This window comes from Eutrigla gurnardus, assembly GCF_963514095.1.
Source record: "Eutrigla gurnardus genome assembly, chromosome: 5".
Taxonomy (NCBI): Eukaryota; Metazoa; Chordata; class Actinopteri; order Perciformes; family Triglidae; genus Eutrigla; species Eutrigla gurnardus.
In genome coordinates, this window is record NC_139919.1 from 7,198,861 (window position 1) to 7,270,949 (window position 72,089).

A 72,089-nucleotide genomic window follows, 5' to 3' on the forward strand; every position below is an offset into this window, starting at 1 on the left:
GTCCGACCTCTGGCAGCTCTCCTCCTCTCAGCAGGATGACATGTTTTCCCTGAACTACAAACACCTGGAAATAACTTTATCGAGCACAACAACAGGTTGGCAGGTGAAGTGTTTGACATAAAGGGATGTGACCAGAGGAGAGGAGTGGAGAGATGTTTTTCTTTGGGTCGACTTGGTTCCTAGCAGCCACTGACACAATTATGGGATTTCTTTGCTTTTTCAGTGCCTTATGAGGCGTGCAGTGTAGTAAATGTCGAGGTTAAATATTTTTTTCTGATCAAGGAATCACTCACCAGAGTGGAGCGGCATCAGGTCCCCCATCATCTCCTCATGATGAGGTGAGACAAGGTGAGCTCATAGTGGCAACGAAAAGTGATACAAAGCAATTATTTGTAGTACTCCATCTCCATTATTTGTAATTATTTGGATCAACTGTAAAATGTGGAATTTCGTTGAATTTCTCCAAATCCGGATACAATTTATAAAAACCTATGTTTTCTCTCACATTATACGTGTTTGTCAGTGAGCCTAAACTGAACGGGGTGACACAAACACACACACGTCGAAGACGTTTATTCAAACTTTTCTCTGAGTTTTGTCAACATAAGAATGACGAGACCCGCAAGAATCCGTGTGATGAGCAGCTACAAACAGAATCTCACATCAGAAACGTTCAGAAATGAAATGATTCACAACCGAAAGTAAAACTTAAATAGCGGCGAGTGGAAAAAGTGGGTGGTATATTGCATATTTATGCACGTGTGTATGGTCTCTGAATGACAAGGAATTAGAACTACTAGAATGTTTCTTCAGTACATTTCTTAATTTTGATTAATCAACCACATGATTAGACACCATTTGATGAAAGAAAGATTGTAAAACACAGAATTTAGAAAAGTTAAAACGGATTCTGGAAAAAATGAAAATGGATTTCATAGGGCCTGATCCATCTGAGTCTACTCAAACGGAGAGACTGACACGTGTCAATAATAAATGTTCACTGTGACATTTTGGCTGCCATTGATGTTCCTGCTCTGATGAGAGTCTTTATTATTAAGACAAATGAAAGAAGGTCCACTTTTAGAAATGTATGAGAAAGTGGACCTTCTTGCAGTTGTCCTTCTAATGAAGACTATTTTCTTTTCAATTCAGTTCTGTTCTATTTTGTCCCTTTTGTGTGTTTTTGTTTGGCATGGATTTAATAATTCCAACCTCCCTGCATATCCGTGAAGTGGAGTTAAGCGGGAAAGGCCACTCTGAACAGGTGTATTTGAGGGAGGTTTTAAAGAGACTGTGGTGCAGATGGATAGTGGAAGTGAGTTCCACAGACGAAGGGCCGAACAGCTGAAGGCTCTGAACCCCATCGTGGACATACAGGCAGATGGAGTGAAGAGATGTGGGGAAGAAGAGGATCGGAGCGTTCGAGATGGAGTGTAAAGCTGGAGGAGTTTAGAGAAGTATGGAGGAGCAAGATGAGGAGAATCTTAAAATGAATGCGCTTTTGGACATGGAGCCAGTGATGTTGTACGAGGATGGGAGTGATGTGTTCGGAAGATAGGGTTATACTGCGGGCAGCTGAGTTCTGGACCAATTGGAGTTATGGATGGACTTGTGGGGTAAACGAGAGGAGAGAGTTACAGTAATCAATATGGGAGGAGACTGTTCGAGTCACAATCCCGGTCTCTTCTGAAAGGGAAGTCGTTGGAGTTTTCCAGGGGTGGTTGGAAAACATTCATACAGCATAATATCGCAATATTTTGTGTGGCAATGTTGTATCGCTAAATGGACGATAAGTAGTGATCTTTTATTATAAAAAGTATTAATATTACAAATATAAGTAAACCCTTTTTCAGTCAGTTTGATGGTGTCAGTTTTTTCTAGTGTGATCTTGGGTAAAGTCAGTGGGGTTGACAGGAAGTTGGTTAAAATCCTGTTGGTGCGGGATGGCTCAATGGGAGAGTTAGTGCCCCAAGTACCCCGGTTAGAATCCGACCCTTTCTGCAAGTTGTCCCTGAATCTCTTCCCCAATGTCACTCTCACGCTGTCCTATCACGATAAAGGCAAAAGGGCCAAAAAATACCAATACTCAGCAAATTGCAAATTAAAATTGCAATAAGATTGTATTGCGGATACAATATTGTGAAAATATTGTATTGGGGGTCCCACCCCTAGGGTTTAAAATCAGAAGGTTGGAATTAGTATAGATTTATTTCCATTTTGTATCCACCCGTTTCAAAATGAGCAGCAACTGTTGCAGTGATGTTAGGATTATAAAACTGCTTAGAGAGACATACGCATGAGGCCTTGAGCTTTCAATTGAGGCATAGTTCATGAAGTAAAAGTATTCAGATGTATTGAGATTCAATAAGATGCAAGCCCATAGAAACTGGAAGAGAACCTGAAATAAACAGTCTCTGAATATCTCAACATACTGTCCAGGGTAGGAGTGCAGGAGACGGAACAGCTTTCATACCAAGCATACCAAGCGTGCAGATACCATGTCAGAATCCAAAATCGATGCTGGATTGTGTTTAGTTCCAGCTACTTGGTTGGCTAATGAGAGTCAAAAGCTTTGTCACTCAGAGGTCAGTCTCGGCGGAGCTGCGACCCAATCCGCCCTGAGGCTTTAATTGGGAGCAGTGGGGCGAGTGATGTACAACACCAGCTGCACTAACTTCCATCCAGCTGTTGTACACCTTTATTTCTCCAGGGAGGCCTGCAGCCGACCTGCACGCTGCTAACAGGCATGTAACACAAGGCAGACGCCAGCAGCCGGTCTGGATGTCGGCGCTGCTCTCAATCCGTTTCAGTCAAGGTGGATCTCTCTCACGAGGGGATGTTGACATTTCACTAGCAGACAACAGTCTGATAGCAGTTTGAGAAATAGTCATGAAATTGAAATCTACACATTTGTGTACAGGGACACGGATTGCCTGTTTTTTTTTAGTCTCTCACCACGACTTTAAAACGAATGCATTTAATTGAAAGGATCATGTGTGCTGGCACCACATTCGATTTAGGCAAGAAAACCACTTAGTTAGGTCCTATCCTATCCTAACTATATACTGTTCTGAGTGAGCGGGGCTCTCAGCTATCCCTAAGGAAACCTGTCACGTTGAAGAGGAGGTGGTTGTGGCAGCTGGATTTATTTTAAACCCCTGCAATCTATACAACACAATCAAGCTAAGAACCTGTTTACAGCTTAACATTATGTGCTAATTTACTAAACAGTTGAAATGTATCACCTTGTATATCAGGCAATATTCATCCGTTCATCAGACTTAATGTTTCATGGAAAATTTAGCTTCTGATTATTCATTGTGCGCCAAAAAACATTTATTTTAGTTAAATATACATTAAAGAGAGAAAGAGATTACAGAAGTACAGTATTGGAATGTGTAATTATATTTCATAATTAAATATATGACCATATATAATTTATGTGATGCTTTGAAGTCAGAAAACATAAAAATTAAATAGAACATCTGTTTGATTTTACTCGACGTCTGCTATAAACTTCCAGACGTAGACGGATCATTTTGTTTGCTGAACAGATACGGATGATTGTTAGCATGCTATGGTTAACGTTAAGTCTGGCAGCGAAGAGCTGGGACTGAAGAAGAATAGCAGCTTTGTGGTGACGGGGAATTAAGGGGCCATCAACTCACCAACACATAGACAAACCAAAATGACAGCAACAGTTTATACAACACCAATTGAATTATATAAATGTGGCTCATTTCACAGCCAATGCTGGATTATGTGATCAAATTGATGCTAAATGTTTGTCAAAATCCAAAACAAAATATCATATTCACATACAGTACCAGTCAATATTGTATTTTGTATTAGCTATTTTTGACAGTTTAAAAGACATTTCTTTTAAAAGTGGAATCTATTTTGATTGGTCTATATTTTCATATTTGTTTCTAATTCACTGACACAGCTGTCACAACCAATCACTGAGGAAGGAGCAAGGGAGGTCCCTGAAACAGGGTCAAACCTGCCGCTTGTCTTCGCCTCCAGTTCTCACTCTCTCTGCAGCCTTCTGAATGTGAAATGTTTAGCTTCACTGAGATAAGATCCTTCGCCACTACAGCTGCCGCTCTGTTAAAGTGCATCTGTAAGCTGATCTGATGTCACCCGGGGACCTTAGTTATTGTGCATTTATGGTAAAAAGTATATTTTAATTCGCACTCTGAAAGTTACAGAAGTTTGAAATCCTTCACTGAAAAGCACATGGCCTTCTCATTCAAGATACAGATGCATCTGCTGTTTGAGAGAAAGCGATGGCAGCCTTCGCACCGTCTCCATGATCCCTAGAACACTTCAACTTTAAACAAGGCCGCAGAGAGAAAACCTGAAAACAGACAGTCAATAGAACAGCCAAATGTGTAGAGGTGGACTCCTGCCGAGACCAAAAACCAGCCGAGACCCTCAAAACCAGAACAAGAAGGAGAGAGTACATTCTTCAAAGGTGAGTGTCTATCAAATAACCACACTAACAATAGTTCTAAGGCTGAAGGGGAACACATTTGTTTCATTATTTATACATCTGTCAATTATTTCCTTGAGTCAACTGTTTTCTTTGTAAAATGTCATAAAATACTGATGCCAGTGATTATGTTTATCACTTATCAAGACCCTGATTCATAGGAGACAGTTTAAGTCCAACTTTAAGTCAATTCAGAGGGAAATACTCTTAACTCCACTACATATTTCTGATAGTTACTGATCATCATTTTACACAAACATGGTCAGGTTCTGAAATATGATCCATTCTTGTACGTTAAATGACCAACAGGATCAACGGTAATTTGCTTCCTTGTAAAACTGAATCCTGATGAACATTCCAACACAGAAGTGTCATCAATAACAGGAGCATTCTGTGTGCCTCTGGCCCACATACTGTATATACGAAGTGGACGTAGTTATGGTAACGTCACCCATTGGTTTGTGGACTATGGATTTGAACCCTCAAGTTTGGCCTTTTGGTCGTCACCATCTTGAATTTTGGCTGTCGCCATCTAGTTATGTTTTGCAACCAGCGAAGGAAGTGACCATATTTGGACTGTGGAGGAGCGACGGGTGGATCTGACGAACACGAGCATCAGAGCCACACCCTAAGCAGCAACCTTACTGGATCTGGATCCATCTGGATTCTGGAGTGAAGCTGTTAATAAAGTAAGCTTCATGATTCAAAGTCAACTTGACAGCTAAAGTGGACAAGTACAGAAACCGAATTAGAAGGTAATTAGTCATTTTCACCAGTGCTGTCTATGTGCTATGATGTAAATGCTGACTTGAAGTCCTCAAGTAGACTGTTGTTATAAAAAAAAAACACACAGCTGATTGGCGACTACTTTCTCAAGGATCTTAGAGAGAAAAGGAAGATTTGATATCGGTCTGTAGTTTGCTAAAACCCCTGGATCTAGAGTAGGCTTCTTAAGAAGATGTTTAATTACAGCTACTTTAAAGGTCCCATATTATGAAAAACAGGTTTTCTCTGGTCTCTACACCTCAAGTCTTCCCAGCATCATTTCAAACGTGTGTTCCTTCCATGTTTTCATTCTGGAGTTTGAGGCTTTCCAACATCTAAGAATTATCAGAGAGCAAGTTGCTTAGCCACTTGTTAGAACTCTGAATGCAGGTTTACTTCATGTCTGTCCCCAAGAAGACAGAATCTAAACATTCACCTAGAAATTCCATGACATTCCTCAATGAGGACAAAAAAAAAGAAAGAAAACATACGGCATTCCCATAACACATGCATGTATCCTGTACTATTTGACATTACACCCCTGCTCTTAATTTACTGTAAATTAAACCATGGCAACATGTTCAAATATCCATAAAAAGAAGAAAGACTGGTATTGAAATGTATTGTAAGTTAAGGAAAGAAGTAGAAAAGAGAAGTAAATATGTGTGCAGCCTGGCCTGGGAGGGACTCTGGCTAACCTGCAGCAAAAAGCAACTTTGAAACAGTTTTCAAAGAACTGTGAAGTCAAAGAAACAAACATACATTAAAGATGTAGCAATATTTTACTGGGTAAGTGCCAGCTGTGATTTAATAACAACAAAACAGTGAAATACATTTTTAAAGAACCTTTTGAAGATGCAGTGTTTTAGTCAACAATACAAACAAAAAGGAATTTCTTCTTTGAGCTGCAACTTTACTTCTGTAGGCTTTTAAAAATAAATACACAAAATGCATCACAGTGAATATGAATAATCCCATGAAAACAACAAGTTATATTCAGACAGTAGAAGTCCAGACTGGTTGTACTGGGTGGCACCCAGTGTGTGACTTTATATGGATGTGTGCAGCAGAGAAGCAGTGAAGCTTCCCCGCAGAAATCAGTGTTAAAGAAATGAAATTCCACACTGGCGGGCAGATCAGACACACAGAGTTCATCTCAGATGAAACTGAAGGTTGATTTTAGATGAGACAACTGAGAGAAGAAGTCAAAACTACTTTCATTCACATCTGAAGCCCAAACACCTCGACCACTTCCCTCTGACTCGTAGAAAGTCATTAAAAGTGAAGTGAGATGAAAGGTACTTTGAACAGTGCCAGAGTAAAAGATAATTCAATTTCTAGAAGATGCACTTCAACTCACCTTAACTTCCTTCCAGCTTACTGATGCCCCCCTGTACTTCCTGTTTATGATGTAATTCATGTTGAAAGAGAACGTCAGATGAGACACAATAGTGATTATTTTAGACTCTAAACTATCAATATCGCTTCCAACCCGTCAAAACCAACACGGTCTCCCACAAAATTACATTCCCATACAACTAAACGAAAACAAAACTAAACAAAAACGCAACAAAACTACTTGGTTTCAACAGTACACTAACATCGGTCTCCTGGTGAAAGCCCTGTGGTTTTTGACCCATCCACCACCCAGACCTCCTCCCTGTGAGACTCCCTTAAAAATTCTCTAAGCAGTTTAGTTGCCTGAGAACGTAATTTTTAGGAAACCAGGCTGCAAATGTGGACACTTGGTCATGCCACCTGACCTCCTCCTTGACTCCCACCACTAAGGCCACGTAGAGCATAGTAATGTAACATGTAGGGTCACTAACCAAGGAGTCAATGAAATATCCGTTCGGCTGCATGGATTGATAACAGCTGAGAACGTTTAAATCATCTAGACTGGCACTCGCACACCCGCCAAGGTTGTTTGCATAAGTGGGATGAAATGTGTTTTATCCGCCCCATGATTCAGATCCACTCAAATTAATTGGGTTCTTCATTGCCATAAAACACACTTTCCTAAGTATTTTGGATTTGTATTTTTATTATTTCTGTTATCCAGCTGACCAACCAACAAACAAACTGAACCGAAAACAAATCTTTAAACAAATTAAATTGTGAGGAAGAATAACATTAATATCCAATGAATATAAACAATGTTTTTTTTCACCCTGTGTAAATTAAGGGCAGACATTACCAGCAGTAAATCCTGACTGTTTTCTTGTCAAAACCAAAATGCACCACAAATGCATGTTTCTCTGAGTTCACCCCATAAAATGCAATCCACTTTCATATTGGTTTGTATTATTTTTATATTTAATTATTGAATTATTGATGCACATAACACATACAACATGTTATACCATTCATAGTGACAATGAATGACTGCTGTAGACATTCATGGCCCACGGAATTTGAATCTCTAAGCAGGCGGGTCCAGATTAGGGTTCAGGATAAGGTGGCTGGAAAGGAGCAACATTAACGATCTGTACAGGAGCAGGGGCAGAGGAACAGTTGAGCAGGTGCGTGTGAGAGTTGGGTGACTGGGACTCAAGGGAAAGTCTGAGGGCATTTGGTGGAGTGATAGAGGTGGCCTGGGAGAAAGTGACAAATGACTGGAGATGATGACAGAGGGCCAGATTGAGGAAACGCTACTGTTGTGACATAAATAACCTCCAGAACTACTATTTGCCTTTGGTCACTCAGGGCTGGGAGTTCACAACAACACGTTTCTGTGAGTGTTTGCTCATCCAACAGTTACGGATCAACATCATGATTCATGAGGAGTGTCTTTGTGTCCAATATTCTCTCTCTTTTAGCTCTATTTTTGGTCTCTTCCACCAACTTCCAAGGGAATTATCTTTCTCTTTAGCTGCTAAATGCTTCACTATGTCTACTAGATAAAGATTATCTAGTAAAAACTTATACTGTACTCTTTTCCTTATTTATATTTTTAACTGGAAATTACAGGCACATAATACAATTCACAGCAAGTGAAAATAACAGCTCTGTTTTTTTTTTCAGGTACACACTACATACAATGTGTTGATGGACAGGCCCACCTACATTTGGGATACACCCCTTAGGTGTTATAAAATATCAACTGTGTCAAATGTAGCCATATTGAGCATGAGGCAATACAGTATGTTTTTAAAAATGCAAAATAAGTTCATAGTTGGCAATCTTACCCCCTGAAATTTCACACAAAAATAACAATTTTAAGCAATTCAGCTTTACTTCTTACATCACTGCCTCTGAAGACTCAAGTTTCTATTGAGTTTGACAATCATCATAAAAACTTCAATATCGATTCATTAAACTTGTTTTGCTATGATCTCAGGTCAGTCCTCGTGGCCGCTGGAGCACAGACGCCACCACGCTCAGCCGTGTCTCATCCAGCGTGGTGACACCCAGTCGGCCGCTCAACTCCTTAACCACGCGGTGGCGATGGTCCGTAGCGCTAACATGCCTGGTCGCCTCAGCCTCCGTCATGTCAGCTCAGCTCGCCGTCGATGGTGGCGCCGTTGGAGCGGGACGCAGGTTAATGCCTTAATCCAAATGGTTGAGCCATCCAGCGGCGCACGCAGCCGCGCGTGCAACACCCGGTTAGACGCTCGCCATCTGCAAGAGGTGAGGTGTTTCAATTCCAGCGGCGAGAGGGCCGAGAGGCGTATCTGATGACGGATTGGATTCTGTAATCCCCATGCTGTTAGAGCTGGAGAGCAACAGTGGCGGTGAGGACCGCGAGGCATCAGGCAGAGTCAACCACCGTGCAGCAGCTCTCATTTCTCCACTCAGAAATGGAGAGTGGGTGGGGGATCTGGGGTGTAGCGGGTGATGGGTGGAGGGGGTGAGATGGGTGTCTGGGTGCCCCCCATCAATAAGCCTCTGGCTGGATGTCACACTTCAGCCCCTCCTCGCTCTCTCTGCGCTCACTCATCACCGCTTATCACTGAAATGCAGCCCAGCGCTGTACCGCTCCACCACACACGCCCCACACACACAAACACACACACACACACACACACACACACATACTATCTTATTCACACCAAAATACCCAGAGTTGACAAATTCAACAGATATTCACAGAATCATACATCTCTTTACATACTGCCTACACATACATTCATACACATTCATTCACACACACACACACACACACACACACACACACACACACACACAATGGGCCCTAGTTCCGTGGCGCAGGGCAGCGCAGGGCGGCGCAGGGTGGCGGAGCCGGCGTAATGCAAGTTTCGACCCGCGCAGCCGGTCAGTTTGTCAGTTTGGTGGATCGCCTGCGCCAAGATGGGTGTGGCGGCGCAGCAGGGGGAGGCGTCACAGATTCAGCTTGGCGTAGCGGAAGTTTCGTGGCAAAAAACCTTGCCGAGACTGCGCTGAAAGCCCGCCAGCTCCAACCTGGTCTACTCTCGGCGCAAGGCGTAAATAAAGTCCATTCATTCAATGCGAATCACAGCTGGCGGAGTGGAAGTTTGGCTGACGGCGCGCAGTGCGCACACGTCACCGAGACCTCACAGGCAGGTTTCCACAGTTCCAGGCACATTTAAATGCAATACATAACCACAACAAACACTATTTAATGCAACTAATTGAATCAACACGTGAATTTATATCTATATAGATTGTCCCGTCACATCTGACGTCAGATCAAAGGCGGATGGTACGCGTAACGGAAACTCAGCCTCTCGGACCAAAACATCTCCCTCTCTCTCTCCTGTTTTTTATAATATCGGCATTATTATTATTATGATACGCGCACACAGCGCGTGATGGGCGTGGTGGGAGCGGCAGCGCTGCTTCTGTCATCGGGTTGTCAAGTGACGGAACTTGCACTGAACCTCCCCTAACGCATTAAAGGTGAGGCGAGGAGCTCATTTGATTGGTGAAGATCTGAATCGGCTGTATTAATCCCAGTCCACGCCTCGTCTCCTCCTCGTCTCCCACTCACGCCTTCTTCTCCTCCCACTTGCCCCACTCACGCCTTCTTCTCCTCCCACTTGCGCGGGTGGGCGGGGCGGGAGGTGTGCCTGCGCGAGCCTGCGTGGTGCACGAAACTTGCAAAGTCCAGGCGGACACACCCCGTCGGCGCGGCGCAGGTGCGCTGAGAGCTGACTGCGCCTGGTCTACGAAACTAGGGCCCGTATTATCACTTTACCATCACTACACGTGTGAGGACCCTTATTGATAGAATGTTGAGCTCACATGACCCGAATGGCCATCCTATTTTTGAAGAAAAGGATGAAAACGACATACCCAAAGTAAAATGGTTACTGTTTTTGAACCCCTATGACTACAGGCACAAAGCTGACACTGAGTTACTGCAGCTCAAACATAGTGGAAATTGCAATTTTTTTGCCTCGCCTAAATTATTTTTCTTTTTGAATGAAACAAGTTAGCTTTGGCTGTTATATATAGGCCTAAAAGTTGAATGAAGCCACAGCCACAAGCCTGACCAACAACTGGTAGAAAGTAGATAAAAAGACACCCACAAATGAGCTTTGCAAGTGCAGTGTTGTAGGGCAATGTCAGACGGAGCTGCATCTGGAACAAAGTGTTCCAAATGAGATTATGGGTATTTTTAGGTATATAATTCTACTTTTTTTGTTTATTTCACCAGTTCTACAACTACTACTAATAAAACCAAAATTGTTTTAATGTTTTTTTACATAACAGCCTTCTGTAATGAGACGCTGCATAACTATCATATCTGCAGGTCACAGTCTGACCTTTCTGAGCTGCTGCGCTCTCACCCTCAAGCCCCCTCCCCCCATGTAACATACCGCTGGAATCGTAAGCTCATTGGCTATAAGACCTGTTAGTCAAAAATGTACTCCTCTGCCTATTGGCTCTCTGCCTGGGGATTCTCGTGGTTGGTCAGCCGATAGCCAGTGAAGCACTGGCTCTCTTGATGGACAGATTGTTCAGCCAATTCGGATCGCAGAATCGTTGAAGGGGGCTTGTTTTGTCGCCAAGAAGCTAGCGAATGCGGAAATTGAAGCTTTGACGTTCGCCCGTCATCGAAGAGCGATAACTAGCTATAAACAATATTTTGTTCAGAAACTCACAACGTCAACACATGGCGTGTTATGGATGACTACCGGAGTTAGCGTGCTCGTGGGACTAAACGAAGTGGCTACTTTTGTTCGTTGGACTCTTACCTTTCTCTGCTAAGGATTAGCATGCTACATGTTGATTTTGGACTTCCAGACAGCTTGAAAGGTAGGGAACGCTGGTCTTGTTTCTGTGCACTCCTTGCACACATGCTGTGTTTGCTTTTGATGTGTTTTCCGTGAGCCTAAAACGGCTTACTTTGTTCGATTCGCGAGACTCGTAGCTTTCAAATGATGTGTAATATGACGCAGACGCATTTAAAATAATATGCGATTAAACGGAATGAATGTGAAACTAGTGCAAAACGGCCCGCATGAGGGTCGCTGAGGGTCGCTGACGTAATATCAGGTTAAAATAATCAATAGTTGTATATTTATTAAAATGTATCATTTATTCATGCTAAGCTTGCACAACTAAACAATTATACTTTTAACTGCCTGCTCCAAAATAACATTTTACACAATATAACCTTGAAAACATGTATTTTGTGTGATGTTTTCCCCCATTTTGTTTATTTATTTATGATTTCATTTGACTTTTTGTTACAAATTACAACAGGTGACAAATGTTTTAAATCAATAGCTTCTGAACCAGATGGAAAAGAACATCAGTTGTTTGTTTCCCACATTGCAGATGCTCTGTTAAAAACAAAGCATTTATTTAATTTATGAATTTCAACCACCACGTAAAATTAGTTTTACCTTCTTGGATTTTTACATATGAAGGTTTACAGTATGTAAAAGAAAAAGGCGGAACCATGTTCCACGTAAGTACCTTCAAAGAAGACGCGTCAAACTACATTTTCCCACATTTTAGCGTTGTGTAGTGTCACCTGAAAATCTTAGTGGAGAGAAACATGAATCCATTTGGGGTCACATGTCACAAACGTGTCTGATGCATCCACATATTTATAAAAACCTCTGTCAATCAGAAACAAAAATATAGATTGTACCTACGAGGTGGACATCGTCATCGCACTCACTGGTTTGTGGACGGTTTGGAAGCCTCGCGTTCAGCATACTGGCCGTCGTCATCTTGGATTTTTGCATTTTACCAGTGAAGGAAGTGACCATATTTGGACTGTGGAGGAGCGACAGGTGGATCTGATGAACACAAGTGCGGCAACCTTACTGGATCTGGATCCATCTGAATTCTGGTGTGAAGCTGTTAACAAAGTTAGCTTCATAAATCGAGGTAACTTTACAGCTAAGTGTTAAAGTCATCTTAGTAGCTAACTGCATTCGTAGCGAGGTAGTATCATGTCAATCACAAGGTAGCCCCGCCCCTAAAGCACCCCCTGCTTTCTGGTCTGTTTGAATCTAAATGCATCATAATGTACTAAATGAACATCATGCTGGATTGAAGAAAACTTGAAACTAGAGATTGAGACCAAAAACTCACAATTTACAATATTGAGAGCAAAGGAGTCGCCACCTGATGGCCGATAGAGAGAATGCAAGTTACTGCCTGCACACATCCCTGAGAAAACACACTGAAAAAGAAAAACTGAATTTTATAGAAGTACTTTTCACCATCTGGTCACTTCCTCAAATGTCCTCTAGCTTGGGAACCAGTGATATACCTGCAAAGCAAGATAAGTAATTTAAAATAAAACAAAGCATATAATAAGTGTAAGTTTGTGAAGAAATGTAATGTATGTTTTTTGGAACTCAACAGAATTTCTGCAGCCAGCATCATAGACAGTTATTAATAGACCTCACCTCCCTGCTGCTAGACGGTAGAACTTGTCTGCCGTTAATCAGATTATGATGGAATCCCATCTCTTCTTTGGGGTCACTTCCCTTGTCTTTGCTCACTGACTCGGAAGCGTCCTGACATGCTGTTTGATTGCAGATATTCATCTCATCATCAAATCAAACCAGGCAGAAATCACACTCAACACTCGTCTCTTACATAAACACGTTATGTAACACAGGTTTGTTAACTGAATGAGTAAAAACTTAAGATTGAGTAGTTTTCAAGGGAGACAAAAGGACACCCTCATTTAATCCACCAAAGTGTTGGCCAAAACGTTTTTTTTTCTTTCTTTTTCTGTTTTTCTTCAACCCAAGAAAATACACACACACACACACACACACACACACACACGCACACACACACACACACGCACATACACTTTCTGTGGCAGTTTTCCCTACAAATGACATAATAGAGACATTTCTTCTGGTGATTACAGATGGGCCTCACACACAGATTCTTCCAACACAGCACTTTTTGTCACAAATTTAATCTAGCATTTGTGTTGCTTGGCTTAATTTATTTTCTGTGAGTTGGGACAACATTATGCTACAAAACAAAATTATTTCACACTGCCATGAGACTGGGTATAAAAGTAAAATATGAAATGATTAGGGTTGCAAAATTCCGGGAATTTTCAAAAGTGGAAACTTTCCATGGGAATTTATGGGAATTAATGGGAATTTATGGGAATATACGGGAATAAACTGGGAATTTTTAAAATTGATGGTTGGCTCTTCAAAGGGGAGTTAAATATAGCTGAGGAAAGTTATTTTGTAGCATAATCTTGACTAAAACAAACAGATGCCATTCAAATACACTTGAATATCCATGCCATTCCTCAACCACATGCACAGAGCACACTGCTTAGTGCATGGCTATTGAGACCACACCCTCTACTGGCACTGTGCATGCCTCCATCACATGTACAGAAGATCACTAGAAGACTGGACCACACTTTTGAGCCTGAAGCACAAAGACTATTGAAGGCACACATTTGAGCTTCTGGACTAAACAAAGTGAAGTAAGTTTTGATGCTATTATGGGGAAATATATTTATTTTATTAAAGCTCTAGTCTACGATTTGAAAGGTTTGAAAAAAGCCCCCCCCCCCCACACACACACACACACACACATGCACCCCTCCCCTCTGTGCTCCTCCAAGCTCGTATCGTTCTCCCCTCGCAGCCTCCTACCTCCCTCTTATTTTACAAAAATAGTTCACTAAAATGTGTTTCTGAAAACATTTTAGGAAAGAAATAAGCTATGCAGTTGCTGAATCTGTCTTTATTTTAGATCGACATCGGTCAGTTTAAAAGATTTTCGATTGCTTGTGGGCGGCGGCGCTCCGTCTCTCGAAATTCGCTGCTCCGCGACGGCATCGCACGGCTTCTTACATAGACAATGAATGGGAACATTCCATTCCATTTTTTAATGAGTGGGGTTGGGAGTATTGAACCTAACATTCCTGTTTTTGACTTCACCCATGAAACAACTAATTAAAACATGTTCTGTTCTACTTTCAAATAAATCTGTTGAAATATCTGTTGAAAACATTTTGTATGGATGTTTTCTTATGACTTCTGTTCATATTTATGCTTGGATATAATATATTCCCAGTTAGTTCCCCTAAATTCCCATTAATTCCCATAATTCCCATTATTCCCATGGAGAGTTTCCAAATATGGAATATTTCCAAAATTCCCAAGCTTAAGTTCCCGTGGAAATTTACCGGAAACTTTCCGGAAATTTACCGGGAATTTTCCACCCCTTTGCAACCCTAGAAATGATACATATTGGTTATTTTGAGATGGTTAAATGTACTTTTTTCGTTTGGAGTTGAAATGAAAAATGTAACTCTTCTTCACTAATGTCATTTAAATCTCACCAATTGTTCTAAATATGATTCAAATCCAGTGACTCAGAAGGCCACATTCCATGTCTTCACCAAGCTTTGGTTGACTTGGAGGATGTTACAATGTTACATTTTTCAACAGAGGGCATTCCTCTTTAAAATGGCTTGGTATTTCTGGGAATCCATGATGCAAGGTACGCAGTCAAGATTGACAGTTCCTGCACTAGAAAAACATTCCCACATCATCAGTGACCGCCTCCATGCTGGACCATGGGGATGGTTTTCTTCTGATCATGAGCTTGGCCTCTGAGAGTTTGGTCAGAAACATGCAGACCAGCAGCCTAATGGAGGTCATGTTGTAGGACTCTGACAGTGCTCCTCCTGGTCCTCCTCCACAGTGGAGCAGATACTGGTCCTGGTCCGACATCCAGCTCTCCTTGTCCAACGGCCAGTCTCCTGGTATCTCCTCCAGGCTCTTGAGACTGTGCTGGCAGACACAGCAAACCTTCTTGTGACCTCTCATGTGGACGTGGATCCTGGAGGAGCTGGACTACCTGTGAACCTGATTGGGCTGAAGGTACCACCTCATGCTACAAAAGTGACAAAGAGATGAGCAGAACCCAGAACCAGAGAAGAACCAGTCAGGAAGGAGAAGGAGAGAGCAACTGTCAAATCCGTTCTCTTTCTGGGGGTTGTCTTGTTTTTCCTCTCTGTTGCACCTGCTGTCACTTTCATTTGCACCAAAGCAGCTGACACTGCTTCACAATCAGTTGTATTTCCTAAATGGACAGATTGATCTCCCTGAAGTTTAGCTGACTTGTTGTTAAACCATGATGATTAACTGTTCCCTTCATTCTTTTTTGAGAATAAGGCAGGTAAGTGAGTCATGTGATTTTCAGAAGTGGGAGTATGAGAGCATCTAAAATGAAGGCTCTTATATAAATGACATTTACCATGTGTGTGTGTGTGTGTGTGTGTGTGCGTGTGTGTGTGTGTGTGCACATGATGATGGATCACAGCTAAACCCATTACATGAAGAGGGCAGATCAAAAAAGGAGTAAAGCCAGTGTGTAAAATTCCTGTGTAGGTTTTTGAAAAAGTTGAACCGTGTTCAGCTGTACTGAGCGGTGCTAATGGTTCCCCATTGGACAGCATGTTAAGGTTAAGGAGTTGACATTCATGATGTGTTGGAGGTTTGCTGGTTCTCACAGAACAAAGAGCCTGTCGTCTGTGGCTCTTCATCTAGCACTCTACTATTGTTAGCTCCGAGCAATTTTAAAAACGGAGCCACTGACCAGATAAAACCATGCTTTGTTGTGAATATCTGTTTTTCTTGAAGAATACTACCGCTTCCTTTCATCTGCTGGACTATCAAAGCCATCTTATGGTTCACCAATTGAAAGCTTTTAATGTGAAGTGGCAGCAGGAAATTGGTTTTGCGTCAGCATCATTAACATATAGATAGAGCTTACAAAAAGACATACACACATACGGTCACATGATTAAGGTTGTAAAGTCAAAAAACAAAAGAACTTGAAATGGTTTCGTAAAGAAGCGTTTGTTATGTAACTGATGATACAAATGCAACGTTAAAATATGTCAGTGGGGACACGAACAGTGGCCTCCTGGGTGATAGTCCTGTGTAACCTCCTCAGTATTTGAATTCATGTAGACGTTTCTTAGAAATATATTTGTTATGTATCAAACGTCATCCAGGAGAAAATGTATTTCCTTTACCATACAGTTTCATTGTCTGGAACTTTTATGAAAGCGGGCTGCAAACAGAGAGACTTCTGAAAGCAAACTCTCCGTTAGGTTGTCCTCTGCTGTGAGGACACATAACACAAACAGGCACAGCTCGCTGGAATTTAAACTGCATGAAGAAGAACGCCGTTATCAGATGCAACTAGAACATTCTGGGAGAGAAAGAGAAGAGGCTCCACCGATAAGATAAATAAGTCCAGTTATGTGTGAACGCTCTGATTTGCTTTGGAGGCTGAAGAGTCTGGATGTGGTGAAATAAATAAACTTCTTTTCTCTGGAACACTCATTACTTTCTATTTGTTTTATTTCTCCACTTTTGTCTCATGTTGTTTTCCTACTTCAGTCTGTCACACTCACACACATGAAATCTCTATTTCGGCTCTGTTCCCCTCCCTCTCTCTGTGTCTTTGATACAACGGAGCCAGTTTAGTTATTCCTGCAGCTGACTCTGTTAGCAGCATCACTGCTTAGCATGCTAAGAGGCCTCATCTGAATTAAAGAAGGTATCATTCTGGATGATATAAGCTCGTTGATATCTGTCTTCGCTATGAAGTGATCGCTCTTCATTGACAGATCCAGCCGACTGTTAGTAAACAGACGAGGAGTGTTTTTTAAAAAGTGTTTAAACGCTCACACTACTGCTTTAAACACTTATCATTATTCCTCAGGCTGTGTGCGCTCGAGTGGGCCAGCAATATGTAATTGGGCACTGTGTGTGTGTGTTTGTGTGTGTGTGTGTGTGTGGTATTCTTAAGAAAAGCCTCATCAATTAGCTGCTGATTTGGGAGGAAGAGGAGGAGGAGGGGAGCTGCAATGACACAAAGGAAGAGGGAAGGGAGAGGACAGGGAGGAAGGTGATGAGGAAGTGGAGGAAGGAGAGACAGGAGGTCAGGGAGGGAGATGGTGAAGCGACAAGATGCAGCAAAACATAATATTCACTAGATGTGAATATGATTTAGTAGAGAGGAAACATAAGAACACCAGAATTATGGCCTCACAGTACCTCAATCAACCGGTTGCAGTCTACATCCATGTTCAAAATGTCATCAGATTTTGTTGTGAAATGGTCACATTATTGAGTTATGAGGGTGAGAATGAGGAAGAGGAGAACAATGGTAATCCCTGAAAACCACGATGATGATGATGATGATGATGATGATGATGAACTTTCGACCAGTTTTCTGCAGCTGAAAGCCTCAGCCTGTAGTTTCTGTTTAGATTTGATCCCATTAAAAATGGATGAGCCGCTGATATTAAGTGTTGGCTCTAAATGGAGTCGATGGTGAGGAATATAAAACCACAGCGGAAAACTTAATATCTGAAATATGATGAATGTGGAGGAAGAAGAGCATCGACAGGAAGCCAAACTGAAATCAATCAGAGGTCACAGGGAAATGTGAAACTATGAGAGAGGAACAGCAGCCTGTTGATAATAACTGAAGGGTAAAGGGATCATCTTCATCGTTGCTGTTACCAACATCATCATCATCACTGATTGAGCTCCTCAGCATTACCATCGCTTTGCATATTGTATCAAAGACATGTTTTAAGTTGTTTTTAGAAATGACACAATTCAGAAAAAAATAAAAAATAAAAAATAAATAACATAAATCAAATAATGAATATATAATGAAGGATCAATTATAATAACGAATGAATAGAAGAGATAAAAATACATCTGATTAAGAATTATTACAAAAATATTAAAATATTAGTATCAAACCTGAATTTCTTTTTTGTTGTTGGAGGTATTAAAGAATCATCATAATGAACCATATTATCATAATCATCATCTCCATTGGCAACTATCTATAATGTTCATCATGACCTTCATGCTCACCTTTTATCATCATCATCATCTCTCCTGTCGTCTTCGTCATCATCTTCATGATTATCCTCATGATCTACTTCATGAGCAACATTATTGCATCATCATATTCTTCAGCGTTCTGGTCTTCCTCCCTGATGAGCCTCTGTGTGTTTTGGAGCTCAGGTTCAGCACCACGGTCAGCGACGGCCTGTCTGTACTGTCTGTAAGCTGCTGCTTTCAATGTATCAGGCGACAACATGTTGGGTGTCTGGTTATGAATGATCAGCTGAATCTGCAACTCCTCTCTGCTTTATGGAGTTTTATAATTTCATTCTATCTGTTCCTTATCCTTTCTTAGTGTATTGTTTTTAGAGAAAAAACTTTAAACAGCCACTCTCCATGATCGTCTCAGCAGCAAATAACAGACTAGTTAGAGACTAGCTGGTGGGCATAGTGGATCAATAAGCAGCTAGAGAGACAGATATTTCCCTTAGGAGATGGTGGAGACCAAAAACACAGCTAAAAGATCACAGGTCACAACCACAGGTGGACCCAAATGCAGAGTCTAGGCAGGCGGGTAAAATAAATCAATAGGGGAGCTTTAATCAAGTAAAAAAAAAAAATGATATTGTTATAGACTGGTTACCTGTCTGTCTCTACATGTCTCCCTGTGATAGACTGGTTACCTGTCTGTCTCTACATGTCTCCCTGTGATAGACTGGTTACCTGTCTGTCCAACCTGGTCTCACAGACATCCGTGAAATGGCCACGGCCCGTCCGTGAAATGGCCACGGACCGTTAACTCAAAATCCGTGACACTATAACGGAAACACCCGAAAATCCGTGAAATGACCACGCAAATCACGCCAACGCAAATCAATGCCACTGACCACCCGTGGTCTACACACGGATTGCCCCTTTCAGTGACAAGTACAGATCTCACTCGATGGACGTGCTTTCTGACTTGGAAACGCAACATTTGAAGCAATCTTTAGTTCATTTTCAACACCAATATATCACCCTGACCCTCACAGTTGTTGAAGGCTCAGCTTATTGTCCGCGTCATCATAAAACTGACGTTTTATCATGACGCGGACAGCGGACAGCGACATTCCGTTAAAGAGACACGGACGGCGAGGTTCCGGTTCCGTGATATAAAAACGGACAGCGAGATTCTGTGACAGATACACGGACAGCGCGATACCGTGATAGAGACACGGACGGCGAGGTTCCGGTTCCGTGATATAAAAACGGACAGCAAGATTCGTGACAGATACACGGACAGCGCGATACCGTGATAGAGACACGGACGGCGAGGTTCCGGTTCCGTGATATAAACACGGACAGCGAGATTCGTGACAGATACACGGACAGCGCGATACCGTGATAGAGACACGGACGGCGAGGTTCCGGTTCCGTGATATAAAAACGGACAGCGAGATTCGTGACAGATACACGGACAGCGCGATACCGTGATAGAGACACGGACGGCGAGGTTCCGGTTCCGTGATATAAACACGGGCCGCAGTTTGATCGCGTTTTACAGCTCGGTAGGATAGCCCGAACTCAATTCTGTGAAATAAACACGGATTAGCCTATTCTGTCATATGAACACGGATCTCCTCCAACATAACAACCGTTGCTAGGTTGCCCCAGAGAATGCCCAATTGAAAATGAATAGCCTATTAATCTTTTATCTGAATACTGATTATGTCGTGACTAGTGATGTCCAAATGAAGCTTCGTGAAGCATGTTCTTTATTTTCTGAGCCCAATAGATGGCGCTCTCTGTTCAACAAAGGGTTGAAGGCTAATATATTTCCATTGCTTTCAACCCTTTGCCTGAGTCAGGCGTTGCATTTCATTGCATGTATGACTATGTAGTAGCCTATGTACTCATTGCACCCTCTGAGACCCACATAGAGAACTTTCCGTCTTGTCATACTTTTGTGTATTGCCTATAAAATTGTCATTTTTTAGAGTATCATCAAGTTATACACATCCCCAGAATCAGCACAACCTCAGCTAACTGTGTGTATCACTCAATAAATACTTATATACACTATAATAGGGGATTTTAGCCCATACATTAAAAATAAATAAAAACGCACCTTAAATCTTTACACATTTTATTAAAAAAAGCACTGTAAACCATTATAACGAAAGAAAAGCTCAACATAGAAAGTTTAGCACACTTGTTTGGATTGTTCTAGAAGTTATTTGAAGCTTCTAGCTGCTTTTGTCTATGAAATATGGATATTCTTTTGAGTAGTGTCCATGGGCGTTTTTTTTGCCAGCAATCGTCCTTTCCTCTCCCTGCCCTAAATATGTGTGTATATAGTGTACTACTTCTGTGCCATTTATGTATTTAACTTTCTCTAACACTACAGTAACTTTTTGACCGTTCTTTTCTCTGCTTTGAACTCCTCCGTGTCTCCCGTTTGGGCAAACACAACGACTCACGGCCAAGCGTAAATTAGGCTTTCCGATTGGCTGTAAAAGCCGCTACGGGAGCCAATACGAATGTCCGATGCATAAACGTGACTCTATACGTCACGAGCAAGATGGCGGATGAAAATAATGATCGATATACATAAACAAAACGGAGAAATGCGCCGCGGAAACGAGGAGACATCTAGTCACATCTTTACAACTTTACGCATTGGTTTTGTTGTCAGAAATAAATCGCTCACATGGGCAAGTACCGTTGTTTAGCCCCGTTTCTCTAGTTTAAGAGGAAATAACCCGCATCTTTCTAGCGTAAACCATTACGGAGTTATGACGCTCTAAAGAAAACATGATTATTTGTAGCGTATACGCCACAATGGGTCTCAGAGGGTTAAAAACATCACTTCCCATAATGCCTCGCTTGTTGAAATAGATGAGAACAAAATAGATGTATATGGCTACAAACACCCTAATTCCTTCACTCTGAGATTTATGCTGATTATTTTAATTAAAAAAAAAAAAAAAAAATACTAAGACTACTTTTTCATTGGCATTGATATTTTGGCGCAAGTGTGTGCGTCACTCATGCGACGATCGCAGAAATCATTGCCTGGCGCGATACGGAGGTAAGTACTACTCTAAGCAAGATAAATTAATTAGCATGTACATATCTAAAATGAAGTTATGGCAAACATGCCCACTTATTTGTTGATTTCGAACTCCACTGTAAGAGTTGTATTTGAAAGAGACTGACATTACACAACTGTTTGTTGCATCAAAATTAAATGTAACATACCGGTAGTTAAGCAGAGCCTCTGCTAGCTAGCTAGATTAGCTAACCCAGAGCTCGTCTTGCTGCTAGTGTATGGGCATTGATTTGACGTGTACTTTTGGCATAGCCAGCTATGTGGCACAAGTCGCATATATGTGTAACACGCTTGTACCTCATTTCTGCGCCAGCTAAATGTTGTGTTCAGGGCTCAACATTAACTTTTCTGAAGTGCTTACCAGCTGGTCAACCATGCATGGGCCACATTAGCAGCTAAGCCAAAGGTTGCCATCCTGTATAATTATTTCTACTACTTGAAGTTAGACGTTTTTAAGCCTGGAAAGGCACACAAAGTTGTTCTCTGATGTAGGCCTAGGACAGAACAAGCAATTTGTAAGTTCACAAGAAAATTAGATTCATCTTATGTGCCATATAGGCTACCCATGTGCTTCAATCATTCTTGTGTAGAATTATTATAATATAACACAAATGTTTATTAAGCAATTTGATGGTCAGGCGATTCTATTCTTGTAGAACATGTAACTAGTAATCACATCATATATAACATGTTTGTTAATGAATGTAGACATATTCATTCAAAATATAATTCTAATTATGTTTTTTGCTTTGTTACAGATCATTAACGAGATTAACAAAAAGCACGTAAAAAGGCACTTTTAAGAGCCATTCTCTCTCTCCCTTACTACTTCTCTCTCTCTCTCTCTCTCTCTCTCTCTCTCTCTCTCTCTCACACACACACACAGAGACACACACTCACCCTTTCTTTCATTATCTCATATAGTAAGTATCCCAAGATTTTTATTTTCACAAATTTGTGTCTGTTAAATATTCTTTATTATTTGTAACCGGAAGATCATAGGGTTCTACTAATATCCAATTAGCATTGGGGGAACACCTAATCATCAATCCACATTTGATGTAGTGACAGCAAATCGCACAGTGTTATACTAGATACCCTGAGTTGGTCCCAAATATCAGTCTTGACATAGATGAAATCTTGTCTATTACAGGATTATTGCCTTTATTACAACTGAGTTGAAAGACTGAAACTGTGGTTTACTGGTTCAATCTCTCTAAATAACCAAGGTATTGGTATTTTTAAACAATAGCAATTATAAATATGCTTTTCTTGTTGATTTTTTACAGCCTATCATGGGAGGGCTTAAAAAAGCATGCCCTGCATGTCAGGCATTGATTTTTAATGGCTGTAAGCTGTGCCCTATGTGTAAGGCACCACAGCCACAAAAACTTCGACAACAAAAGAAAATAGAAAACTTTAATAAAAAAAAAAAAACCTGGGTCGCCAAAACCAAGAAAAACCATCTGACCTCCCATGTGATGGATGATGCCATCATCTTGGTAAGTAACTTGTGTACTTAGCCATAGTAATAATCTTAGGTTAAGAATGTGGTGTTAAAATGAGTAATACCAATACTATGCTCCTGTAGAGACATGTTCGCACATGATTCATGTACACATGCAAATAGACATGCACACCAAACCCACCAACAACATAATCAACTTACCATGTCTTATTATAAATACTGTATATATTCGTGCATGCCCGTAGTGTCTGCTAGCCCGTAGCGTGTGCATGGCGTAGTGTGAAAAATCAGCGAAAATAAGAATTATTCCAAAAGAGCTTCAAATTTGAGGATGCACACCCTTGGGCCACGCTCAACCCATATCCAAAATGATGGATGGATGGATGGATGAATGGATAGATAGATAGATATGTTAGTGTGCCTCTTGAGTTGAAATTGAAACATACAGTACTGCTGTGGATCTAGTGTCTGACCTTCAATTCAATACCTATGAAGTGGCGGTTACGTTTTAGGTGTTTGTCAGTTTGAAATAGTTTTCCCCAAGGCTAACTTATATCCGTAGGCTACAGCCCAAGCTGATCAAATCTGTCTTGTTAGTATGAATACTTTTTTCCCTATTGCAAAACACATTTCGCAAGTTCGTTCAGTTTGGGTTACAAACAAATCCTTGACTCAGCCATGTCTTTGCCCATCCGTTTTTTGTTGTTTTTTTTGTGGCCACCCATCCGACCATGTTAGTGATTGAGACTGCCATTGCGCATAACATGACGTGTATGAGTAAGTGAATGTGATGTGTGGCAGATCTAGGATTGTTATCTAACTAAGGAAGGCTCTGTACTTAAAATTGCTCTTGGAGGGTTAGAGTTTCAATTCAGTCATGCTCTGTATGAAAGTCTAAGGCAGACAAGAGTAATACCCCTACTATGCTATCATGCACATGCAAGTTGACAGGCACACCAAACACACCCACATACAGTATGCGCACACCTTTTACACATCCCCAATGAGCCATCTCTTATACATATTCACTTACTGTATGTATGCATCAGCTCTTCCATAAGTTAAAATGTGTGCATCTGAGTTGCATCTGCATCTGTTGCATCTGACAACATGCTGATGTAGAGCTGGAGTCTGTAACATATATCACTGCCACAGTGTAACATAAACATAAAGCCCTTATTATATAATATTATTACAAGCCTTTTTTTCTTTCAGGTAGAAAAGCTTCACGTGTTGGGATGGAGGCCAATTCTCTTATTGGAATACCCCAAAAAGACCTGCAAAATGTTGCTTCCGGGGGGGCTCACTGTTAAACCAGGAGAGCAGGCCTGTCTTCAAAATATCGTAGAAATTTACGATTTGATAGTTTCAGGTTATTCCACATTTATTTTAAATTATAACAATTTTAAACAACCCCAATTCTAAAAACAATGTGACACTGTAAAACCTAAATGACACCAAATAACTACATTCAATTACAGTATGCGAGTATTAATTGTTTTCTCTTTTTAACTCTGCTACCTTTCACATTTTGATATACTGTAATTGCATATTATATATTCTATATGTTTCTTTTATTCTTTCAGAAAAGTACAGAACAGTTGAGCCCTCCCAGGATGTGGTCATTCTTAATTTGGAGACCATCAGTCAAGGTAGGCTAAGGAGAGCTTTATTGTTATCTTGCATATTTTGTGAGAATGTATTTTAGCAGCATATTATTATTAGCCTGGCCATTACCAGCGTTTGATTTCGATTCTCTCCCGTCATTCAGTCTGGGAACCTGTCGTTGGATTCCAATTAGTCCCTTCAGCGTGGCTTGCATGTTTACTTTTGAACTCATTGGTCGAGCGAAACGCATTGCATTTATCAAGAATTTCTAATATTACTTCCTAATACTTGCCAAACGGATAATTTGGACAACACATTTACCTTTGATAATCCATCCAAACTTCTGCTGACAGAAATACGTTCATATCTGTAGAGTTTGTGACTTCAGATATGAAACTGTTCACTGATTGGGCGGTCAGACTGAGCCCTAAAGAATGAGGCGTTAGCCGGACTCTGTTCTGAAGCAGAATCAAATTGGGCAGAAGTACGTAGGCTGGTATGACCAGGCTATATTATTATGGGTATTGTAGCACATTATAGTCTCTCTTCACCTGCTTACATATTGTTTTTTTTTTCTTTCTAAAAATGTAGAAGAGTTGGATGAAGGACAACAGCTGGTCTCAGGTAACTCCCAGCAAGTCAATATGATAAGATTATATCTCATTATGCTCTGCCTGCTTACTGCTGTCTCACTTTGTCTTGCTGTGTTCAACTTTTTCCTGAATTGAGCTTGAGAAAACACTCATACTGTACACAGTGCATACCTCACCTGCTAACATATTGTTTTTTTCTGTCTAAAAATGTAGAAGAGTTGGATGAAGGACAACAGCTGGTCTCAGGTAACTCCCAGCAAGTCAATATGATAAGATTATATCTCATTATGCTCTGCCTGCTTACTGCTGTCTCACTTTGTCTTGCTGTGTTCAACTTTTTCCTGAATTGAGCTTGAGAAAACACTCATACTGTACACAGTGCATACCTCACCTGCTAACATATTGTTTTTTTCTGTCTAAAAATGTAGAAGAGTTGGTCGACGGACAACAGCTGGTCTCAGGTAACTCCCAGCAAGTCAATATGATAAGATTATATCTCATTATGCTCTGCCTGCTTACTGCTGTCTCACTTTGTCTTGCTGTGTTCAACTTTTTCCTGAATTGAGCTTGAGAAAACACTCATACTGTACACAGTGCATACCTCACCTGCTAACATATTGTTTTTTTCTGTCTAAAAATGTAGAAGAGTTGGTCGACGGACAACAGCTGGTCTCAGGTAACTCCCAGCAAGTCAATATGATAAGATTATATCTCATTATGCTCTGCCTGCTTACTGCTGTCTCACTTTGTCTTGCTGTGTTCAACTTTTTCCTGAATTGAGCTTGAGAAAACACTCATACTGTACACAGTGCATACCTCACCTGCTAACATATTGTTTTTTTCTGTCTAAAAATTTAGAAGACTTGGTCAACGTAGACCAACACCCTCAGATCAGCAGTGTGGCAGCAACAAAAAAAAGACTGCCAAGAACCAAAGGTGTACCTTTAAACTTAAAGTTGATATTCTGCCATATTTCACTTCATCCTCAAAAAGTTTACTATTTTATTAAATGATTGAATTAAATTTAGCTAAACTTTTCTTCTATATGAAATGAGCAATAATGAATTTTTGGAAAATTGCAGTCTTTGGGCCCTAGTTTCGTAGACCAGGCGCAGCCAGCTCTCAGCGCACCTGCACCGCGCCGACGGGGTGTGTCCGCCTGGACTTTGCAAGTTTCGTGCACGGCGCAGTCTAGCGCAGGCACGCCTCCAGTCACTCCCACCCCCGCAAGTGGGAAAGAGGGAGGAGAGCCAGCTGTAATTCGCCTTGCGCCCAGTCTCAGTCTCGGCGAGGCTTTTTGCCACGAAACTTCCACTGCACCAAGCTGAATCTGTGACGCCTCCCCCTGCTGTGCCGCCACACCCATCTCGGCGCAGGCGATCCACCAAACTGCCAAACTGACCGTGGGCAAGGCTGCACTGGTCGAAACTTGCATTACACCGGCTCCACCACCCTGCGCCACCCTTCGCTGCGCCACGAAACTAGGGCCCATAATGTCATTATGTCTGTGTCAACATAACCCTTTTTTTTTTTTCTTTTTTTTTTACATATTTTCAATTTACAACAAATAATCTGTAGCATGTTGCATGATACATTATACAGTATGATGTGCTGGTTATTTGTTTCCTTTCTTATATGTTGTATTTGGATTAACATATCTCTATTTCCCTATGACAAACAGCTTCTAAGAAAGAAAAGGATTGTCCCCACAATCACCAAGAGGTGCATTCTTACAATCGTGTCCTGAAGACGAGGAAGAAAAAGGTTATTCCAGTTAAATGAAATTAATGAAATACAATGGATTATTTACCAATAATGTTTGATCACATGTTTATTTCTAATGCCACTAATTGGATAATGGAAATAGTTTATTGCATCAGTTATCTAACTGGATATTGAAGCTCATGAAGGGAATGGAAAGTGAGTGGACCTTGACGAGATATTAGCTGAACTGAAGTGTTTTGTATTTACAAAACATTATGAATTGCATTGCTGATACAACATTTAAGTTTAAAACACTTCAATGTAAAGTTGAGAGCAGTGTTTATCTTAATCAAAGTAGTAATTTTCTATTTCTTTGTTTGTCCTCCACAGGGAAAAACAGAGAAATTAATTGACTGGCTGCCCTGCAAACTGTGGTGCGTTGGTTGTCTTCCACACTAGTTAGACACTCAAAATCATCCACATAACTACGATGTCCAGCAGACATACACATCACTCACAACAATCAGATACTGTTAACAACATGTAAATACTTACAGTATCTCACAGAAGTAAGTACACCCCATCTTTTTATGGGCCAACCCTGAAGACATTGCACTTTGCTAGAATGCAGAGTAGTCAATTTACAGCTTGTATAAAATGTGAATTTACTGTTCCCTCAAAACTCAACACACAACCCTTAAGGTCTGTACCATCAAGGACTTTATATTATGAGGAGACTAGACACTCGGCGGTCATCTTGAATCCTCAAGGGCAGTTATTTCAGCTATTAGAAAGACCAGAGCACATTAAAATCAATGGGGAGTCTGGTGTAACTCCAGATAGGCAGGTCAAACAAAGCACACCACGCGAATCACTGTCTCAATCAGAATGGATTGGTCTCCCAGAATTGCTAAAACAAAGCAAAACAAGACTTGATTCTCCACGTTAGTAGTTATTGAAGACCGAATACCAAACATTTCACTACATTTTATGAACATTATGCAACATTTGTAGAATTTTCGAAAATCTGAACATTGTCCTCACGATGCATCCAAGCATGGCTATTGGGCAAAGGTGAAACCAAACACAAGGCACTGTAAATGATGCCCCTTCCCAACAACGCCATTGGCTACTTACAGACTAAGGGCAGGACTTTCTGTTCACAACTGTCGGCCATGTTTCCGTCACAGCCCGCCTACGGAGAGCCGTGCCACTTCCCATTAGCCCCATTGTACCAGTGTTTGGTTGCAGTTTCACCAAAGGTCCACTGGGGATGATAACGCACAAGCGCAGAATGAATGGGGTTCTATGGAGCTAGAAAGCTAAATTAGCAAGTGCATACAGTTTATCCTACAAAATATTTTGAGGGAGTGGCTTTCGTGTGACTCTAAATCTACAAACAATGATCAGTGACTAATTTGTGCATGATTTTTCACATTTCATTGCGCATCTTCACAAAACATCTTGCCTAATCGCCTTTTTCAAAAAGGTTTGAAAAAGGCATCCCCACACACACCCCTCCCCTTTTTGAAATTTGGAAAGGCCTTTTAGACCAAAATTGTCTTAAAAATTAAAATGTTCAGCTGAGAGTATTTTATTAGGCTCCCATTTAGGATGTCACAGTCAAATAGCCAGTCAAAAAATGTCATCCTGAGAAAAGTGGATTTGAGTGGTATAGCGTAGCCCCGTAGAAGCCCATTCATTCTGCGCTCACCCATGATCACCCCAGTGCAATTTAACAGCAACTGGGGAAAAAAAGGCGGAAGTCTCCTTGAGTGGCACTTCTCCTTAAACATTAAACATTCTCTGTTGCCGTTGCCAACTACCCTCATTCATTTTTATGGAAATTTCTTTCAGTGTCCTGACTTGCCTTTAGATGGTCTTTGGTACCACTGCTGACACAAGTGAGGACACCTGTAGTTTAAAATGTCTAAATTGGGCTAAAAAGTCTATGTACTGGTTAAGATTTCTATGCACTTCATTTAGCGGATGTGTGCCAAAATCTCTACCTGGGACGAAAACACTGAAAATTACCTCAAGTTGCCCTAGCATTCAATTCAGTGTTGCATAACTGCTGCATTTTGTCATGTGCACAGTATGTGCTTTGGGGAATTGGTTGTGTGTTGTGTGTAGTGAGTTAAGTTATATATAAGTAATATAATTATTATTATTATTATTATTATTATTATTATTATTATTATAACTCCGGTAAATCTAGTGGTCTCTCCACAACAAAAGTAATAATACAGAATTACTGGTTGTGTAAACATTATAGCATGCCTTTTAAACCATCTCTTTTTTTTTCACAGTGGGAAAACCTGGCCTCCAACTTGGGAGGATGCCTGAAGTACTTTGTGTGTGTGTGTGTGTGTGTGTGTGTGTGTGTGTGTGTGTGTGTGTGTGTGTGTGTGTGTGTGTGTGTGTGTGTGTGTGTGTGTGTGTGTGTGTGTGTGTGTGTGTGTGTGTGTGTGTGTGTGTGTGTGTGTGTGTGTGTAGACCTGTGATGTGTTACATGCGTGATGGGGTTTTAAAAAAAATGGCACCATCATTAGTTTAGTTCTGAATGGCAGTTTTACAACACTTGAGTGTTTTAATGTTGAGTGTTTTGAATTTTGAAATCAATAAAGTTTATAATGCATTCGCCATAGTGCTTTATTTTATCCATCCATCCATCCATTGTCTACCGCTTATCCTGTATTCAGGGTCACGGGGGGGCTGGAGCCGATCCCAGCTGTTGGGCGAAGGCAGGGTACACCCTGGACAGGACGCCAGTCTATCACAGGGCCGACATGTAGAGACAAACAACCATTCACACTCACATTCACACCTATGGGCAATTTAGAGTCACCAATGAATCTATCCCCATCCTGCATGTCTTTGGACTGTGGGAGGAAGCCGGAGGACCTGGAGAGAACCCACGCTTACACGGGGAGAACATGCAAACTCCACACAGAAGGAACCCGGGCCGACCAGGGAATCGAACCCAGGACCCTCTTGCTGTGAGGCGCCAGTGCTACCCACTACACCACCGTGCAGCCCTGCTTTATTTTATCTTTATCTTATTTCATCTTACTGTGAAACGGTTTGGAGGTACATGTTTAGCATACAGCCCCTTTTAAGTGATCTGAATTCAGTTCAAGTGAACAAGTTACTAGCCTCAGTAGCCTTGACATACCGATGGTGCCTTGCATGCAATTTCATTTAATTGTCAAATTTTAAGATTAAGTAGATTGACACAAGTTACCTTAATCCTTAATTCTCAAAAACAATTCACTTTATTGCATTGTGGTTAGTTTTCCCTTGGACAATTAACATGAATCAGCCCATACATTAATAGGTCAAAGCAAACTTGGATGTATTGGTATTAACAACAGATGATCTACAACCAAATTTGAGATAGGAGACTACTTGTAGGTGCCAGAGTTTGCTTAGAGTGTTCACATTATGCCCCCATGAGTCACCGTTCTTCACTATGAGGTCTTAAGGGTCAAAGCACTCTTATAAACTTAGGTGTTGCCAGCAGGCTTCACTCACTCACACTTTGTTTGTGGCATCTTGGTATTACAACTATCTGTACCGTATCAGATTAGTATGTTTACTGTATATGTAAAAAAAATTTAAATATCCGATTCAAGACTTGAGGATCGGAACACCTATCCGTAGTAGGCTATAAAATTACACTGAAGAGACAGATAGGCCTACTGTAGATCAGTTGTAGGCAATTATTTTGGCTGAAGGGCAAAATTACCCAACGTGCCGGTCAGTGCGGCCAACTAGAAGATGGTTTTGGGACTAAACTAACAATCTTGAATGTGAACATAATATTGTGAGGTGGGAAAAATGATTAGCCTATAAATCCAGCATCCAAAAGTAACGAGCATGAGGAGCACAGAGGCCAAGCAGGGACTGGCCCTATGATACATTGACCATGATAAGGTGCTATAGGAGATGGTGCTATGATATTAATGTGAGGCTACAATTAGCACATTTACACAGTAGAAACTGGACAAATGTTGCCTGGTCTGACGTGTCTCAAATTCTGTTAAGACAAGATTTACTGTCAATAGCATGCAAGCCTGTAAAGGCCTACATCATGCCATGTAACCACTTGCTGTGTTTTTCTTACTGTAGCTGAGTGTAGGCTACCACAAAGACAGCCTACAAGAGATGAATACCCTGTTGTAGATCTGATAATGACAGACATGGCACACCTCACACTAGAAAAGTATGTTTTTTTTTGGTATAAAGAAGAGTGTATAGTTTCTACAAGAGTGTTTCATTTTTCTAAATATGTGAGGTATTCTGCAAATAGGGTGTCCAATTGTGTTAGTTGTGTGTAGTGTTTTTAAAAAAATGAGCACTATTTGACAATTGTGTGTAAGCAAAATACTGTTGGGATGAGGTACATGAACAGAACAGTGGTGATCAGGTCAAACAAGATACCGGTATGCAATTTTATTTCACACTGATAATTTTCATTTTTCTGGGCATAATCATGGTCTTACACTCACAATTGCATGAGCATAGACACAAAGAGTCATCAGGACCAGTACCCTACTGTAACCTATTTGAGGCTGCTCCATCACCCGTTACGGTATCCTGGACCCCACCCTGTCATTCCAGTCCCATATTCATAACACCACACAATCCGCATTCTATCACCTGAATTATATTGCAAGACTCCGACTCTTAATCTCAGACTCTGAGAATAACTGAAACCCTCATCCACTGCTTCATCTCAACCCATCTGGACTAAGGCAATGCTATGCTTACTGGGCTCCCATCCAAAACCCTGGACAGAGTGTAATATGTACAGAACTCAGCTGCAGCTTAACTGGCATTACGCCCTGGCAGCACATCACCCCGCCCTGATGCAGCTTCAATGGTTACCAGTCAAGTTCTGTATCAAATTCAAAATTCTCCCTCACAGTTAAATGTCCCTTCACAATCAGGCCCCGGTGAATTCTCCGACGTCCTCCATCTCTACACCACCTGCGGTCGCTCAGGTCCTCTGACAAGGATCAGCTGGCAATTTCACGCACCAGACTCATGACCTTTGGGGATAGGGATTTTTGCGTGTCTGCCCCCACTCTGTGGAATCAGCCCTCATCCGCTGTGTCCCTTCAATTGTAAGTCTGGTGTTAATTGACACCTTGCATTGACATTGCACACCTTTTCTCTGAGGCTTGACTGGAATGTAGGTCTTCAGTTTAACAGTTATGTTACCTTTGCCTTTACCTAGAATTGTTAGGCTACTGAAGAAGTTGTCCATGGAGATGGTGGAAGTAGGCCTTTGTATAACACTGCAATAGTGTAATAAGATGACACCACACAATGTTAATAACGACTGATTTTTATTAACCAACTGAGGAAGTGACAATTTTTTATAAAAGACTCAAGTTTAGATAACTAAAACTTATAATAAAACACACTTTCTGTGTGTTTCATAATCTCCTCGATCATGACACTGTTTAATTGATTAAAAAAAAAGGTTTTCCAATACAATCCAATACGGGTTCTCCGGCTTCCTCCCACAGTCCAAACACATGCAGGATGGAGATAGGATGGGGACTCCAATTGCCCGCAGGTGTGAATGTGAGCGTGTCTCTACATGTTGGCCCTGTGATCGACTGGCGACCTGGGGTGTGGTGACCAGGGTGAACCCTGCCTTCGCCCAATGACAGCTGGGATCAGCTCCAGCCCCCCCCCCCCCCCCACCCTGAATACAGAATAAATCGGAAGACGATGGATGGATGGAATGAACATTAAGGCTTATTGAGCAATTTCAAACTGAACTTGAATATTTGTGTGTCTGTTTGTTAGAGAGAGAGAGAGCATGCGAGAGAGGGGGGAGCAGGGGTGCAATAAAATGGATACAGGTTAAGAGATACAAGTTAACAGAAAGCAAAATAACACATACAAATGTTGTCCTCCATAAATATTTCCTAATCCTCTTCCTCTGACTCTGCACTACTGAAGCCATCTTCTTCCTCAGAATCCACCCTGCATTCAGCGTCTTCAATCCTCAAGTCATCGACTATAGCTTGATATGTGCTCACAGCTTGTTGGCATGAACTCTCCAGTTCTGAGGACCTCCGCATTAGGACACTCTCAAAACCTTTTGCTGCTTCCTCTGACACGTCACCAAAATCTGTATTAAAATAGAAAATGTTGAAAATGTGAAACATGTCAGTGTTTTTTTTTTCTTTTTTTAAAAAAAGAGAATAAATTCAGAAAAATATGAATTCCAAAATCATATAACAGAGCTATCTTAAGAGAGACATGAACACATTTAACAGAGATATGTTATTAATTAATTAATAATTACCAAGGTTCTGATTCGGTTTGAAAACAAAAATAGTTTTAAATATCTTGGTGGCCGTATTACTGAAGACCTGATTTGGACAAATCACACCAATTCACTGCTCATCAGTGGAGTTTCCACCTCAGACGCCTTGAGCTACCTGAACAAATTAAGAACTTTTCAAGATCCACCAGTGAAAGTTTTATCAATGGATAGATCAGAATTCAGTATGGAAACAGCACCGAGCTAGACCGTACGGCCCAGTGGAGTAGTTCAATTAGCTGAACATACCACCAGGAATGCCCTACCTGACCTACAGGACATATACATAAGGGGACACAGTATCAGTCGATACACAAATGAAGACCTTTGCAGGAGCACCAACACATAGAAAACACTTGCACTTGTCTGTCTGTTTATTTATTACACACATTGCACAGTTAGGAGACAGTGGAATAAACATTTCACTGCATGTACTGTTATCCTGTATAATTGTATGCGACAAAAACATTTAAATTTGGGTTTACATTTAATGTTGAGCCAGGATAACAAATGTTCAGAATTCAACATACCGCCCATCCTAATGTTGTCTTTCAGTTTGTCCACTCGCTTTATCTCCGTCCTCAACGTCATGATGTGCTGAGACATTTCCTTCACGAGGATGCTCTGCTCCTCCTCGTAACGTCTGAGCAGCATGATTTGGTCAAAAAGCGACCTTTTCAGCCTGAATGAGTTGCCTGTAGGTAGAGGAAAGTTAGGGAAATATGAAAAGAGAATACTTTTGTGATTACATTTCAAATGCTGAGAGAGAGATAGAGAGAGACAGACAAACAGAGAGAGAGATAGATACATTCAGAGCGGGGATTAAAGATGTTTTCTGCACAGTCGTGCTACTAAAACACTTCAAATTTGAGACGGTGAATTACTTAAATTTTTAGTCAGAAGGGTACACATAAAGGACATCATACCATCTTCACGTCTCTCCCATGGCAGGATGTACCCCTCCGTCAAATTGCAGGCCAAGTCCACATCGATTTGGTCTTCTTCAGATGCGTTGTACTGCAAGACCTTTTCTCTTAGTTTTTTTTTTAAATCTCTTATTTTTCTTCGCTTGCTTTGCCTTGTCTGGTTGCTATCTGCAAAGTGAAACAATAGCCTGAGAAACTCATGGACAACATGGTCAATGTTTTGTTTTGTTTGTTTCATTTTGTTTTGGTTGTTTGATTTTGTAATGTGCCGTTACAATAGCTATCAACAAACCATGCTGACGATAGAGGTCCTGCTTCTTGCATAGAAGGCTCACTGTGATGGTCTCTATTTCTGCCCTGAGGTCCTCTGTACACCCTGTTGTGTAGACTCGCTCTAAATGGGTAAGACAGTCAATGATAATTTAATTCCCAAATTTATATTCACGTTATGTTGTAATAGTTGTTGCAATGTGCTTGATTTACCTGTGACTGCCCATTGCTGGACATCAGACACCCACTGTTCTGTCGTTTGCTGATTGATTTTATGCTTTTGCTGAAAGTCACTGAGACTGGCAGCTTCCACTTTTGCCCTCTCTGAGATCTTCAAAACACCAAAAAAGTAAAACAATATCATGAAATGTTCTAGCAAAAAAAAAAAAAAAAAAAAAAAAAAAACTTAATCCAATCTTTATGAAATTAACTTACTGTGACATATCTGTGGGCCAAGGCTTTGTGGAGGTTCTCTGTCTTTTTTCTGTTCCAACCCATGGCCTGTTGCGTCAGCATATTTTCTCTCCCTAATTTAAACAAAAATAAATCCACATGCTGGTTAGGACAGATTCACATTCAAAAAGCTATTTAATTTGAGAAAATCAGATAGACATGACTTGGCTTAAAAGTGTGTGTAATAACATTAAATAACAATACCATAATAAGTCTTCAGAATGTTTTCTTCACAGTTTATGGTGTCAGTGTATTGTGTCAGAACATTACATGTGCTATACCAACCTGCTTTTGTCATGTATTTTGTGACGAGAGCTGCCCTGGAGAGAAAGCTGTTAACCTAGATGTAAAGAAAAGACTTACATTAAACTATCCCTATATAAACTGAAAACAAAAGAAATAAAAGTACATACATTAATTACATTGCTATATAAACTGACAAAAAAAACAAACAACATAAATTAAACAACAATTTTGAATCTCTATCATGAAGAGAAATCAAATGCAAGTTGATGTGGCCTTTGCACGATGGAACAGCTAGGGAGTTTGAATAGTGATCCAATTGTACATTATGCATGTACATACGCACTGGTGACATTATGTACTGCCCATTTGGAATTCATTCAGGATTGGGTAATGGGTGTTGTCACTGTAACACTGCAATATTCTGAAGTGGCAATGGAGTAACTGTTCTTCCCATTCCCTGTACTGTAGATGTGCATCCTCATTCACATCCTGCTTTTTTCTTAAATTGAAGGCTCAGGGAAGAGTCCTATATCCACATAGTTTCAATAATGACAGTAATAACATACTTGTTCAACTTCCTCTCCAACAGTGTTCCCTGCTCCATCTTGATTCCTGCCACCCCATCTCACCTGCAACATAGTGTTTTACCATTTCTTTGTAATGGTTTGTAATGGCTAAAGTGAAATGTAAAGTATTATTATTATGATTTAAAATTTGAAGTACCTCGCATTTTGTTGTATGTGCTTTGGCGTGCATTACACTGAGAAATGGTCTCATATGCATCAAAGGCTGAAGAGCTGGAGACTCAACAACCACTTTGCTTAGGTAGGGCCAGTACCTACAAAAAGAGAGCAACATAAGTGAGTAATACACACGTTACAACACATTTTGTTGGAGCAATCCAAAACGACGACCCTGACTTAAATACTGACCTACTTAGTATAGAGTAAGTTGACAAAGAGAAATTACCTGCAGACAACATCCATGCAGAAGAAAGTGACATTTGCCCTCTCTCCCAATTCTTTCTGCAAAAACATGGGGTATGCAAATATTTCGCCACGGTAGTGGTTCAGTCCTCGCAATAATATCCCGTGTCTGATTGATAAGAGACAATGTGGTTAATGATGAACTTACACACAAAGGGCCCAAGTTTCATAACAGTATCGACAAAACAGTATGGGCTTTTTTCACCCCCCGCACATGCATCTGTACACTCTCGACATTTACTCACTCAGTCTGGGCAGGGCCGGTGGCTACGGGAATTTGTAATCACCAATCACATATGAACAGTATTGAAATCGAACTTATCAGTTTGCTGATACGTGTCCAGAAACCTTAAGTGAACTGAAGTTATTACCTCTATTCATCTTCTAGGAGAAATTATTTCTCTGCAACACATTTGGGACTACTATTAATGCACATGCATCAGGGAAACGAGTACTCTTCACGTCTCATATAAACAAAGTGCAATAAAAGTATACCTTATCCAAATTGCGCATTCAAAATGATCAGCTGACATCAACATTAAGATACACAATATTCTCATTTTATATGGTATTTATATGGTATGTTTTTTTGGCAATCTTTTCATTGGGTGCAATCACTGCACGCATAGAGCATGTTCCTGTGGATATACAGTAAATCGCAAAAACGTGCACTCCCTCAATACCCAGATGATCTGGGACCCACGGTGCAAAATGCCCCGTAGATTGTAATTTGTGGAGCGGCCAGGTATTGCTAATTACCCAGGATCGGCATACAACAACTTAATTATTGTACAATTACCTGTCCCTTCAGTCTTTGAGGGAGATACTAACAGGTATCCGATATAGGCGGGTGAAAGTGAATATTGAACACCTTTAAAAACCTTGGACTACTGAACAAAATATTGCACAATAAATGTAAAAGGTTGAACAAAAAGTAAAATAGTGATTTGATGACATGGCTTTTCTCATAACTCATGTGATCGGACTTATTTTGCTTTGCTCTAACCAACCCCACCATTAATTAAGTGCAACTTCACTCAAGCCCACGAAAATGCATATACCGTTGATGCCACTGCGCAGGCAGAGAGGTGGACAAGTCCATACCGTTTGTCGATAACGTTATGAAACTTGGGCCCAAAGAATTGCTCAAAACCTTTTTATTCAAAGCTTACTGCCATTTGCATACACCTTCACAGACACACACAAACAGACATTCTCTCTCTCTCTCTCACACACAGTCACATTTCTCTTTTTTTTTTTTTTTACAGTACATCAAATATTACATTCTGATGTAGGTCTCCACAACATGAGTGGAAAATGGCACTGTACAATAACATTCTTCTGAGATGCCAACATACCTGCAGACTGCCACCTGTATACCCTCTTCGTCAATTTTGGAGGAGGATTTATTTGATGCCTCCTTACTTGCCCTGAATCTTGACGCCCCACATGTCCCACTGTCATTTGCCTGTGAAGTCAGCTGTTACTCATTTGGACTAATAATAAAGACACATCTTACACACATACGTAAACCGATTGTGGCATGCAGAATCAAACTTACTCTTGCCCCACTGCTTCCTCTGATGCTTTCCAGAAAGGCCATGACTTCAGTGTCTTTGGCTATAAACAAGCCCTCATATAGAGAGGGATCCTCAGTTCTGTGCATTGCAAATTATCACAAAATACATAATTTAATTAACCACACATTACTCTTCATGAAACTATTGAAATGACAATGTTGTTGTTCAAATATCTACATTAACGTCCGTGTAATATTTACATACCCCTTGGATTTTTTAAAGCGGTAATGCTTTCTATTTCCATCACAGCACACTGCCAACATATCTGGTTGACAGGCTGGACAGCAAAACGGATTGTATTCCGCCATGGTCTCTTCATTATGCTTGTTTAAGCAGTATTCAAAATATGTTTTTTGGAACATGTCTGCACAGACCTTGCCTGGCTATGAAATGAAAAAAAAATAAATCTGTTAGGATTTCAAAAAACACAAAATTAGAAATAGTCATAATTGTGTCACAATGTGATTCAGGCAGACTTACCCTTCCTCTTCGTACCGACTGGTGCTCCAGGTGCTTTAAAAAAGCAGTTCTTGAGAGGGAGGGTGCCGACAACTTGAAATTTGAGAATGCCTCAAAAACTTCAATGGCATACAGAGTCTGGCAGTTGATGGTGCTTGGCCAGTAATTGTATTGAATAAGGTCCTTTACCCCCGGAGTCCATTCTTTCTTACAGGCAGAGCAGACCTTTCGGGGCAAACACAACTCGTATCGTCCTGTGAAAAAAGAGACACATTAGACTGAAGGTGGTTCACAGACACAATTGTGGTAAAGTTGATTGAAAATGGAGCTTATGCACGGGGGAGTTTATGGGCCGTTGCAAATAATTTCCGCATCAACATTAGGCCATATATATTCATATGGCGTGCGGACCTAAACTTGTCACAAGTTATTAGCTTTTGGCGAGTGCAATAACAACTCTGTCAGTCACTTGTAGCCTTCCACCACCGCGTACGACAGCACCTTGATGTTGAACTGGAGGAATATCGGCTGGCCTAATGTTGATGCGGAAGTTATTTGCAACGCCCCTTGAACGCCCCCATGCATAAGGTCTATAGTCAGTATTTGACATGACATTTAACATTTGGTAATTGTAGTACTGTATATTGATGTGAAAGTTAAACAGTGAAACAGCTTTTCCATGCTTTCAGATTTCAATTTGGGTTACAGGTTCTGTGGTACTGAAACAAAAAGTGGGACTTCCAGAACATACCATTCATGGTGACCACTGTAATATGCCTCCCATTTGTGACCTCAGCCTCCTCAGTGCACCCACATATTACCCTTTGGGTAGGCAAAGGCAACTGGTGTACTGCAATAAAGATTTAGTTTTTCTACATTACACTAGTGATTTGAAACCCCACTCCAACATCCACAAGTTGTCCAGATGACTATAACATATGTCACTATCACTGCTTTTTGATAAAAAGCAAATGTTTTAGCGTGCGTATATCAAACATAATTAAGAGTTTCCTTTGACAACCAACACACAATATTTCTGGAATCTTCACTAGAGTACAGAAATTGTTGAATGAACATACCCTGCTCACAAAAGTGAGGCTGGCCATTCCCATCCACCACCACTGCCTTTGTAGGGGGAATAGGCTCCAGGTAGCCATGGCATAAAGCCACCCTGTCATGGAAGACATGCCTCCTGTGAACCTCAATGTCACACGTGCCACAGAGGTACTCATAGTCCAGTGGGACACACTCCAGGCACCGAATAACTGCCTTCTCTCCAAGGCATTTCTGGCATGTTTCTTGTGATACTCTCTGGGCCGAGAGTTTGGCATCTAGGAGTACAGGCCTCGCTAATTTTGCCCTGACTTCAGCGAGCACTTGCCGTTGTGTCCAGGCCGTGTCTCCTGTTGCCACTGGAGCAGCAGAGCCAAGAGTACCCCTTAACTCTTGAAGACGAGTTTCTGAAAAATAATTTAACTGTTTAACCATCCATCAATTGTGGGTAGGCATGATACAATTTGAGTTTGACCTTAGAACACACTAGTGTAGGGCTGCAGCTATCAAATCTTTTTGTAATCAAGTAATCTATAGATTTTTTTATCGATTAATCGAGTAATTGTATATCACCCAGAAGATGTTTTTTTTTATAATTTTCATATAAAAACAAAGCATTTTGGTGCATTCTGACAAAATAATAAAGACAAAATAGAACATTTCCTGACAAAGACAAATGGGGCCGGGGAACTAAGTTTTAACTTAATTTATTTGCCTTGTAGAATTCAGAAAGTTTGGGTATATACATAAGTTATTACTCTCTCTCTCTCTGTGTGCTTGTGAGAAAGTAAGTGAGTGGGCTCATGGTCAGTAGTCTACTGCATAATATTTAAATCCGGACAGTTGGGTCCCAAATCCTTCACCCTTTTTCTTGTCCACATTCGACGACTAAAACATTGAGTTTCTCAAAGACAATTAATCTAGTTTTCCTTCACCACAAGCACAGTCGCCATCCTTCCTTCACAATTTGACGAGTCTCCGCTAGCCACCTTTTTGTTTTCTTCCTGGAAGTAGTTACAGCGCCAACATAACGCGCGCAAGACTAGTGGACATGCTTGATTTGCTGAATTGTCCAATCACGTTAAGATTAAACATTTGGAAAACAATGAGATTGGTTCAGGGCGCACAAAATGCACCCTACAAGCGGGATTTTCATAGCCTGGTGACACCACCCTACATACTTCGGCCCAAAATTTTATTTCATTCTCGAACGTAGTCTGGCCCAGCCCACGTTCCTAGCTCCTCTGTGTGATCTCCCCAATCAGAGAACAGGGGTTTCATAGCTGAAGTTACAAACTCTGCAAATATGAACTTATTTGTCAGAAGAATTTTTTATCGATTCTCAAAGATAAATATATTGTAGTAGGAAGTAGTAGCAAGTAGATAAATTCAATGCATATTTTTAATCTGCTCTCAACATTGTGAGAAGAACGTCAGGGTTAACGTGTAGGCCAGGGGTCGGTCCAGCATGAAGAGCCACAAAAAAAGCTAAAGTCACTCTGCGAGCTGCACACATATGCCCGCAATACAACACCAGTAAAGTGATTATAGGCAGGACAAGAGAAATAAATGGCCACTCATTTATTTTTACAATTTAGTTTACAATCCCTTAGTCCAAGAAAAAGTGACATAAATAAAAGAGCAGCCACGACCCGCACAACAGCAGCAAAGAGCTGCAGGTTCGTTAGCCCTGGTGTAGCCTATGCATCAGTCTTAAAATCAGCATAGTGTGATCATTATGCAAAGTGATCATTATGCATTATCAGCTCTGCTGATCGGAATGTCATAGCGTCTATCTTAAACATTCACAGATGTAATGCTTTTTTTGTTGTTTTTTTTTTTTACATGTAATGAGCGCTAGGATTCGGAGCAGGGAGGGAGAGTGAGAGAGAAAGAGGGACGTCCGGCAGGTGATCTCGCCGGTTACATCGAAAAACTGCTGGAGCAGGAAAGGCTAAAAATTACGTGTGGTGGTATTTAAGCGAACATTCGAGGCGGGTAATTTTCCTCAAGGAATTTTTGAAACTGAGTTATTTGAGTTACTCCAGTAATTGTTGCAGCCCTACACCAGAGTTCAATTCAACATTTGATAACAACACACCCCCGCCTCACACACACACACACACACACACACACACACACACACACACAGTCATGTTCAGTCAGAAAGATTGCATACTCACCAAGACTTGCAGTCAATTCCATTCCCTCCATCTGGACTTGGACTTCCTCACTCACTGGGTTCATGGAAGCTGCAGAGACCAATATTTTGTTCAAGTTCAAGTTTATTATCATGTACTCATAAATAACCGTTTATCAGCGTTGGCACTCCTTGCTCAAGTGTCCACTCAACTTCAATAAAAAAAGAATAAATTAAATCGATTAAATACGATAGAGAGAGAAGGATGAAGAGGGTAAAAAATCCAAAATTTGGATTGTGTATTCTATCAGGCTCCTAAAGTTTCTGACATTTTAGTCTGGAAATTCATAAAAAAAAAGCAAACATCTGTCAAAGAGGGATACCACCATATTTCCACCCACTGGTATTTAGTGAATTATCTTAACCATGACAACAGTGCAGTAAACAACAACCTGATGCAGGTCTGGGTGATGTCTGACGTCTGACTGCTCTTTTTCTCCTTTTTTTGGGGGCAGGAACAGAGGGGTTTCCCATTGCAGCCTACATGACAATAAGGGCAACATTTTCAGACACAATATCAGATTGTTAAATTATACTTTACATTGGATTACTCAAACAACAGCAATATCAAATTTCATACAAATGCAAGTAAGCTGATGAAAATTGGTCTCACCCGGGCGTTAAGGAGTAGCACATGACTCATTTCACCCATCATGTGGTCCCTGATGTCAGCAGGATCAGAAAAAATCCTCGGGGATTTGGGCATTTTGGACTTGGACAATACAGACACACAATACAGATACACAAAATACAGGAGTGTGTGTGTGTGTGTGTGTGTGTGTGTGTGTGTGTGTGTGTGTGTGTGTGTGTGTGTGAGAGAGAGAGAGAGAGAGAGAGAGAGAGAGAGAGAGAGAGAGAGAGAGAAGTAGTAAGGGAGAGAGAGGGAAGCAGTAAAAGAGAAAGAGAGGAGCAGTATGGAACAGAGAGGTAGAGAGAGAGTGAGTGGCTCTTAAAAGTGCCTTTTTAAAGTGCTTTTTGAAATTGAAGTTCGCTATCTCGTATATGATCTGTAACAAAGAAAAATACATAATTAGAATTATATTTTGAATGAATATCTCTACATTCATTAACATAAATGATATGATGTGATTACTAACATGTTCTACAAGAATAGAATATCTATGACTCTAATCACCTGACAATCAAATTGCTCAAATACCATTTGTGTTCTTCTCCACAAGAATCACTGAAGCACTTTTCTTCCACCTTTAACTGGTTGAAAAGTGCTGTTCTTCATTTTTTTAATGGCCCTTGACAGCGTGTATTTTTCTGTACGTGCCCCCCCCCCTCCAAACCCCTGCTGATCTGTACCATCTATTTATCATTACATATTAAGCAACAAACGTCTGTGTGTCTGTGGTTGGCTGGGTATTCGTAGCTTATAAACTTAGCCTTGACAAAGAAAGAAAGACGACATGCGTAATTTTTAAGCGAGTCATTTATGTAAACCATACCATCGGAAGCGCTCCATGATTTAACATCAGAACTTGCATGTGGTACGGAAAGCATTGTTGTGTTATGGTCTGGGAGATCAATGCGCGCGACAATGCAATTTAACCTAGGCTTACTTTCACCTCTCATTCCAAAATAGAACAATGAATGAACGAAAAAATACACGGACCGGGTCGCATGAGTTTTTTTTTTTTTTGCCATAACTTCATCTTAGACATGTACATGCTTATTCATTTATCTTGCTTAGACGGTTGTAGGCCTACTCACCTCGGTATCGCGCCAGGCAATGGTTTCTGGGATCGTCGCACGGGAGTGACACACAAACTTGCGCCACAATGAAATGCAACGCCTGACAAAGGATTGTAAGCAATGGAAATATATTGGCCTTCAACCCTTTGTTGAACAGAGAGCGCCATCTATTGGGCTCAGAAAATAAAGAACATGCTTCACGAAGCTTCATTTGGACATCACTAGTCACGACATAATCAGTATTCAGATAAAAGATTAATAGGCTATTCATTTTCAATTGGGCATTCTCTGGGGCAACCTAGCAACGGTTGTTATGTTGGAGGAGATCCGTGTTCATATGACAGAATAGGCTAATCCGTGTTTATTTCACAGAATTGAGTTCGGGCTATCCTACCGAGCTGTAAAACGCGATCAAACTGCGGCCCGTGTTTATATCACGGAACCGGAACCTCGCCGTCCGTGTCTCTATCACGGTATCGCGCTGTCCGTGTATCTGTCACGAATCTTGCTGTCCGTTTTTATATCACGGAACCGGAACCTCGCCGTCCGTGTCTCTATCACGGTATCGCGCTGTCCGTGTATCTGTCACGAATCTTGCTGTCCGTTTTTATATCACGGAACCGGAACCTCGCCGTCCGTGTCTCTATCACGGTATCGCGCTGTCCGTGTATCTGTCACAGAATCTCGCTGTCCGTTTTTATATCACGGAACCGGAACCTCGCCGTCCGTGTCTCTTTAACGGAATGTCGCTGTCCGCTGTCCGCGTCATGATAAAACGTCAGTTTTATGATGACGCGGACAATAAGCTGAGCCTTCAACAACTGTGAGGGTCAGGGTGATATATTGGTGTTGAAAATGAACTAAAGATTGCTTCAAATGTTGCGTTTCCAAGTCAGAAAGCACGTCCATCGAGTGAGATCTGTACTTGTCACTGAAAGGGGCAATCCGTGTGTAGACCACGGGTGGTCAGTGGCATTGATTTGCGTTGGCGTGATTTGCGTGGTCATTTCACGGATTTTCGGGTGTTTCCGTTATAGTGTCACGGATTTTGAGTTAACGGTCCGTGGCCATTTCACGGACGGGCCGTGGCCATTTCACGGATGTCTGTGAGACCAGGTTGGTCTGTCTCTACATGTCAGCCCTGTGATAGACTGGTTACCTGTCTGTCTCTACATGTCAGCCCTGTGATAGACTGGTTACCTGTCTGTCTCTACATGTCGGCCCTGTGATAGACTGGTTACCTGTCTGTCTCTACATGTCAGCCCTGTGATAGACTGGTTACCTGTCTGTCTCTACATGTCGGCCCTGTGATAGACTGGTTACCTGTCTGTCTCTACATATCAGCCCTGTGATAGACTGGTTACCTGTCTGTCTCTACATGTCTCCCTGTGATAGACTGGTTACCTGTCTGTCTCTACATGTCAGCCCTGTGATAGACTGGTTATCTGTCTGTCTCTACATGTCAGCCCTGTGATAGACTGGTTACCTGTCTGTCTCTACATGTCAGCCCTGTGGTAGACTGGTTACCTGTCTGTCTCTACATGTCAGCCCTGTGATAGACTGGTTACCTGTCTGTCGCTACATGTCAGCCCTGTGATAGACTGGTTACCTGTCTGTCTCTACATGTCAGTCCTGTGATAGACTGGTTACCTGTCTGTCGCTACATGTCTCCCTGTGATAGACTGGTTACCTGTCTGTCTCTACATGTCAGTCCTGTGATAGACTGGTTACCTGTCTGTCTCTACATGTATCCCTGTGATAGACTGGTTACCTGTCTGTCTCTACATGTCAGTCCTGTGATATACGTTTTACCTGTCTGTCGCTACATGTCAGCCCTGTGATAGACTGGTTACCTGTCTGTCTCTACATGTCAGCCCTGTGATAGACTGGTTACCTGTCTGTCTCTACATGTCAGCCCTGTGATAGACTGGTTACCTGTCTGTCTCTACATATCAGCCCTGTGATAGACTGGTTACCTGTCTGTCTCTACATGTCAGCCCTGTGATAGACTGGTTACCTGTCTGTCTCTACATGTCAGCCCTGTGATAGACTGGTTACCTGTCTGTCTCTACATGTCTCCCTGTGATAGACTGGTTACCTGTCTGTCTCTACATATCAGCCCTGTGATAGACTGGTTACCTGTCTGTCTCTACATGTCAGCCCTGTGATAGACTGGTTACCTGTCTGTCGCTACATGTCTCCCTGTGATAGACTGGTTACCTGTCTGTCGCTACATGTCTCCCTGTGATAGACTGGTTACCTGTCTGTCTCTACATGTCAGCCCTGTGATAGACTGGTTATCTGTCTGTCTCTACATGTCAGCCCTGTGATAGACTGGTTACCTGTCTGTCTCTACATGTCAGCCCTGTGGTAGACTGGTTACCTGTCTGTCTCTACATGTCAGCCCTGTGATAGACTGGTTACCTGTCTGTCGCTACATGTCTCCCTGTGATAGACTGGTTACCTGTCTGTCTCTACATGTCAGTCCTGTGATAGACTGGTTACCTGTCTGTCGCTACATGTCTCCCTGTGATAGACTGGTTACCTGTCTGTCTCTACATGTCAGTCCTGTGGTAGACTGGTTACCTGTCTGTCTCTACATGTCTCCATGTGATAGACTGGTTACCTGTCTGTCTCTACATGTCTCCCTGTGATAGACTGGTTACCTGTCTGTCGCTACATGTCTCCCTGTGATAGACTGGTTACCTGTCTGTCTCTACATGTCTCCCTGTGATAGACTGGTTACCTGTCTGTCTCTACATGTCAGTCCTGTGATAGACTGGTTACCTGTCTGTCTCTACATGTCAGTCCTGTGATAGACGTTTTACCTGTCTGTCGCTACATGTCTCCCTGTGATGGACTGGTTACCTGTCCGTCTCTACATGTCAGCCCTGTGATAGACTGGTTACCTGTCTGTCTCTACATGTCTCCCTGTGATAGACTGGTTACCTGTCTGTCGCTACATGCCTCCCTGTGATAAACTGGTTACCTGTCTGTCTCTACATGTCAATCCTGTGATAGACTGTATACCTGTCTATCTCTACATGTCTCCCTGTGATAGACTGGTTACCTGTCTTGAATTGATTTTCCTCTCATTTGTTTTGAGTTTGTTTTCTTTGTGAGAAGCGTGCCGGCCTACAGGTGTCTCACAGAAACAACAACGTAGCTATTCATTTACAGTTACAGGATACAGACGTCAAAATAGGGTGCAGTCATATTCTTTATGGAAATTAGGTTGTTCATATTTACTAACATGCATTCTAACACATTACAAATGTAATGTTAATGCTTTACTGACAAGGGAACAAGATGTGGCCTCCTTCCATTGAGTTTTCCTCTTTTACATTTAATAACAGAGTAGTCATACTGATGTATAGAACTCTCCTGTTTCAATTGAAGACATGTCAAGGATAAATATAGAAGAATTGTGATTGCGATTGTGTGGAAGGTGACTTTAATTGACTCCATCCCTTAGTTGACACAAACCCTCCTGAAACTCTGTCAAAGCTGATGCCCTTTCGGCTGTTTGTGAAGAAGTTAATCTGGGAGATACACGGCAAGCTCTCCATCCATCTAATAAAAGGTTTATATTCTATTCACCTCTTCATAAATGAAATGAATGAGTATATTGTGAAATAGGCAATATTGTTGTTATGCTAGTGTGCTTCTGGATCTATCTATTGGCAGAGGTTCTGTGAAAAGTAGGCCATGGAGATTTGATTCACGTCTTCTTACGGATGAGAAATTCACTTCTTATCTGAAAACTGAATTTAAGATAAATCTCACCATTAATTCTCAATCCACCAATGACCAACCCATATTGTGGGAAACATCCAAAGCTTATATCAGGGGTTTAATTTGAGCCCATTCAGCCTCAGAAAAGCAAAAGCAATTGGAACAACAACTTAAACTTGAAAATGAATAGATGGATATTATGGAGCACTCTGCTCATCATCAGACCTTTTATCATAACAGAGGATGTGGGCTGTGCAGGCTGCATTCAAAATTGTTTTCAAAGCAAACATTATATGAATACAGTGATAAACCAGAGTTGAGAGAGATCCTCAAGTGATACATTTTGACAACAAAAATAATATTAATAACACTCTCAGACAGTGCTACACTCACTGGGATGCTCAGAAAAGATGGATGATCTTTTGAGATTCTTAAGCCTGTCTATCTCTGATGTTCAAAAATGTGAATCAAATGCTCCCATCTCCAGGGAGGAGGCCCTCGAAGCACGCAGAAGCCTACAGTCAGGAAAAGCACCAGGGCCTGAAGATGCTGGAACACTCTTTCAAAGCTGGTAGCCTTCCCCATTCGCTAAGGGAATCTGATAAATCCTTAAAGAAGGCTTCATCAAAGGTAGGAATCACAATGTCAGAAGGCTCTTAAATATTATTCCACTCTCCCAAAATCTAATTTGGTGCAGGAAAGGTAATTGTTGGTGCCAGTTCCAGCAGATTGTACAATATTCTTGCAAATAGGCAAAAAGAATATATTTATGTCATGGATAAATGACAAAGCTCCTGCTGAAGCAAATGGGCATGAGATAATCATTTCCTCTTGAATACTTCACCTGTCGTCACTCTTCAAAAGGACAGATCATGACGAGGTGGACTCCATACCTTCACCAAAGAGTACAGTTACCAAGACGCGGAACTCTTTTGTCAAAAAAGAGGTGTTTTTTTGACAATAGCCTCTAGATATGGCTGTTGTACCGATTCCACCATTTCGGAATGAAAACTTTGCCCAGTTTGAACTTTGATCTTTGCTCTGGACACAGACAAGATGTCAAGATAAGCAATTGGAATAACAGAAAACAATGTAGAGCAATCACTGTAATGAAGGAGTGAACAGCTGGAAATTCACTGCTTCTCCAAAGACCCTGACAGGTAATCATTCAAGGGTAGAAATGATTAGTCTTTTCAAGTGGGAGCTATTCTAGCTTTGTATAGTTATTAGTGCTTATTCATCTCCTAACATTAAGTTGTTCAATCAAGTAGCTAGTAGTCTTGATTCTTTTTTAGAAACCAAAGGTCCTAGCCATCGAAATCATACTACCTGAGATGTATATCAAACAAAATAGACCATCAGTCATAAGGTTAGATGAATCTTCGGAGTCAGGCAAGTGGAATGAGAATGAGCATTATTTAAACAGATAAGCCTGCATCCAAAACCATGTGGCCGCACCCGGTTCTTTCAAATCCCTGGCAGAGTCCTTCCTGGAGCCTCTGCACCTGTTGCACCTGAGAAGTCCTTGCTTGCCCTTGAATCTAAGGAAATCTAAACTCTCCCTGTCACGTCTCTCTTGTAAAGCACTCTACTTCCGGATCAGCCTTCTTCTCGCTCATCCTGTCACCTTTGTAAATGTATTCTCTTCCTCTCCAATGGAAGAGAGAGGTTGCCAGGCGCTCCATCCTAAAGCTATATTTTGTACTTCTAAGGTCATGTGTAGCTTAGCCAGTTCGGGGGCAAAAAGATACTCCGTTATTCCTTCATATGGTCTGACTCCCTATAGCTAGCTGCTAAACAAACCTAAAGAGAGACAACACTAATTGATGACCCTACCAGATATCAAATTTTGAGTTAAGAGCTGGGTCTCTTGACATCTACTCTTAAACAATGCAACATTCCTTCCACCTTCACTCATGGAACATCTGCTTATACTTAAATCCTAACTAGAATGTGTTGTTGTTCAACTGACTGTTGAACTGACCAGCCTCTTGGTATCATTACTCTTTGCCTCCGCATCTCCGATTCCACAGTGGCTTCAACACTTTGGAGTATTATATTGGACTGACTATGGACCTGCCCACACACATGTCATACTTTGCTTATGATTGTGTATTTGTAATTCCCTTTTGTCATCTCAACTTTAATTTTGATTGATTTTTATATCCTGAGCTTTATTTTATTTATTTTTTTTGTATTGGGATGCAACTAAAACTGGTGTCCTGTTACTGCTGGATATGGAAATAATCAACTCCTAACCAACAATATAAAAAAAACAGTGATAATATGTCATTGTAGTGGTCACAACTTGTTTCCAATGCCCCCAAGTCACACAAGAAATCTCTTATTTTAAGTTTGAACTTTAACTTAAAACAAAACGAATTAACAGCATAACAGAAAAAAATAAAAAAAAACATAGCTTATGTTTTGTATTGTTGTGAGGACCATCTTGAGGTTTCTCCTTACTTCCTCAGGAAGCTGTTTAAGATTAAGACTTAGAATTTGCCTTGAGTGGAGCATATCAATGTGGCGTATATGTCTAAAGTTGCATTCCTGGGGGCTGAGAAACATAGTATGTTGACGAGGGTCCCCACAACTGCAATACGAAGGTGTGTGTGTGTGTGTGTGTGTGTGTGTGTGTGTAGCAGCCCCTCATCCATCACTGTGTATTCAAACAGGCAGCAGCTCTCACTGCTGGCTAAGCAGAAGCAGGAGAGCAAATTAAAAACATTCATTTACACACACACACACACACACACACACACACACAAACACACACAGTCCATGTTTTACTCCTCTCTCACTCTTCATTCACTCCAAACAAGGAGTCAGTCAGCACTATGACCACAATGCGCCAACACAAACCAGCATGTTTGCAGTTTCCAGTCCAGTTCCAGTCGTCTCTGCTCGTTTTTTGTGATGATGCTTCCCAGAACAGCAGCTCTCAGCGGGTCAGGAACAGTTGCATCTGTTGCCTCCTGCGGCGCAGCGTTGCCGTTGGTGCTTCACAGTGGCAATAATCTGCATTAACAGCTGTCTGTGACCGTTCAAACACACACACACACACACACACACACACACATCTGCAGGCAGACAGCAGTGCTCAGGCAACATGCTGCTTCTCGTTTGAAGGCTGAGTTCTGTGGAAGATTTTAATTAGGCCGAGTTTAACCTGCAGGATGTGATGACCAGTGATCCCATCTCATCTTTAGTCTCCAGACTGACATTTTAAAGCATCGAGAAGCACTTTGTTCGCATCAGCCACTGTCACGTCTCCTCTCTCATCCTCCAGGTCAGATATACAGTATATGTGTCATTAATCACCCGCAGTGGGTCTCCCTTTAATAAACCTGCTGGTCACATCTGAGCTCTGATTCATGCTGTACCGCGGGCCCCGTGGTGAGCAGATTCCCACTAAGGGCTCCTGAAATGTCCCAGCAAATAACATATAACAGTAATGTTGTGTAGCAGTGCAGCAGTGCATCCTCTCTAGTCGGTATGTCTGTCTGTCTGTCTGTCTGTCTGTCTAACGTGGCTGAACAGTGCACCTCCTGGTCTGTCTGTGTCTTTCTGTCTTTATATATATATATATATATATATATATATATATATATATATATATATATATAATGTATTATGTTTACAATTACAATTATATTTAAAAGTTTGATAAAGGCCAACGGGCAACAGTGTTTTTAAACAGCACAAAATGATCCTGTCTCCTACAGAATTACGTTCCCATACATCTAAACATGTTTCCAGGGTAATATCTATTGGACCAAATAGTTAGGTCTCTTTTTAATAGTTCGCCATGTGTTTCTGACTGTGTATTTTCGGAACAACGGGCCTTTGGATTGGTGAGTGTTTGTTTTGGGAATAATAGGCCTTTAGAACAATAGCATTGCACCCTCAACACCACAGCAACTAACCAGAAGGACATAGTGACCACTTGGTAATCATGCTAGCACTAGTTTTCAAACTCCCAGCCAACACATAGCAACCACGACAAACACATCAGGAACCTCCAATAACGTGACTATCTGCTAAATAAATGAATGCATTATGCATCTCTAATATTACTAACTGGACTCCCGGGAGTAGTCCAGTCTGGCTATGCTTTGTGGTCCAGCAGAGTCCCCTGAGGTCCTGACCGATACAGACTGCTAACTGGCCTGATGCTGGAAACACCACATTGTAGCTCCACCTGCTGCTGTGTGACTGCTCAACTACTCCTGCTTTTTGGTCTACGGCGACGTGGTTGGGATGGATCCATCTCGGCGTGGCTGTGCCTGCTGCCATGGACTACTACTGTTGATACTACTACTACTGTTAATACTACCACTACTGCTAATGCTAATAATTTCTGCCTAAAAGCCTATTAAGGCAGTTTTTTCTCGCCACTGTCGCTGTAACGCTTGCCCCTGGGTGATGATGGGAATTTGAAATTGTATTGACTCTGAAAATCTTGAGCTTATTCTAGTCCTGCTCAATGTGTTAAGTGTCCTGAGATGACTTCTGTTGTCATATGACACTATAAACAAAATTGAATTGGATTATACTGCTGTGCGTTGTGAGTTGAGTCACCTCAGATTCTGAAAGGCTTTTCTCACTGTGTCTGCACCAAACACCCCCAAACGAATGCCTTCTAAACGCCTCTGTAATGAAGTGAGAGGTGGATGGAGGTAGAGCTCCAGTCTGGATCCGCTGGCTTCAGGCCCGCAGGAAGCCAACAGTTTGATTCACAAGCGATGCGGGCGAGAGAGGGAGTCAATTAGAGCAGATGCAGCACAGCGTGACACCCATAGGAACTGAGAGAGGGAGAGCTGCACCCCTGGGTGAGCCGCGTAGAGTATCAGGACATGAAGTGGTGGGACAACTTTAATGTGAGGACATTTGAGATCAACAGGAGTCGGAGTGGACGTAGTTTCACAGGACAAACGGTCGCTGAAACTAAACTGTAAACTGACACACAAATGAACAGCTTGTGCTCTCGAATGACTTAACTGATGCTCTGGAATGAAACATTTCAGCGTACTTGTGAACAGCTGTGATGAGTTTTGCCCTCATTTGATGTATTTTTTCAAGTGAAATGAGGGAGAACGAAAGATATATGACAGTAAAACCCAGAATCTCGCACTGTAACGTCTACCATGTCTCTCCTAGTCGGCCCTCATGCATTTGACACACGTGTCCGCAAACTTCCATCCATCCATCCATTGTCTACCGCTTATCCTGTATTCAGGGTCGCGGGGGGGCTGGAGCCGATCCCAGCTGTCATTGGGCAAAGGCAGGGTTCACCTGGACAGGTAACCAGTCTATCACAGGGCCAACATGTAGAGACAGACAGGTAACCAGTCTATCACAGGGAGACATGTAGAGACAGACAGGTAACCAGTCTATCACAGGGCTGACATGTAGAGACAGACAGGTAACCAGTCTATCACAGGGCCAACATGTAGAGACAGACAACCATTCACACTCACATTCACACCTACGGGCAATTTATCATCATCATGGAACCTATCCCCATCCTGCATGTCTTTGGACTGTGGGAGGAAGCTGGAGAACCCGGAGAGAACCCACGCTTACACGGGGAGAACATGCAAACTCCACACAGAAGGAACCCGGGAATCAAACCCAGGACCCTCTCTCTGTGAGGCGACAGTGCTACCCACTACACCACCGTGCAGCCCTGTCAACAAACTTGTCCCACAGAAACATGTTCATCCCATACACTGTACTTAAGAATGGGAGGTTGTCATCGGGACACCACACGTTGTTTTGTGGCCTCAAGTTTGGCATTTCAGCCGTCTCCATCTTGGATTTTTCTGCAACTACTGAAGGAGGTGACCAAATTTGGACTGTGGAGAAGCGACAGGTGGATCTGATGATGTCTTGAAGCTGTTAATCACGTTAGCTTCATAATTCAAGATCAACTTTACAGCTCAGTGTTACCATAACGTAGGGGATGCTTTAGGGCGGGGCTACCTTGTGATTGACAGGTCGCTCCAACGCTACCAATACAGTTAGCTACTAAGATGACGTTATGGTCTCTTTAACACTAAATAGGCCATAATGTACTAAATGAACATCATGCTGGATTGAAGAAGTCTTGAAACTAGAGATTGAGATCATAAACTCATATTTACAATGTTTACTGCAGTAATTAATCAAGGTCATTTTCTCATAGACTTCCATGCAATCAGACTTGTTTTTGTATCCAGTCGCCCCCTGATGGCCAGCAGAGATAATGCCAGTCTAAGGCATTCAACATGTACTACCCGTCTCCAGAAAATTAGATTCTCAACTTAGCTGCATTCTCAATTACCTTTCAAGGTAAACATATTTTCTCCTGTATTACGGTTTTACACATTATTAACATTGTAAATTGACACAGATATCACCAAATTGCAACAAAACTTCTTGATTATGTTTAGTAGAGTTTTAGCATGGAAGAAGTAATGCTCGATCCGTAACTTAAGTTCCAAACTTATCCTTTAAGAGTGTTTTAATTTCACACGGGACACAGCCAGGGTTCTCCTGCTGCCACCAGAGCACTAATATTAAAGGATGTTCCAGTTTTCAGACTGCAAGTTAAAATAAAATGTGTTATTTTCCTGGTTGGTATAAATGTATGCTCTAATGTATTTATGTATGTATGTATGCAAATGACTTGCAGAGTTGTTGTTTTGTATTTTGGTCTAAGGACTTCATTGTGCCCTTCATCTCCTGAAGCCAAACACGCCTTGATTCCCTTCTTACACTATTTCTCTCGTCCTGTTCTTTTTCTTCTTCTTTTCCTCTTCTTACACTGCCTCTCTTAATCTGTTTTCTTTCTTCTCTCTTATTTATTTCCTTCCATTTTAGTATCCGTTTCGTTTTTTGTACCTCTTTTTATACTTCACCCTTTTCAAAATCCCTTTCCTTCCTTTCCCCCTTTATCTTTATTTCTCTCCTTCTTCACATTATCTTTCTTTAATTTATTATTATTTATCGTCCGGTTCACTTCCAGACTTTCCTGTTTCCTTGTTCTTCTCTTTTCCCTCTTCCTGCCAAGTCTCCTCAGAAGATCCTCATGTTAACATGAAGGTTGCTGCTTGATGACTCAGGCCTCTCACCTTGTCCTCGAATCCTCCAAAACATAAACCATGACCCAAAATCAAAAGGAAATATACACTGTATGTATGTTTTAAAAAGAAAGAAAAAACATAGCTGGCTCTGAATCCCGCAGTGTTGAGGCAGGTTTCCAGAAACAGGAAGTCCTCGGAGAGAAAACACAAAATGATCACAGCAGGTGCACTAAAGTGGTTTCTGGGGGAAGGGGGAGAATATTTTTGGCTCAAATAAAATATGTCTATATTCCCGTTGGAAGTTAGAATACAAGAGAAAAAGAAACACACACACACACACACACACACACACACACACACACACACACACACACACACACACTCAGCCCGAAAGGAATCACAAAGCTGTAGAGTTTAAGAAGCAGGAGAAAGATGATAGAAATACAGTTGTTGTGCTATGAAGTTAATACCTCGACTCTTCAGGGAACGACAGATGAGCAGCTGAAACAAAACTCCCCACGGCAACATGCACACACACACACACACACACACACACGCACACCCACGCACACACAACGGTACTATCTTACAGCTTAAATTGTGTTTTTTTCTTCCTGGCTAGAGGCGTAGCGCTACATCCAAATCAACGTGGAGGGAAATCATTGTGTTTCAGTTGCTTCTTGAAAAAAAAGATGTCATCAGCTTTGCATAAAAAGTCTGTAGGATTCATCCTCTGGCGACTGCATAAGCCTGTTCAAATCTTCATAGAAATGTTGTCCAGAGAGGTGGAACCACCTGCAGCCGTTACCAGACCGAGAGCCACGCTGCTAGCTTGGCTAACAACTCCACTACAGTTGACAAGTGTTCCTTTAATGAAATGTCTCTACTTTGGAATGGTCTGAGCTGGTGATGTAGTATAACGTTTAGAAAGACTACTTGGTGGGGGGGGGGGACTTTGAAGTAGGAGACCGATGTTTGACACTACGCGTCCCAAACTGTTATGTGTGCGACGTGTTGTGAGGTTTTCCTGAAACTAACTAAGAGGTTTAGGCAACAAAAACAACGGTTTTGTAGCATAATGTCGACATGTGACACAAAAAAAAACACGAGCATGAAACCAATAGATTACATTACCCTGACTGGTTCACGCATTGTGTTGAATTGAATTGAATAACGTCTCATAAGTGCAGAAAAGCTTTAATTTCAAAAACAACTCAACAACATTTTTAGGACATGAACACTGGTCTCCAAGTTGAAAGTCCTGTGTTTGTTTGAAAGTGTTGGTTCTTTCAGTCTTTATACTACATCATCAGATTATAGTTATAGTAATTTTGGTATCAGATGCTAAGTGGAAGGACAAAGCGTCGGTATTAGGCGGGCACTTTAGGATCTCACGTGGTGTTCCTCGTCCCTCTGTACAGCGTCTCCATCAGAAAATCTGCAGCTGCAAACTTTCTCTCCGCGACTTTATTTTCAGTTGTTAGTGAACGCTGCCGCAGTATTTACAAGTAGGTTCCAATTAGCGTTGTGCCCTGCGGCTGTCGTCCGGCCATTAACTTCTGGTTCTGTCCTCATTACTTGCGTCTTCCTCCGCCTGACACACAGCACAGCAGTTTAGCCTCCGCTCTGTTGTGTCTGCTGTCCTTAAGATGCAATTTCTCCTCATTTCATTTTACCCGCCTCGCATTATTTTTCATCTTATTTTCCGCCACTGTTGTTGGTCGTTACAGTTTACCGTTTGCAGTGTTATTGTTGTGTTGGCGAGGTGACATCGCTGATGTCGGGTTGTCATTATCGTGCTTACACTACCACGGATGCCGGGGACGAGCTTTTTTCCATCCATTTCCATTTTCCATGATTGACGTCCAGATGAAAATCGTTGGAGTTAACTGAAGCATTTGTGCTGCGGAGGCTCCAAACAAATCAAGTCTTCCAGTGAAAGGGAAGTTGGACGTCTTTTCTGTTTTATCTGTTGCCCTAATGAGTCGTCACGCTCAGCAGCTCGGGGCTTCCAACATCCAGACTTCATGTGAGGAACGACCTCAGTTTTCTTTCGCCTTCAAAGATGCAGCCAATCTTGAGGAAAATGAATGAAAAAATGGACGCATTTCACTTTAACGGCCTGCGTCTTGTCCTTCCCTTTCCACTTCCTGCCAGAAGGGAAAAGAAGATCTCAGACACGTCTCGGTAATGAGCGCGCCCCGAGGGAGGAGAGTACACGCACTGGCATATTTCTGAATAAATGCACAATCAACTTAACGGTACCATAATGGATGAGGCTGATACTTGAAACAGACAGGTATTCAATCTATTATTCAGTCAATCAATCAGCATCCTGTGTGCGATTAGAGCCGGCTGTCTACTCGCTGTGTTCATGTGATGAGCATTTGAAACACTGCATTCCTGCTTTCTTTCTTTTCATTCAGTCCGTTTCTTCTTCAACTTCGTCTTCAAGCTGTTATTCGACCCCATTTTATCCTCCGGTAGCTTTAGTTGGCTTCGACACATTCTGCATTTAGACATCTGATGAACTGCTGAACTTTATTTCATGAAATTTACATCAATGTTCTAACATTTCAAATGCAACAAATCGATTTATCGAGAAAGCAATCTTCATTTGATTTATAGGACTTTTCAAGCAACTGCTCTCCGAATTGAACACTTTACATAAAAAAAACCCAGATATGAAGTGCAAATATTACACTTAATATAAATAAAAAGGTACATATTTTCAATTTGACCTCTGTGTTCAGCCTGTCCCAAGCATGTTTAGGAGGTCTTAGGGCTGCTGCGAGGAAACATCTCAGCGAGTACGACCGTTTGGTTCAAGAGCTAAAAACATGCAGAGTAGACGCTCAGCTCCTCGTCGTGCTGCTGGTACTAATATTGTAAGGAAATACCTGTGCTAAACCAACCATATTTATTTTACATCGTTGCGTGTGCGTCAAAGGATAATTCTAGATTAGACAGAGAAACTGTGTATTATTTTTGCCACTGTGTTTATAAATTCTTGAAATGATAACAACAAATGCATGTCTTCTTAATGACATCAATGTATTCCCAGATCTCAGTGACTATTTGTGATTTGTGAAGATCAGTGGGAGGTGTCAAGTTAAGTGTGTTTGAAACCTCACAGTGAATTAAACAAAACATAAAATGTAATGTAATTTCAGAATTTGAACTCAACCACTGCATTAAGATGAATATTAAATCACAGTTTCAAACAAATAAAATCAAATTCATCAAGAAGAGTTATACAGTCACTCTCTTGCCTTTCCCCTTCCTCATGCAGACACATACAGGAGGCTTTAGCAGGCTGGGAAGTAGTCACGTAGAGCTGGTGACGTACTATAGATACTGAGACAGACTTCTGATGAGGTTTGTCCATTAAGTCAACTAAGAGGTTGTGTTGGCTTAACCTAACCTGGCTTTCGTATAGGTGGGATCTTATCCCGACTGACAACAAGAAGTCATGCTGAGCAACATGAAAACAACTCAACAACACTGTGAAACATAGACAGTGGTCTGGTTGACAGGGTGTGACTTGTGAAAATGTCAGAGCGAGATGTGTTTGAACCTTTACGACAAACTGAACTAACTTTGACCTTGAACTTAACCACTGCATTTACAGGATCATCGATTTTGATATCATTTAGTTCATCAAGTGGCGTGATGCTTTTGGTTTTTCCTTCCTTCCTTCCTTCCTTCCTTCCTTCCTTCCTTCCTTCCTGTGGACACATAACAGATGGCGGTCGTCTCCAAGGAGCACACGGAGGGAAGAAAAACAAAATCATGGTGCTTTGAACCTGTTTCCCGTTCAGAAGTCTTTTGTGGACAGGAGCATCCTGACACGGTGAATTATCAGCAGCAACATGCAACAAACCAGCCTCCTTCTGAGCATCACAAACATTTCTATTCCCCATCTTCCTCTCATCTTCCTGTGTCTCGCAGCGTTCACAGCTCTCAAAACAATCAGCTTCAATCACCCAGCTTTTTTTCATTAGTGTCGAGAATTTTAACAAATTGTGCACTTTTTGATGATTGCCTAATTATTCCCTTTCAATTCTGTTGCATATCTAATTCAACAACTCCTTCATCTTTTCTTCTCCAGCTGCATCCGCCTCTGTTCTGCCTGTCAGCGCGCCGCAGACATCCGTACAAGTCGGATTTTCATTGGCTGAACACGGATTTGGTCCGACATGCTTGTCTTGTTGTTGCAGCTCCTCTAAAGCCGTCTGTTTGTTGTTTTGCTTTCAGCTGAACATGTGGCGCTTTAATTCCTGTCACCTTCCAGTTGCTCTGGCCGGTTCTCCAACGTCGCCTCTTTCTCCTTCAGAATATTCAGAGGGAGGCCGGAGAAACCGGGAGCTCAACTTGTCATCTGCATGAATGCACAGAGCCCACCTTATATTCTGTGGCCTTTGGAAATTTACATGAAGACTTTGTCCAATTATTCTCTCCCTGGCAATATGAAGAGTGTGAGCGTCACGCATGGTCAGCTCAGTGGCATCGGGCTGCATTGCTCTCTCTGTTTACGGAGACACGCGATGGCGAACAGGTTTTCGGACTCCAAGGACGTTCTCGACAATGACGCTGCTGTCACACTGCACAATGTAATATCCGGAAACTCTTCCCCTTCTGAAATCAAGAGGATTAAATACAACACGGCCAAATGTATCATTCAAAAACAAGTAAACCGCACTCTTACTTTTGGTTTCCAAGGAAACATGTTTTTCACAGTTTGAGACACGTGGTTAACGAACAAAACTAAACTAAAACTAACTACTTATCCTGTATTCAGGGTCGCTGGAGCTGATCCCAGCTGTCATTGGGCGAAGGCAGGGTACACCTGGACAGGTAACCAGTCTATCACAGGGAGACATGTAGAGACAGACAGGTAACCAGTCTATCACAGGGAGACATGTAGAGACAGACAGGTAACCAGTCTATCATGACATGTAGAGACAGACAGGTAACCAGTCTATCACAGGGAGACATGTAGAGACAGACAGGTAACCAGTCTATCACAGGGAGACATGTAGAGACAGACAGGTAACCAGTCTATCACAGGGAGACATGTAGAGACAGACAGGTAACCAGTCTATCACAGGGCTGACATGTAGAGACAGACAGGTAACCAGTCTATCACAGGGAGACATGTAGAGACAGACAGGTAACCAGTCTATCACATGGCTGACATGTAGAGACAGACAGGTAACCAGTCTATCACAGGGAGACATGTAGAGACAGACAGGTAACCAGTCTATCACAGGGAGACATGTAGAGACAGACAGGTAACCAGTCTATCACAGGGAGACATGTAGAGACAGACAGGTAACCAGTCTATCACAGGGCTGACATGTAGAGACAGACAGGTAACCAGTCTATCACAGGGAGACATGTAGAGACAGACAGGTAACCAGTCTATCACATGGCTGACATGTAGAGACAGACAGGTAACCAGTCTATCACAGGGAGACATGTAGAGACAGACAGGTAACCAGTCTTTCACAGGGAGACATGTAGAGACAGACAGGTAACCAGTCTATCACAGGGCTGACATGTAGAGACAGACAGGTAACCAGTCTATCACAGGGCTGACATGTAGAGACAGACAGGTAACCAGTCTATCACAGGGAGACATGTAGAGACAGACAGGTAACCAGTCTATCACATGGCTGACATGTAGAGACAGACAGGTAACCAGTCTATCACAGGGAGACATGTAGAGACAGACAGGTAACCAGTCTATCACAGGGAGACATGTAGAGACAGACAGGTAACCAGTCTATCACAGGGCTGACATGTAGAGACAGACAGGTAACCAGTCTATCACAGGGAGACATGTAGAGACAGACAGGTAACCAGTCTATCACATGGCTGACATGTAGAGACAGACAGGTAACCAGTCTATCACAGGGAGACATGTAGAGACAGACAGGTAACCAGTCTATCACAGGGAGACATGTAGAGACAGACAGGTAACCAGTCTATCACAGGGAGACATGTAGAGACAGACAGGTAACCAGTCTATCACAGGGCTGACATGTAGAGACAGACAGGTAACCAGTCTATCACAGGGAGACATGTAGAGACAGACAGGTAACCAGTCTATCACATGGCTGACATGTAGAGACAGACAGGTAACCAGTCTATCACAGGGAGACATGTAGAGACAGACAGGTAACCAGTCTATCACAGGGAGACATGTAGAGACAGACAGGTAACCAGTCTATCACAGGGAGACATGTAGAGACAGACAGGTAACCAGTCTATCACAGGGCTGACATGTAGAGACAGACAGGTAACCAGTCTATCACAGGGAGACATGTAGAGACAGACAGGTAACCAGTCTATCACATGGCTGACATGTAGAGACAGACAGGTAACCAGTCTATCACAGGGAGACATGTAGAGACAGACAGGTAACCAGTCTATCACAGGGAGACATGTAGAGACAGACAGGTAACCAGTCTATCACAGGGCTGACATGTAGAGACAGACAGGTAACCAGTCTATCACAGGGCTGACATGTAGAGACAGACAGGTAACCAGTCTATCACAGGGAGACATGTAGAGACAGACAGGTAACCAGTCTATCACATGGCTGACATGTAGAGACAGACAGGTAACCAGTCTATCACAGGGAGACATGTAGAGACAGACAGGTAACCAGTCTATCACAGGGAGACATGTAGAGACAGACAGGTAACCAGTCTATCACAGGGCTGACATGTAGAGACAGACAGGTAACCAGTCTATCACAGGGCTGACATGTAGAGACAGACAGGTAACCAGTCTATCACAGGGAGACATGTAGAGACAGACAGGTAACCAGTCTATCACATGGCTGACATGTAGAGACAGACAGGTAACCAGTCTATCACAGGGAGACATGTAGAGACAGACAGGTAACCAGTCTATCACAGGGAGACATGTAGAGACAGACAGGTAACCAGTCTATCACAGGGAGACATGTAGAGACAGACAGGTAACCAGTCTATCACAGGGCTGACATGTAGAGACAGACAGGTAACCAGTCTATCACAGGGCCGACATGTAGAGACAGACAGGTAACCAGTCTATCACAGGGCTGATATGTAGAGACAGACAGGTAACCAGTCTATCACAGGGCTGACATGTAGAGACAGACAGGTAACTGGTCTATCACAGTAGGTTTAGTTCACCACGGCAACACACAGCTAATCCTGCTTAACATACAGCTAAATAATTACATAAAATGTTAGCTGATATTAACACTGAACATCACTTTTTGAAAACTTTCCACAGAGCAAAACGATTGGAGCGAATGCATGAGACCTCTCCTGAAGGACAGACTGAGACTGCAGACACAACTGTGTGATGATACCAGTTAATACTTACAACTTTATAGGACTCAAACATCTCCCTATGCAGTCTAGAGAATTATCATATGCTATTATGTTGGATGGTGATATGATATTGAAGGAGAAGGAGCAGAGCTCCGGTAGGAGATCAGGTCAATTTGCAATTTGAACATCGGTCCAGGTGGGCTCTGGTCTAATTTAACCTCTGGATGTATGCATGACAAATAATGATGCTGTTTTAATGTCGCGTCCCACCATGTTCCATGGTCATTGTCAGCAGCATCCCTCTTGTAGCAGCAAAGTAAACTGGTGTCTATTTACAGAGCAAATATCTGGGCTCGGCCCTCTGGAGTGTGTTTTTTAATGAAGTGTTACAGATTGGGAGCAGGTGATGCATCGTCTCATCGCTGTGAATCGGTGCCTTGTTCATGATGACGCTGCTGCTGCCGCTGGCTCGTATTTTACACCTCATTTGAATCAGGAGGCATGAGACATTGTAAAACAGCATGTGGGCATTAATGGGTCCTGTTATACACTTAAGAAAATACACATGAATTGTTGTGACTCATGGTTTCTGTGGGTCAGGGGAAAGAGGAGCAGGCCAAGCATGCTTACTTAAGATCTGGAGTTTTGATCTCTTAACAAACACAATCTTTTGAGGTTGACAATAATAATAAAAACAATTATACAAGTTATGTATATGGCACTTTTAGAACCGCCTCCTGCTGCCGACACCTGCCCACTGCTGGGTCTAGCTTCCAGGCGCAGTTCATCTCAAACAAGCCTCATCTTTGCTCCCTCCCTTTCTGATTCAGCAACATCAGGACGCCAGTGAGGACAGGAGGAGAATCTCAATGCTGACAGTCTTTCACCACACAGCGTCACAGCGATTTCCTGCTTGAGTTTAAATATTTCGATTTGCTTTCAGAAAATGTGCGTCATTTCCGTCGCTGTTGCAAATTTGCATCTGTTGCATTGAATGCATGTCGTTTTGCACACATGGCTTGTTTTTTCAGTTTTTTGCTACTCTCATTCATATCATGTGTTTCTAAACTTCTGGTTACAAGTACATTTAAAATATATAATCATACCAACAACATGAGACGGTTTTCTGATTCCAGCAAATGTTGACTACTGACAAAAGAAGATGGCAATGATCCCGTCTAAAGATAATTCCCAGAATCATTTGAGTCGATGACAGTGCATCAGTTTTGTCTACAATGTATTCACCACCCTAACAGCTCAGATAATGCGATGGCAGATGAAAGATGACATCACAAAAGTTACATATAAAGTGGCAAAAAAAACAGACAATGAGATGAAAGACGATGAGATGAAAGATCCAAACTGTAGTACACTAGAGCGGATTGCTTTTTTAATGCAGGACCTTTATTGGCAGTAGAATGTTATTCCATCACATAGCACTGGTTCTGGAACCAAACTCCTGGAGAGGGGCTGGACTCTGGAGTGAGAGGCTGAGCGCCAAGATGGCGGAGAACCAGAGGGTCACTTCAATGTGTCTACAAGTGGCTGAGAGGACGTCCGTGACTGTTGTGTGTGTGGATATGCACCATCTGGGGTAACATGGAGGGGACTGACTGGGAAGGCAACATTGCCATGTTGTACTGTCTATAGTGGACTATATACCCTCTACCCTCATATATAGTATCGCACAATTCATCTTGAAAAGTAGTGTGCAGTGTGAGACAGCGTTGTGGTGCAAAAATATATTTAATGTGAGAAGAGCACAAATTTCATGTCACTCACCACATCTGATCTGATTATGAGTTAGGGTTCATGCCTGCAACACAATCATCAGAGAACATTACATTACAAAACAAACTAAGTATAGTTGGCATTGTGGTTCTCACTATATTGGATTTTAGCCATCACCATCTTGGAATTTTTGCCCAAAATGACAGGAGGTGACCATATTTGGCTTGTGGAGGAGCGACGCATGGATCTAACGACGCCCTAAATCATTGGTTGCTTTATGGTCTAACCCTAACCTTTGACTCTAATTGGGACCATCACTTACTAAATGAACATCTTGATCTATTGAAGAAGACTTGAAACTACAGATTGAGATCATAAACTCATGTTCCCAATGTTTCGTGAGATAGTAAATCAAGTGAGAAATCGGATAATCTTCTCATGAACTTCCATGCAATCAGACTTCTTTTTGCAACCAGAGGAGCCCCCTGATGGCCAGCAGAGAGAATGTTGAAGCCACTTAAACATGTTTGCCTGGTGTCACAACAACACTTTGGTGGTGTCCAACATCGGTCCCGTGTTTGAAAGTCCTGTGACCAATCCATAGGCGTAATTTATGGGGGGGATGGGTGGGTTGTAACCCACCCAATAATCCAAACCAACCACCACAACCCACCCAATATGATATCATAATTATTGATATTGAATGTTAAGCATTATAATCACAACAGCGTGGTAGATTTTCTCAATTTACCAGTAAAAAATAGTGACGTTTGTCTGTGCCCCCTCCCGCTCTGAGATTTGGTTTCGCCCATCTTGCCGGACCTGCGCTTCTCTACTGTCTCTCCGGTCTCTCCCCGTACGTCTACGAAGCATCAGCGGTGGTATGAAGAAAGCACGCGGAAAAAATGCAAAAGAATAAAACAATCTTCCCAATAGGAGGTAGCTACTGCTAGGGCTCCAGTGCCACCACTCACGAGTCAAATCATGTTACTGAACAAAAGTTAGTAACATGATGGGCCCCCCCCAGCCGGCCAGTTTGACAGTGCGTGCGCGTATAGCCCCGTTCACATACGTCGCTACTCTCCCGTTACTCGCTTTCTCGCTGAATTCTACTCACTGGCAAAAAAAAGCTCACTGTCGCCGACGGCGACTTCAAGCGGCAAGTCTCTGTGGAACTCTCTGTTGACGTCAACTGTCGATCATCACTATTCTACATTGTGATTTGTACTCGCTTGGTTCTCACTTCACTCGCATCGCAGAAAGTTAAAATGATTCTATCTCCGATCGACCACATCACATCGCCTGTCCTGGCCGCATTCCGCTAGAACACATTCACATTAATTGACAGCTGTCTCTCAGAGATGGGCGAGTGGCGACGTATGTGAACGAGCTTTAGTCAAACCCAAATCACCAAGGGAGGCTGAGGAATAGTCACCCACTTTTATTATCATTATTATTATTATTATTATTTAAAATAATAATAATAAACGAATTGTGTTTTAGTCATTTTTGTTCTCATCTTTTCTTGAATGCTTAAACTCCTCAACCCCATTTAGTATGTCAACATTTGTATCAGTACCAGCAGTTTGTAAGAAATTGGTCAGTAATTGATATGTCATATTTTGTTTCTCAGAATTCACCAAATTTATGCATTAAAATGAAATTATTCAAAATTTTCTCCCGGGGGGGCATGCCCCCGGACCCCCCTAGAGGATCGCAAGCCCCCCCACCATAGTCTCCAAAGATCCTGTGGGAAATACAAACCCATAATCGGGACAAAATACTTAAAGTTAGAGGTAATTAAGGACCGTGAGTCCTAAAAAGAACACTTGAACACGCACATGTGTATTCTGTACAAGTTCAAGAACCATTCTTATGCATTTTCTAAGTCGGTCATCTTTATTTTAGGCACAAACTATATATTTGGGCTGGTAAACCCAACCTGTCACAGTATATCACAGGCGGAAATCTCAACCCCCCCAATGTTCAACTCAAAGTTACGCCCTTGGACCAATCCTCCTCCCCGTCCCCCATATAAGTAGTCTTTCTCAGTGTCACTACTAGCTCTGGACGTTGTATAATCACATGGATGTGTTTCTTTTGTGCGTCCACTAAAACTTTCCATTGTCATTGTTTTATTGCTGAGAGACACGAGGCAAAGAAATAATAGACAGAAATAATTGGTGTCCCTGAATGTGAAACCAGTGGATTGCGTTTCATGACTATATGACAAACTGTCTGGACTGGATACAGATACTTTCACTTCTCAGAGATGTGACTACTTGATCCACCTCTGATGAGTGGCAGCAGGAGTTAACCTCTCTATGCAAACATGGCTTCAGGAACAAAAAGGTGGTCTGCTCTGAATCAACAACTGAAAGCACTGCTGGTGGTTTCAGATGTGTTTGCAGTAGCTGCTGCTGCTCCCTGAAGATGAGCCAGGCAGTGGCCACCATAAATCCTCCATCCTAATTATGATGGAAATCTATTTTGCACACTGAGGGAAACATTCTCCATCATTTAACCTCTGACTCAGTGTGCAAACTGATGCAAGTGTTTGGTTATTTAGCAACTGTCACCACGGGGTTGGTGGAGGGGCCTTCAGGGAGTCAGCGGTCAGCAGCAGCAGTCGCTCCATCAAGCTGTGATCCTGGTTGACTGAACACACTTCTCTTCCGATGCAAACAACATCAACATTTTTATGGAGCTGTCACAGCTTACATATAAGCATGATCACACTACATTTCAAATCTGTTCAGGTAGAATAAGAATCTGTCACATCAACGTTTTCCATCAGCTGCCTGTTTTTGCCTCGACAGTCCCATGACTCTTTGGGTTGTCTTGATGAGACACCTGCATGTGACTTTCACACCTCAGCTGCTGTTTCTGGGTTCTCAAGTTGTTGATAATCTGTTGTTGAAGATTTCTTCTGGGACAATGATAAGGCTTAAAGTGGAGCTGAAACTTCTTTTCCAGTGCATCACTCTTCTGTGTGGTGACGTTTTCCATAGGAAACGGGACAGACAGACAGACAGACGGGACTAGATGACGTAAACATGCATCATATTTTGTTTACCAAGAAGAAAAAAGGGATTTTTTCTGCATATATATATATATATATATATATATATATATATATATATATATATATATATATATATATACAGTATATTCACCATAACCCAAAACACAGTGCCAAGCAGAACAGCCCATAAGTGAAAAGTCAACTATCATTTTCCACCACAAAAAAGCATTTTAACTTTGGTATTGTTTTAGTGCTGCGGAGGGTTAAAAACGAAAATACGTTACTTTTAGTTTCAGCTAAGTTTAGAGATTCCACTTATAATTTGCTTGAACATTGAATGGAAACACAACTACTGAAGGGTCACTCAGGTTTGTGTTGTTTGTATTGTTTCTCAACTCTCCCACAAATTAAAGTAATTCATTTCCTGTGTCACCCCTGTTATATGTCACCTCAGTATGTAAAGAAGTGTCCACTGTTCCACAAGGTGTATGATCACATCTTTTCAAGTCGATTCCCATGCCCATATGTACAATACAAACATTGTTTTTGCTGTATTTATTCCTGCAGATCATATTAGCTGTAAAGAAACTTTTGCTTCACTAGACAAAATCCAGTTCTGCTTCTGTACAAAAAAACGGCCTTGACAGTTCAGCTGAGATGACACTTCAGCAGCCAAAATCTTTATTTTCTTCATTCCAGGTATTTCCAAAAAGTCACTTAATCAAAACAATCATGATTTCAGTAAACAACTAAGTATGTTTATTTGGAGGAGTTATTCTTGTCATTAGAGATACTGACAGTCATTTTACATTTTTCAAACATGACAAACTGAAGTGGGACCAGTGAAATGATTGCCCTCTACTGGCAGAGTCACAGCTCAAAATGAGACACAATGGCTGGATTATTCTGGCAGTGACCCAAAACAGACCAACCATAACCACATGCTTATATTTGGCTGTTGTTGTTATGTCAAACAATCTGTGTTATTGCCACAAATATAAATAAATACATTTTGAATTGTAGAGTCACAGTCTTACTGCTGACATGAGCATCCAATCATTGTTTCTGATGAATCTCACCTTTTTTCCAGCCAGCAGTGTTCATACGAGCACCCATCCAATCATTTATCTTTTGTCTGCTTGGTAAAAAAAAAAAAAAAAAAAGAAGCCTACTGGAGGACATTATTTTCCGTTATTACAATATGAGGGATTATAATTGTCCTCCCGCAATTACCTTCCCTCCTCCAGAGGCTTTGTCACTTGGAATGATTGGCCTCTAATATTAACCCAAATGCATTTAATCAGCCGGTGCAGGTTCCTCATGCCGTATAATCACACTTGCAATTAAAAATGTATTACCTCTCTGCCTGTTAGGTCGGACCGAGCTGCTGGCGCGCCGGTCAGCCCGGACGGTCTGATTAGCATTATTTTACTATGCAGCGTTACCGCCTCCACACTGAGCCTGCCAGCAGCCAGATCCAACACTGTACTATATACTCACACTACTTAGTCAAACTTGCAAATGTACTGTACGGATGGTGGCTGCAGGGAATCAAATACAGTCACTTCTCAGGCTCACACATCAGACAGTGTCACTCTGTTGACTTAAAGAGCAGAAACAGTCACTGGAAGAAAAGCAGTGAAAATTCACCTGGAAATGCTGCTTCACTTGAGGGGTGTGCTGTTTATATTGGGAGTTTCTAGAAAGGATCTGAAACCAGACAGAATTACCGGATCATCCTGTGTCCCGAACCTCCACAAGTTGCCTTTTATTGATCTTCTTTGGGACAGTTGTCCTCTGTGATTGACGTACTGTCCCTGCAGCCTTCTGGCTTCTCCATTTCTTCGTAAAACACTTTGCTTTTTCCAACTTACACCCCTCTTTCCAGGTGTACCAGTTCTGCCATTGCCGGTACAACCAGTTCTGTGATTTCTCTGTCGGCAAACGCCTCTCAACTCAAGCAGATAACGAGATCCCCCCCCCAACTCCTTCTCACGGCCAAGGCATGAAATAATGCAGCTTGGTCTGGCGTCTCAATGCTTGTTTAGCGTGTGATTGTTTGCATTTCACGCACCCACCTGCTTCATTATGGGTAATAACAAACGTATTATAAAGACCAAGATAGGGGAGGTGGACAGGTCAGACACACGCAGGACTTTCTCCCAGGGGACTGCTGTTAGTGTCCCGTGTGAAGTCCAAGTTGACATTTTGTCAAGTCAGTTGTTAGTTAGGTTTTGAGTGCCACTCCCTGCTTTCACACCACGAGTGTGACATTGTTATTTTAAATTGAAAGAGCTGCCCATCATGCGCTGCACTGATATTCAACCAGACTTGGGGGACCAAAGTTGATTAAAATTGAATTTTGACACAATTTTTTCACAGTTACACTGAAATCAACGACGGCCATATAATGGTGTTCTGAGAAGGCCCCATTTGAAACTGCTTGGAAAAGGGAAGGCACTCTCAAAAATATGTGGAATGTGATTGTATGAACCAATGTCTAACACAGGCTACCTTTAACCAATCCAACCCATTCTCAATGCAAGGTCATCTTATGGCAATGCTTTGTCAGTGAACCGACGCAGCGAGGGTCCCTTTAACGTCTGTATGAGACACATAATACAAACCCATCCACATCATTAATAGATGCTCTGAACTGACATTGTAAAGTCCAGACGGTGAGTCAAACAAACACAGGACTTTCATCAAGGAGACTGAGTAGACATTAGTTAACGTCAACCACATTGTTTTTCTCAACCAAGTGGTTTTTGTTGCATAAATGTAACTTCCTGTGGAGACGGAAGTTTATTTTGAAAAAAGCATTACGCATGTCACAAATATTGACACGCCCTCCCTGAAACATCCCAAACTGTTGCTGGAGGGGTATGGAGAGCCGTACTAACCAATGAGCTGACTCCCAGCAGGGCCAGGTGATGAATGAAATTCTAACAGGAGCCAGTTGGGAAAAGAGCGAAAACATCTTATTTGTGAAGGAAAGCAGTGGTGTAGTGGAGGGTATATGCAGGTATACGGGGTATACCCACCTCTTTTTCTGGCTGTTTACAGTATACCCACCTATCAGCCAGAAAGCCATTGGAATATATAGGAGAGTATACCCACTTTCTCCTCTGTAACCTAACCATCTACCAAGCAGTACTACCATTACAACACTGAAGGAAAACCTTCATTGTCCTTCTTTGCTCTCCTTTCAATTAATAAATACTCTCCAGTTGTGAAATAACGAGTGCTGTTGTGTTTCTTCAGGAGCGGAAATTGTTGTATTGAACGAAGAGTCGCTCCTCAGTGTCGCCCCACACACACCTAAATGCCTGTAGCTGCCAGTGGCTCCTCACACGATGCTGATTGGTCCAAAGTACTTTGGTTCAAAAGAGTCACTTTACTGTGTCAGCACTTATATCAAATTGTAGCAGCACTTACATCTCAGAGGTGACAGGAATTTCAGATTGGGAAATTAAAACTTGTGATATTTCATGTAGTCCCTTGTCAAGTGTTTAGGTCTGGTTTCAGGGGTGGGTGGGACATGCATGAAGTGAAAGGATACACCATTTAAGCCCTGAAGACAACTCAGATGTGGGTATGTCCTTGTCAGCTGTGCAATGCTTTAATGTCCTTCAGTCTCCCCTCTGCCTCAAAAATTCAATCATGCCCATTTGGTGTGGACCAGCCAGTCAGCACCGTGCAGCTGGCTCTTTGCTGGAGGTTCCTTTATCTATTATTAGGCCCCACACTCCATCACTGACCCCCCCCCCCCCCCCATCAATCACAAAATACTCTGAGAGGCACCAGAACCAGCAGCCCCCACACCAGAGTCCCCTCTTCTACTGCTGGCATAGGAGCATTTAAGTTAGTGTTTCCCAGGCCAGGTGCACCTCATTGACCAATGCAGCACACCTTGACGGAGTTACTAGAGAGGCAGAAGCCCCCCCTAAGGTCTAAAGCCCTGAATCCCCAGGGACTTAACTGAGGTCACCTGGTAAATGGTTGAGTGTGAGAGCTTGACATGGTATAAATGGGACAGCACTTTGCACCTTACCTTACCTTAATGACACAAAAACATGTTGTAGACAATTGTGGGTTTTTAATGTTGCTGAACGTTTTCCAGGATTTTGTCTTACCAGAATAATCTATTTACTCAACTTTGTCAAAACAGCTTCCATAAGCCAAATGAAAATAAAAGTTTAATAAACCTGGTATAGAAAAAAAAAACAGCTTTTTAGTGATCCTGATGCTAATGTGTGTGCGTTCTTTTAATAAGCCAGACAGACTGCCCTCATTGTCCCAGGGCTTGCCCTAAAGTTTAACATCAGAATGTCGGCATGCAGGGCTCCAAATTTCTGCAAGCACTCGATGATTTGACAGTGGGACAGGCTTCACTTCGTGGGAACGCGCCACAAAACCTGTGAGCCCGTGAGTGTGGATGTTGGGACTAGTCATACAGCTGTAACACGACCACATTTCCTGTCCCTGAGCCTGCGTCCATCCCGAAGCAGCAGCCTGTATAACACAGACAAAGAAGTAGTTGAGTGGACTGTCCAGGGATTGAGAGAAAAAAGGGGGAAAGAATGACCATGAAGAGCCCCGTTTAAACCACATAAGCAACCGACCAACAGATAGATCTTGAGGATCTCAAGTGGGACAGAGATGCAGAGTTGTGTTCGAGTCATGGCCAATCACATACAAGAGCACACAAATGAGACCCAAGTGGGGCTGAGGATGATTGCACACGGGACCCAATAGAAGTCCTGCATAGACCTTCAATATCTGCAGCTGATGGCCAAATGGCTCCCATTACAAACACATGTGGGGCCCATTGAGGTATAATGGAATTAATATCTGAGAAAAGATGATTGTTTTTTTCTATGGTAAATCAATTGTCCAATTGGCTGATGATTCTCTTTGTTAGTTCTCAATTACAACATTACAAATGTATAATTCTAGCATTTGTTAGCAAAGCCACTATTTTGTTGATATCTGGATGACTGACTGGGGCTTTAAAGCTGGAGGTTTTATTCCAGTAAAAGCGGCCGCTTCAGACTGTACAACAGACTCCTGTGTGGTCAAACTGCTCATTGTTAATCCCAGCAATAAGATAAGCATAATTGGATATCTATCAGCGTGTGAGTGCATGTACAGAGAACATATTGATTTCCACTGTCTTCGTAATTAAAATGATTTAGCTTCAGTAAAGAAACACTCGGGCTCTTGTTGGCTCACCATTGAGATCATTATTGTGTGTTGTGTTGTAGAAGGACGCTGTTACTGCCTCCGATATACTCCCCCGCTGAACAAACGGCTCGCTCCAAATCGCGCCATCACTCTGCTGGGTTTCGAATGTGACGACTGCGACCTGCTGCTGGGTTTTTTATTGGATCACGGTGATCAGCTTCCAGCTGACGCAAAGATGCGGGAAAACATCGTTAGATGTAAATGTTTTTATACGTACACGCTTTTCGTCAATGTCTTTGTTAATGTTTTATTGATTCAACTTTTTGGAATCCAGTAAAAAGGAACAAAGAATTAAGAGAGGCATGAAATTGTGTAAACAAATGTTTTTATTTTCAAAAGTAGAATTGTTGAGTCGGATAAACCAAATCTAACAGTTAAGCAGAGGTGATAACAATGATGCAGATCTTTCACATATATTTGCATACAAACACAGAAAGGCGACGCTCTCATAATCGTGTAAACTTTGCCGACCCAAGTTTATGGATGTCGCTGCATTGATCTTGGGGAAACACATAAAGGTAGGATGTGTTTTAGCAGCATTAACCACTTATATTGGCCAAGAAATGAACAGGCCTGTCAACGGGAATACTAAGATGTGTGGCACATACTTTAATGTGTTTCATTCGTTACATCATGTGTTATTAGTGTTGGGGTTGTAGCAGGAGCAGATTTGGTTATCAA

General features: G+C 41.8%; 1 protein-coding gene and 1 long non-coding RNA gene across 3 annotated transcripts; one reads left to right on the forward strand and one right to left on the reverse strand.

Annotated features, from left to right (window-relative positions):
• Positions 1-25,341: 25,341 nt before the first annotated feature.
• LOC311013785 lies at positions 25,342-29,579 on the forward strand. Its single transcript, XR_014597191.1, has 6 exons — positions 25,342-25,376; positions 25,559-25,591; positions 26,204-26,281; positions 27,027-27,109; positions 27,440-27,483; positions 29,359-29,579. It is a non-coding gene; the product is annotated as an uncharacterized lncRNA (long non-coding RNA).
• Positions 29,580-32,747: 3,168 nt separating this feature from the next.
• LOC311013165 (uncharacterized protein) lies at positions 32,748-43,379 on the reverse strand. Of its 2 annotated transcripts, none has more exons than XM_084009122.1 (20): positions 43,288-43,379; positions 42,182-42,575; positions 41,961-42,048; positions 41,552-41,620; positions 39,395-39,775; positions 39,067-39,165; positions 38,337-38,569; positions 38,061-38,239; positions 37,838-37,934; positions 37,635-37,744; positions 36,260-36,385; positions 36,014-36,128; positions 35,857-35,919; positions 35,330-35,384; positions 35,027-35,118; positions 34,805-34,922; positions 34,614-34,715; positions 34,322-34,489; positions 33,926-34,090; positions 32,748-33,200 (listed from the first exon to the last, which is right to left on the reverse strand). In XM_084009122.1, exons 2-20 carry the CDS (start codon positions 42,272-42,274, stop codon positions 32,995-32,997), a joined length of 2,559 nt encoding a protein of 852 aa, XP_083865248.1. In that variant the 5' UTR covers positions 42,275-42,575; positions 43,288-43,379; the 3' UTR covers positions 32,748-32,994. The 2 variants fall into 2 exon arrangements, with proteins under 2 accessions (XP_083865248.1, XP_083865247.1); XM_084009121.1 differs by having other exon boundaries at positions 37,635-37,756.
• Positions 43,380-72,089: the final 28,710 nt, after the last annotated feature.

Bases quoted from the DNA above. Each gene is read 5' to 3' on its own strand.
- LOC311013165 (XM_084009121.1), bottom strand. From the start codon at position 42,274: ATGCCCAAATCCCCGAGGATTTTTTCTGATCCTGCTGACATCAGGGAC. The intron at 41,621-41,960 runs GTTGTTGTTTAC...TGGTCTCTGCAG, and splicing joins ATCACCCAGACCTGCATCAG to CTTCCATGAACCCAGTGAGT. The intron at 39,776-41,551 runs GTGAGTATGCAA...ATTATTTTTCAG, and splicing joins GGAATTGACTGCAAGTCTTG to AAACTCGTCTTCAAGAGTTA.